We start from the raw sequence: 68,367 nt of genomic DNA on the forward strand, positions 1-68,367 counted from the left end.
GATCACAGTGGCGATGATCACACCGTCTGTTGTCAGGGAAAACTTGAACCTCAAGTGAAGTAAGACAGAACCTCTCACCCTGAGAGAGATGAACCATCCACAAATAGCTCTGGGGAATCAGAGAGCCCAAGCTCAGAGTCTTGACAGATCTATTTCAGAAGAATTCTTGTGTGGGGTTTTTAAAACCACAAAGCAGAGATGTTAGAGGTAAATGTGACACTCTGATGGCTCAGCTGCATAAAAGAAGGCGTACAGTAATCTTCTGACAGGGGATGTCATGCTTGAAGCTCCTTAGGGCCTCAGGAGACCCCAGCCATGGTCTAAGGACCTGAGGGACTAGATGGATTCAGTGGGATGCCTCAGAGGCTCAGGCAATTCCTATTTGCTTTGCAGTTTCAGAAGAGAAAACATTGGGGGCTGCCCCGCATATTTCATTTTTAAGGAGTTTCTAGTTCTGGGCTGCTTCTGCTTAGTCACTCAGTCATGTCCAACTCTTGGAGACCCCATGGACCATAGCCCACCAGGCTCCTCCGTCCATGGGATTCTCCAGGCAAGAATACTGGAGTAGGTTGCCATGCCCTCCTCCAGGGGATCTTCCCAACCCAGGGGTCAAATCCAGGTCTCCTGCATTGCAGCCAGATTCTTTACCACTGAGTCACCATGGAAGCCCTTCTAATGCTGTGGATAATGATAACCTACTTATTACCTACTGACCAGGGCTTCGAGGTACCAGCTGTATCTACTAACATTCAAGTTTTATTAAAAGTAGGATTAAAACATGAATGAAAGATAAATCATTTTGTAAGATCCTAGATTTCTGTGTGTTTCCCATAAGAAATTCTAGATAGGCCCCATAATGTTGAATTATTAAAACCAGAATTTTATGCTACTGGTACAAAGATGGAGCTATTTGACCCATAAAATAATCGCTTTAGGCAGACACTTGTTTATTACTTTAATAAGGGGAAAAGCTTTTGGCATGAAAAAAACTCAAAAAAAATTAATAAAATTCAATTGCCAATTACCTATAATTAGAAAATGTCCAAACTGCTTTTTTTTTTTTCAGCTGTCTTCATGGCACTCCAATAGAAAGCTTTAAGTAAATCTCTTCTTTTCAATGTGTCATTTTCATTAAAATCCCTGTACTATGTAACTAAAATAGGGGCTTCCCCAGTGACTCAGCAGGAAGAATCCTCCTGCAACGGAAGAGATGCAGGAGACCTGGGTTCGATCCCTGGGTCGGGAAGACCCCCTGGAGGAGGAAATGGCAACCCATTCCAGTATTCTTGTCTGGGAAATCCCATGGATAGGGGGGCCTGGTGGGCTGCAGTCAGTGGGGTCACAAAAAGTCATATACGACTGAGCAACTGAACAGCAGCAGCAGCAAGAGGTAGAAGAAACCCAAATGTCCATCAAAAATGAATAGATAAAGAAAACACAGTGTGTACATACAATTATATATTATTCAACTCTATAAGCAAGTAAAGCCCATAAGATACTATACAATGTAGATGAAACCGGAAGACATGACACTAAGTGAAACAAGCCAGTCACAGAAAGACAAATATTGTATGATTCCACTCCTAGGAGGTATCTAGACCAACCGAACTCAACAAGAGAAAGTGGTACCAGACGTCTGGGCAAGGGAGAAAAGTGGAGTTGTCCTTTCACGGGGATAGACTTTCAGATTTGCAACTTCTGAAGCTCTTTTTCACAACAATATGAGTATGCTCAATGCTACTGAACTGTACAAGTAAAAACGGTAAAGATGATAAATTGTATGTTGTACTTTTTTACTACAAAAAAAAAAAAACTGTTAAACGACAAGATCCCACTGTACAGCAAAGAGAACTGTATCCAATATCCTATGCTAAGGACTTCTCTGCTGGTCCAGTGGTTAAGACTTTGCCTTTCAAAGCATGGGGGGAGGGTTCGATCCCTGATCAGGGAACTAAGATCCCACATGCCCAAGGCCGAAAACCAAAACAGTAACAATATTGTAACAAATTCAGTAAAGACTTTTAAAAAATCTTATGATTGAACCATAATGGAAAAGAACATTGAAAAAAAAGCATGTGTATGTATGTATATAGATAGATATTCAGACATATACATTTGAATCCCTTTGCTGTATAACAGTAATTAACACAATATTGTAAATCAACTATAATTCAATTAATAAATAAATGGAATCATACAGTTTTTGTTTAATTGTTTAATTTGTCATTGCTTTTACAAAGCAGAGATGGTTGCACTGGAAAGAAAGCCCAGAGCGAGTAACAGTTTGTTTGTGGGGAGAGGTGGGGGAGCCGAATGTGGGGAACTAAGATTTTGAGGCCAAGGGTTTTAAAAAGCTGGCCAGGAAAAAAATTTCTGGAGACAGAAGGAAAAAAAAAAGTATGATGTTGAAATCAATTTCTAGAAAGAAGCCAGGCCTCGCACTGCGGACTATGGAGGCTCCAAGGCCACGGGACAGAGGAGATGCTGGAAACCACAGAAGGACATTTCTTGCCCTAAGCTCACAGTTTCCCATCTGAATTAATCACTGAGATTATACTCAGAAGCTGAGTCTCATCTTCCCGGTTTGGACGGGACACAACCTGAGTGAGGATGACAGAGTGTTGTCAGATCCCAAACCAAAGCAAGTGGTGGAAGAAGCTTCCCAATTATCAGCAAGTGAAGGCCAAATGCATGTCATACCCCATTCATTCATTCAGCCTATCCTCTGAACGGCCGTGGCTCCAGATGCTGCGTATGGAGGTTGGTCAGGGCACCTCCACTCCTAGGAACTTGCATCTTGGAGGCACCCGTCTGCTAGGCTCCGCTCTGTCACACAGACACAGTCCATGCTGTGTGTCTTCCATCCTTGCTTCTCTGTGCCTTTCAAGAGTTGAGACCTTGGACCAATCCTAGAAGACCATCCACCCTTGGTGATAACAAGCAGGTGTTTGTACAGTTGGAAGGCCAATATCCAAGTCCAAACACGGCTTGGCCCACAGGCAGCAGAGAGAGGCCAGAGCTTCCCACAGGGTGAAGGGCTCGTCAGCTGGCCGAGGATGGGTGCTCCCCAAGAAAGGGAACATAGAGGACACAGCTATGGCTCCAAGAGCTGCACTGAGACCTGCGAGCCAGGGAAGGGGTGGAAGGAAACAGCTCAGGTCACTGCAGCAGCGACTTCCACCCTGTGGTTCCCAGGAGGCCAGCCGGCGGCTGCGGTGACAGGTGGCTGTGGAAGGAAGGGCTGCCTTGAGAAGGGGCAAGCAGTTTGTAGCATCCTTGGGGCCCCTAAAGTTAGACTGGAAAAGTCTTTTCCACGTCTTGTCTATGGTCACCAAAGGGACTGTGTGGGACATGGGAAGAAAATATTAGAAAGTCTGCTGCTGCTGCTGCTGCTGCTATGTCGCTTCAGTCGTGTCCGACTCTGTGCGACCCCATGGACTGCAGCCTACCAGGCTCCCCCGTCCCTGGGATTCTCCAGGCAAGAACACTGGAATGGGTTGCCATTTCCTTCTCCATTAGAAAGTCTACATCTCTTTAACATACTCATCATTTTGAATTTTCACATTTTTATTTTATGATATATATCATCTATATCCGGAGAAGGCAATGGCACCCCACTCCAGTACTCTTGCCTGGAAAATCCCATGGACGGAGGAGCCTGGTAGGCTGCAGTCCATGGGGTCACTAAGAGTCGGATACAACTGAGCAACTTCACCTTCACTTTTCACTTTCATGCATTGGAGAAGGAAATGGTAGCCCACTCCAGTGTTCTTGCCTGGAGAATCCCGGGGACGGGGGAGCCTGGTAGGCTGCAGTCCATGGGGTCACTAAGAGACGGACACAACTGAAGTGACTTAGCATAGCATAGCATCATCTATATCATCAATGGTATCTGTGCACAAGAAATAACAAATAATAAATTGCCAAGTGTATATTGGGAGTTTGTGTTCAAAATATTTTAGTGATTAGGGCAAATAGTCCAGAAAGCCTGTCGATCCACCCTTTAATAAACTCCTGTATTTAAGAGTAGGACCAAGAACACCATGCTTTAGGGGACACCCATTGCCTTTTGAACCAAACCAGCAGGATGGCAGGAGAGGAGAAATCAAAATACAGAGGGAGCTAGGCAAGCAGGGGCGGACTTACCAGGTGGAACAGATTACAAAGGAGCAGAAAGTAAAAAAGTTAGGCGCTCAGTCATGTCCGATTCTTTGCAACTCCCTGAACTGTAGCCCGACAGGCTCCTCTGTCCATGGGATTCTCCAGGCAAGAATACTGGAACGGGTAGTCATTCCTTTTTCCAGGGCATCTTCCCCACCCAGGGATCGAACCCAGGTCTCCTACATGGCAGGCATACTTTACTGTCTGAGCCACCAGGGAAGCCCTTTGCTCACAAACGGACAGAAGAGGCAGACAAGTCCCAGAAAGACAGGAAAATGAAGGCAAACACCTCCAAAAATGTCGAGTGGTGATTGGAGAATTACTTGCCAAACGGCGACTTTGATCAGGCTCATCTGTGCCTTTTCCTTTGGCCTCGGTACCCTGAGGTACTTCTTTCAGAAGAAAAAGTGGGCTACACGTAGAAAGGGTCTGTCCTTCAGGGGAGAGAGTTCATGTCCTTACTTGGTTTATTCATACCCTGAATCTGTCTTAAAGGGGACATGGGGTGTGCCCGCATCCTCCACTGGATAAAATGCTCTCCAAGGACCTTACATTCAGACACACATGCACATATACACACATACACATACACGCATGTGTGCATGCACACACATACACACATGTCTGCCCACACACGTATACACATGCACACACAAACTGAAGCCCGTGTTTCCAAACACATAGATTTATATGCTTCAAGTCTTAATTGCTGTAATGTTCAATGTAATGTCTCTAGCAAGTAAAAATAAATAAGTACCAACAAAAACAGACTGTATAGCAAAGGGAGCTCTGCTCAATGTTACATGGCAGCCTGGACGGGAAGGGGGCTTGGGGGAGAATGGATACATGTATATGTATGGCTGAGTCCCTTCCCTTTTCTCCCGAAACAACATTGTTAATCGGCTATGCCCCAATACAAAATAAAGTTTTAAAAAGGAGGAACAACCAAAGGGGAAAAGAAAGCAGACAAAGTATAAGCTTGCGAGCAGTGGCCCTGGGCAGTGGGCTGGGAGCCAGGATGCAGGAGGCAGGGTCCCCTGCTTCTCCCCTCCAGCACCTTCCCCAGTCTCTGCCCGTCCCCTGCACCTACCCCTGTATGGCGCCCAGTGAGACGGGGGCCAAGCCTGCAACTGAAACCTTTCAGTCCCATAGGAAGTAAAGCAGGGATGTGAAGCTGAGACATGGCTCAGGAACCAGCGGCCCACGGCTCAGACTTCGCTCTGAACACCTCCCCCCAGGATGCACGTGTCCAAACCTCGAGTCATTGTGCACTCTGAGCCAGGCTGTGTGGAAGCCACCGGTGAGCAGAGCAGACAAGCCCTGGCCCTCACTTAGCTTCTGGTCTGAGGCCTCATTACTCAGTCTGGCTCCCATCCACTGAGAGCAGCCAGGGAAACAGAATCCCAGCCCCCACCCCAGACCCCCTGAGCCAGACACCAACCCCAGGCAATTTGAATGCACATGCAAGTTTGGGAAGTGCTGGTTTCGTTGTTTGTTTCCGTGAAAAACAGTCAGACCAGGGGCTCGAAGATGCGTACATCTTCCCTTGACTTTCATGTGGGCCGGCGTTGGAGAAAATAATTCCTCAACTGTTAGAGCTCAAAGGGATCTTGTTGTTCAGTTGCTCACTCGTGTCAGATTCTTTGAGGCCCCACGGACTGTAGCCCACCAGGCTCCTCTGTTCATGGGATTTCCCAGACAAGAATACTGGAGTGGCTTGCCATTTCCTCCTCCAGGGGATCTGCCCAACCTGGGGATCGAACCCTGGTCTCCTGCATTGGCAAGCAGATTCTTTAGCACTGAGCCATGTGGGAAGCCCCAAAGGGATCTTACAGTTCATCTCATTCTACTGTTTCATTTAGGGATGAAGAAATGGGAAGCCAGAGAGGGAAGAAGCTCAGGAAAGAAGCCATGTGAAGGGAAGAAGCTCAGGGAAGAAGCCAGAACTGGAACCAAGAATTTTAGTAACAAGTTCTCTATGCCTGCCGCAGGGCTGAAGAAAGGCAGCTGCTGCTGCTGCTGCTGCTGCTGCTAAGTCGCTTCAGTCGTGTCCGACTCTTTGTGATCCCATAGACGACAGCCCACCAGGCTCCCCCGTCCCTGGGATTCTCCAGGCAAGAACACTGGAGTGGGCTGCCATTTCCTTCTCCAATGCATGAAAGTGAAAAGTGAAAGTGAAGTCGCTCAGTCATGTCCGACTCTTAGCGACCCCATGGACTGCAGCCTACCAGGCTCCTCCGCCCCTGGGATTTTCCAAGCAAGAGTACTGGAGTTGGGTGCCATTGCCTTCTTCGGAAGAAAGGCAGGGGGCAGTGTAAAAGAAAGGGAGACAGAAACAAGACATGTAAGACAGGGGGCCACAGCACTGAAGACCTGGGGGTACCTCAAAAATGTTGGGGGGCAGGTTATTTCTACAGTCCTTTCCAAGCCTGCTCTTTGATACCCTCCCAAGTTGGTGCAGATAAAGAAATGCTGACTCCCTTTGGCTTCCCCGGCATGAATGTGCTTTTGTTCTGAGCGTGATATTCTGGTCAATGAGACCTCCTGGCACAGGAAGTGGCTATGAGGTGTCGTTATGTCTCATTCCTCCAGACGAGCCTGTAAGTGAACCCTGGAGTCCAGGGTATGTGCATAAGGTTTACCCCCAAGACCCTCAAATCCCTTTGGCGAGAGCATCAGAAGGGAATCAGTACACCTTCTGGGGAAATGCATGTGGATTACTTCATCCCGCCAGGCTCCTCTGTCCATGAGCTTCTCCAGGCAAGGATATTGAAGTGGTTAGCCATTCCCTTCTCCAGGGGATCTTCCCCCTAACCAGGGATCAACCCTAGGTCTCCTTCATTGCAGGCAGATTCTGTACCGTCTGAGCCACCCAAAGCTCCTCTCTACATCCAAGTTCCTAAGTGCAGTCGTCAAGGATGCCAATAGCCTCTTACTCCTCCTCACCACTCATCTGAAGCACTGGACCGCTTTAAAACTCAACCTTAAATCAACTTGAGAGACTCTCCCACAAGAACCGGCACGTTCTGTCAAAAACCAGATAGATTAAAAATGAACACAGGCAGTCACCAGACCCGTAGTGTCCAAGCCAAGCTGAAGGAGCAGGAGGCTGGCAGGCCTGAGCCGAGGGGGCTGTAATGGGCCTGCTACCGCCTTTTCTTCCCACCCCAGTAATAAATACTCAATTTGAGAGAGCTGATGGAAAAAGACAGGAGTGAAAAGTGGGCTTGACACATTTATGAGAAGGATTTGTCCTGGGTTTCTTGAGTATAAAGCCTGGAGTTTTTTCAATCTTACTAGAGGTAGCAGGGAATGAACACTTGTTTCATGTTTCCCGACCACGGTTCGGATGATTAGATGGATCATGTACCATTGGGACCAAAAAAAAAAAAAAAAAATCATGGAAAAAGATGGCTTGTCAAGTTAACAAGAATTGTATATTGTTTGCAATTTATAAATAGAGGCAGAGAGGCAGACACAAACCGCCAGAAGATAGAGATACTGTTCCTCGCTGAACTCACAATGTGTGCATTCTCAGCTGTGTCCGACTCTTTGCGACCCCATGGACTGTAGCCCACCACGCCCCTCAATCCATGGGATTTCCCAGGCAAGAATACCAGAGTGGGTTGCCATTTCCTCCTCTAGGGGATCTTCCCGACACAGGGATCGGATGTAAGTCTCTCGTGTCTCCTGCGTTGGCAGGCAGATTCTGCATGCAGTTTCTGACACTGGAACAGAGAACATTTTATGATGGATTTTTTGATCCCTTTTGCTAAAAGATGAGGGTGGGGATCTCAAATTGTTCAGTGCTTCCAAATCATGATGACAACTAGCAACAGTATCTGTCGGCTCCACGAGCTGGTTTTCCTCCAAGGCGGATGGAGCCGAGGATTTGTTACTTGATCTAACAGCAATGGCTTTCCAATAGCCAGACACGCACAGCATCATTGATCAGTGTGCCCTCTCTTGTTTGCATTGGAACACTGCTCAATTTACACCAATTAAAGAATGCTTGGTTTGGATATTGAAGAATCATTAAGGAATGCAAATCCCCAAGGGCTTCTAAAAATGACATCTGACTAGAATGGTGATTAAAGCATGAAGACGGCATTAGTATTTGAACAGTTTGACTGATACACAAAATCATTAGAATGTCTCTCCAGGAAGAGTGACTCTGGGTCAATGTATGTCCTTGCCTGGTCACCTAAACAAATCTGACAAGTCTAATTTTAAGTAATTGCTCAGAGTTTAGTGGCCGCCTCTGTCCCCACAAGGGCAGCCGTCTGGACCACATATTGTAATTGAGATGTGTCTTTAAACGCAATGTGTCAACCCAGCATGCAAATGTGCTCTCAGAAAAGGTTAAAGGTTAGTGATGCTCCGACGAATCGCTTTCCAGTCAAATTTCCACGTGAAAATTCTACTGTCGCCAGCAGTCACCTCCCTCAGCGGATTCTACCTCATCCCGTGCAGGAAAGGCTGGGTTTTCTGGCTATGTCTGACTCTCAAGTTCAGCTAGAGACCATCTGAAAGTGTGTTCTCTGGACCAGCAGCATTAGCATCACTTGGAAACTTGTTAGAAATGCTGAGTCCTGCCTCCTGCCTCCGCTAACCTGCTGAATCAGAGATGCTAGAGCTGAGGTCTTGCATTAATGCTTTACTAAGTCCTGCCCTGATCTAAAGCCCATTCGAGTTTGAGAACCACAGATCCAGACCCACTGAACCTCTGTCTGGGATGAAATGGATGCCCCGTGGGATAGTGATTTGCCTGAGGCCATGCAGCCCAAACGATAGTGGGAGCTATGATGAAGTATGTTATCATCAAATCATTCATTGTTCAGTCGTTCTCGTGTCCAACTCTTTGTGACCCCGTGGACTGCAGCATGCCACAATTCCCTGACCTTCACTATCTCCTGGAGTTTGCTCAAACTCAAGTCCACTGAGTCGGTGATGCCATCCCACCATCTCATCCTCTGTCGCACCCTTCTCCTCCTGCCCTTGATCTTTCCAAACATCAGAGTCTTCTCCAAAGTGTAGCTCTTTATATCAGGTAACCAAAGTATTGGAGCTTCAGCATGGACTATAGCCCACCAGGTTCCTCTGTCCATGAGATTTCCCAGGCAAGAATACTGGAGTGGGTTGCCATTTGTTCTCCAGAGGATCTTCCTAACCCAGGGATTGAACCTGAATCTCTCTCATCTCCTACATTGGCAGGTGGGTTCTTTACCACTAGCCCCACCTGGGAAGTCCAAGAGTCACCTGGGAAGCCCTGAAATCATTAATCCTTGACTTTATTATTCAATAAAAACATTTGGGCTTCCCTGGTAGCTCAGTCAGGAAAGCATCTGCCTGCAATGCAGGAGACCAAAACTCAATCCCTCAATTGGGAAGATTCCCTTGGAGAAGGAAATGGCAACCCACTCCAATAGTCTTGCCTGGGGAAATCCCATGGACAGAGGAGCCTGGCAGGCTACAGTCCATGGGGTCACAAAAAGTTGGACACAACTTAGCAACTAAACCACCACCACCAAAATTTTGAATATACTTTGCTGCTCTGTTTTTTGATGTTTGTTTGTTTGTTTTGGCAGGTATGCCCCTCCCCTCATCCCGGAGAGCTTATGCAGGATAGTCCTGGCTGGCGGGTGGCTGGTTTGCCTCTTCCTTCTCCTGGGCCCTAGAGACAGAACCCCCAGGGCTGGCTGTTGGCTGCAGCCTCTGGACTAAGTGCTGCGGACGGCTCATCTGAGCTGGAGATTTCATTGCCGTGGTGAAAGCCTTGCAAGATGGCTTCTTCAGTCCGTGGGGATCATGGGTGCCCAGGTGGAGACTGACTCTCCATTGCCAGCGGTCCCCGAAGGACCGGGAGGAGCAGAGCCCCTTGCCGACTCCCACTGGCTGTGTCGTCAGAACCACAGATGGTGTGAAGCAGAGGGCACTTGGGGAATGTTTGTTTCTACTTGATAACCCAGCATCTCTCAGGACCCTTTGGGGCTTTCGGACGATCCCTGTGCACCGTTAAAGATGAGCAGCGTGCAGCAAAGGAGGTGCGCATAGGAGCATAGCAGCATGGGAGGAGGTAAAAATGCAGCTTCTCCTCTACTTAGGATATAATTGAATATAATCAGACCTCCAGGAGGACTAACTAAACAATAGGTTTCTGATTTAATTCTTCTTTTTTATTAATATGAATCACTGTATCTCTTGCCATCTTATCCCAGTCTGACAACCCTCGAGCTACAAGGAGCCTGGTAACTACAAGCAAGGACATCAAATCAAAACAGAAAAATAAGGGCCGCCTCAGCTGCAGGCTCCAGGAGCTTGAGTTCCCAGCGCAGGCAGCTTAGCCAGATGGTGACCCTGTGAGAAAAAAGGTTTTTTCTCAACTCATCCAGCTCCCAGCAGACAGACAGAGCCGTTTTATACCACAGGCTCCCCTGTTCTTTGCTTCCTGGACACCCTCACCCCAGGTGAGCCTGTGCGCCCAGGGCCCCCCGCCCCCTGCCTCCCCCTCACCTCCCCGTCCCCTCCCTCCATCCCTCCATCCCTCCCGCCCGCCTGCCTTCCCTCTACCCGCAGTGATGCTCAGCCTTTCAGCCTTTCAAGCCGGCGCCCTGTGCGGGGCAGGGTTAAAATGCGTCTCTGAATGGGGAGGAGAGACAGGGTGGATTAATGGCAGCGGCAGAAGAGTGATACAGGCCGAGCAGAACAAAACGAGGGCGACCCGGACGAAACAAAGCCCCACAATAGATCATTTCTGAAAAGTCATCGGGCAGCTTTGAAACCCGGGCCTCTGCGGGTCCCGGGCAGTTTCGCAGCCACGGGCTTTCAAGACACATGAATGGAAACGGAACAGTAACTCTTTCTCCCAACTCTTTTCAGGGGTCTTGTCAGCAGAGAAGGATTTACCATTCAATTCCCATACTTTTATGTGGGAAATTAAGAATTGGCTCCTGAAAAAGCAGTTGCCTTTTTAAACTCTCATAAATTGTGACAATCTCATAGATTCACCCAAATTTCTTCTTTCTTTTCTCCTTTCCATTTAGAGTTCATTGTTTTAAAATATACTCATAAACACACATATACGTACACATTTCCATCTTGCCTTTTCTCAGGAGTATTTTCTACAAAAAAAACCCTCCAACCAAAGAAGACTCTCATCTGTCTGCTCTGTTTGGTTTTGATCCTTAACTATGTCCATTTTATCACAGTTCAACACAGACTTAACTTCTTCTTGGAATGAAAAGATCAATCCTTTCCAGATAGGAATCCTGTATATCTGGGGTGTTTTCAAGATTAATTTTTATGTGGACCATTTTTAAAGTCTTTATTGAACTTTTTATAATATTGCTTCTGTTTTATGTTGTGGTTTTTTGGCCATGAGACATGTGAGAGCTTAGCTCCCTGACCAAGGATGAAACCTGCACCCTTGCATCGGAAGGTGAAGTCTTAACCACTGGACTGCTGGGGAAGTCCTGGCTTTTGGAAAGGTGACAAGGGTTGGGTGAAGCTTATGCAAAGTCAGAGACAAAATAAAATGGGATGTTTTCTTGATTCCTGACTCGTGGCTCTGTGCTGAGTGGTGACTAGCCCTGAATAAAGGCTACTTCTGAATTGTCTGATGAAAACACTCGGATCTTCCTGGAGGAGAGCTCAATCATCCGTCCCCATCTGGGGGGTCTGACGGTGTATCTCAGGGGACAGTGAGGAGCAGGCTCTTCTTTCTCAGAAGCCCTCGGCGTTTGCCATGTCCATCTCATTAACCTTCCCTGTCCTGGGACCCAGGCCCAGAGAAGCCCAGCTTAGGCTCTGAGCCAGCCCATCTGATCCGACTCCCCAGGCCTCTCCCAGGGATGCACTCGGGGATAGGAAACCCAGGTGTGCTTGACCCCCGCTTCCCTGGCCCCTTGTCCTGCCCCCTGGAGAGCCCAGGTCCAAGGCTGATTCCCATGGAGCAGCTATGCTGACTGCCAGCCACTCTCGGGGGCAGTCAAGCATATTCCGAGTCCTCAGAAATGCCTTGAGGTGAGAGATGGGAAAGATGGGGGTGGGGAGAAAGGAGGCCAACCCGCCACACCAGCCCATCGCGAGGCCAGGCTGGGACACATAACTATTTCCTGATGTGCAGAAGTTGAAACCTGGACTTCCTCTCTTTTTAGATGTTTCAGATATGCAAACACAAACCTCACAAAAGGAGTCTGATGGTATACTTAACACAGACTATCACCCCTCTAAGAAACAGAAATCAAAATAAAATAAAACAAAATAAAATGAATTTAAGAAGAGAGAAATCAATTTCCTATTTTTGAGGACAGTGTTTAAAAAAAGCATAGAAATTTGCAATATACGTATATCAAATCCACACGCTGTAAACCTAAACCTACACAACATCATGTCCATTTATCTCAGTAAATCAGGGGAGAGAAGAAAATCTTCGAAAGAAAATCCCCATAGTCACTGTACAGACACCAGCATGTTCAGGAGCTGTGTCGTCTCCTTCCTGAAATAACTTACTTGTTCAGAGTTATTTCTAAAGGAGTCAGGATGTCGATCTTTAAGAGGTCAAATAGCACTTAAAAATTAATTTTGGAAGGAAAGGATGGTCCTTACACACAGATTTCACTTGCTTGAGAAAAATGGGTTGCTGTGGTCCAGGAAGCTTTTAAAAATTAACATTTCCATTTCCTCCTTTGCTGTTTCTAAACCAGAGGCAAAAATTCCAAAGACCAGGCTCCTAAGAAGCTTTTGAAAACCTCATCACAGCTCCTCCAACCCCTTCCTCCAGCCTCGCCGACAACCCCAAACGATGAATGTGATCAGGAGAACAGCATCACAGAACCATGACCAGCTTTTCCCAGCCTGCTTGCAACTGGACAGCCTATTGTCCAAGAAACACTCCTGCAGCACTTCTCTGCTGGTCCAGTGGTTAAAACTTTACCTTCCAGTGCAGGGGGTCTGGGTTCGAACCCTGGTCAGTAAGCTACGATCCCACATGTCTTGCAGCAGAAAATCAAAACATAAAACAGAAACAGAAATGAATTCAATAAGGACTTTAAAAAAAAAAGAAGAAGAAGAAAGAAACTCTCTTGCAACATAATTCTTCAAACAACTGGCTTGGGCATATTTTTTTAAGGAATTCAAATATTACATCACTAGAGAAATTCTTCCATGATTTTTTGAATAACTTTTCTCAACCACCACTTGCCAGGACCACAACAGCCCGTGGTAATGGTGGGGATTCTTGTCTTTTCAAAGTTCTTTATCCATAAAGTAGCAGAAGTGATCTCATAAAATAATCAGGTGATTTATCTGTTCCCCCACCTGACTCCCACACATACACAGACACTTCTTGTGAACTCAGCAGCTTCCAGGACACAGAGAGTGAAACCCAGCCCCAGCCCCAAGGGTATGGCCCATCTTCTAGTGCATTCTGCCCTCCTCCACCCCCATTATCAGTCCCTTAAGCTCAGATTCTTCCTTGTCCCAGAGCCTTTGCACACACTCTGCTCTGCCTGCATGCCTGGCTTCCTGACTGCTTGAGCACTCAGCACAGAGCAGTCCTAGTTAAAGTAGCTTTTTCTCTCCTATTTCTCTCTCCCCAGCCCCAAGGCTACATCCTTCATAGTTCAGTCTGTGAGTGGATAGTCTTAATTTAACATCCATCTATTTGCTGTGGTCAATCTCCACTACAAGAAGGCAAAATCCAGGAAGATCCAGGCACAGATCTCTTAGCATCACCAGTAACTTGCACACTGCTGGTAGACAGTAGGTGCTCAGTAAATATCTGTGGGGCTTCCCTGGTGGCTCGGCAGTAAAAGAAGCTACTTGCCAATGCAGAAGACTTGAGTTCAATCCCTGGGTCAGGAAGATCCCCTCGAGAAGGACATGGTAACCCATTCCAGAATCTTGCCTGAGAAATCCCATGGACAGAGGATCCTGGAGAGCCACAGTCCATGGAGTCACAAAAGAGTCAGACATGACTGAACGACTAAACAACGACAGCAATGAATATTTGTGGAAGGAAGGAAAGAAGAAAAACCTGAAGGAAGACAAGGTATTGACTTGAAATCAAGGCTCTACTTCCCCACCCAGTAATGTTGTATATTATTTGGGGTAAAAATCTCAGCTCTTAGATTAAACAGATCCCAAAATACAGTGGCTCACAGGATCAAATCATTTTCTCTTTCCCATAACTCTCTAGAGTGGACAGTCCAGGCAGACAGGATGCTCCGTTTCACATGGCGATGAAGAGATCCAGATTCTCTGCCTATTGTCATTCCACTGTCCTGCCAGGCACTGAGCACCTGCTTGGTTCAATGCGGTCCCAGCCCATCCAGGTTCCAGTCCATGGGGAGAAAGATGGGAAGGGGAGGAAAGCGATGCCCAGTGAAGGCAGGGAACAGAGGCTGCTCACAATACTTCAGCCCCCATTTTATGGCAAAAATGTAGTGGTTTGTCCTGAGGGGAAGGTGGGAAGTAAAGTCTCTAGATGAGTGACTTCGCATCCAGGGAGAAAGGAAGGCAAATTTGGAGAAAACTAGCCATCTGCTGCAGGTTCCTAGACTCCTCTCTGAGCAGAAAACATCCTGAAGCTTGTCCATGGGGAACAGAGCACGTGTGCAAACTGTCTCTGATCAGAGGACAGTGACCCACCCCGAAGGATCCCCGGCCATGTAACAGAGCTCTGGGGAGCTGCAGGGTCAGCAGGACCTCAGGCTGTGGGGCATCACTGCAGGGGACACCAACTTGCTCCTCCCTCCCCTTCCTTATCAGCTCTGAAGCTCAGAAAATATCCAGGTGCGTTTCTGTTTTTACACCTAAATTTTCCCATTCAGCTCTTCACTCACCACATAAGAATATGCAAACAGCAGGTAACCCCAGAACCCAGTGCTCTAATTTAAAGGGAGGGAAATACTTTCAAATTGTGGTGCTGGAGAAGACTCTTGAGAGTCCCTTGAACTGCAAGGAGATCAGACCAGGCCATCCTAAAGAAAATCAACCCTGAATATTCATTGGAAGGACTGAAGCTCCAATACTTCGGCCACCTGATGCAAAGAGCTGAGTCATTGGAAAAGACCCTGATGCTGGGAAAGATTGAGGGTAGGAGGAAAAGAGGGCAACAGAGGATGAGATGGTTGGATGGTATCACCAACTCCATGGATATTAGTTTGAGCAAACTCCAGGATATAGTGAAGGACAGGGAAGCCTGTCATACTACAGCCCGTGGGGTTGCAAAGAGCTGAACACGAATTAGTGACTGAACAACGACAAAGAGACTGCTTCCATGTCCCCAAGACAATTCCAGTTTAGCAGCTTCCTTCCCTGTGATCTTGAGCAAATTAATATCCTTAAGACTCATTTTGCTCACCTTTAAAATGGGAGTGAAAACATCTTGTCACATGGCTATGATTAGAATTCAACTACCTCATGTAGGTAAAGATCTTGGGGGCTCCCCTGGTGGCTCAGACAGTAAAGAATCTGCCTGCAATGCCGGAGACCCAGGTTTGATCCCTGGGTCGGGAAGATTCCCTGGAGGAGGAAATGGCAACCCACTCCAGTATTCTTGCCTGGGAAATCCTATGGACAGAAGAGCCTGGTGGGCTGTAGTCCATGGGGTTGCAAAGAGTCAGAAGTTACAGAAAAACCTGAACAAAATTTCGGCCACCTCAATAAATTCCCTCAGCAGATTCGTCCCAGATGTCAGTTGATTCCAGATTTCTTTTTTACAGAGTGAAATCTTCTGCTTATGTGGACGGAATGACTGCCTTACTATCCCAAGGTAGAAGCCAAAAGTGTTGCCTAAAATGATGCTGCACCCTGGAACTTCTGGTAATTCCAGGTACTGCATTCTGGGTGGTGTTTATTCTGTGCCACCAACACCTGAGTGACTGAAAGTGAAATCAATCCAGGTTCTGTGTCTGGGGTTTCAACACTTTGCAGACTGGCAGGTGTGCCTGAGAAAAATCCAGGGAATGCTCGGCCTTTCATTCCTCCGAGAACTATGCCATTTTCCAAGAAAAGCTAAATAGCTCATTCCTGTCTCACCCCCTCTTCTTCCAGCCTGGTTTCCTGAGGATATTTTTTAGCCAGACTGGAGTGTGTTTTTTAATAAGCTGTTGGAAACCAGAAGAGCTTTAAATCGAAACTTGTACTGAATGATTCTTGAGTGCATCACCCAACGAAGAACATTATCCTTGTTTCATTTATCACAGACAAAAATCACATCCACAGGAGCAACGGCCACTCCATGGCTTTTGCAGACAAATTCCCCAGAGTATAAACCAAAATCCACAGGAAATCTCTCATCACTCTTTCTGTGAGAAGCTAACTAATAAGTACCATCAGGTAACGAAACTGTTATTTTTTTTTTTTCTTTCTGCATCCCTTTTATCATCAGGAGGAATGGGGAACTTCATATTTCAAGGGCTTTTTGCACAGGAAATCCTGGTGTGGCTTTAACACACGCTGAGGTCCCTGGGGGGGAAGTACAGAGTAACCCTGAAAACCTTGGGCAGAGCAGCAGAGTTGGCCCGGATGGCATCCATCGGGGCTTCCTAAGTACGTAAACCACCCACCTAGATGGGCGTGCTCCCAGCCATCTGAGCCCTTGGACCTTGTTTCCAGAAGAGACGACGCCATGAACTGCAGAGCTCAGAGCCCAGATTCACTCCCCGAAATACAAACAAAAGCTTAAATCCAGACAAGGAAAATACTTGGTTTGGCTGAAGTGGACAGTTCAGGCCAGTGTGAACTGGGCAGACTGAAGAGCCTGAGAATCTATAAACCTTCTTTAGAAAAGGCAGACCCTGGTCAGCAGAGGTGGCCTGGCTAGAGATAAAAGTGTTCCCCCACCCACAAGCTAAAGACAATGCCCCCTTAATACATCCCAAACGTTCATGGTGCTTCTGTATGTCAGCGAGACACAGTTTTTGACTTCACTTCTGTGTTATGTTCTCTATGGTTTTTTGGGGGGAGCATCTCTGGTGGCTCAGTGGTAAAGAATCTGCCTGCCAATGCAGGAGAAGCAAGTTCGATCCCTGGGTTGGGAAGATTCTCCTGCAGAAGGAAACAGCAACCCACTCCAATATTCTTGCCTGGGAAAATCCCATGGACAGAGGAGCTTGATGGGCTACGGTCTATGAGGTCACAAAGAGTTGGACACAACTTGGTTAGTGACTGAACAACAACAACGATGGTTTTTTCATAGAGATCCATTTTTTTATAACTACTTCACTTTCACTTTCCACTTTCATGCATTGGAGAAGGAAATGGCAACCCCCTCCAGTGTTCTTGCCTGGAGAATGCCAGGGATGCAGGAGCCTGGTGGGCTGCTGTCTATGGAGTCGCACAGAGTCGGACACGACTGATCGACTCAGCAGCAGCAGCAGGACAATAAAAAATTAAAATGACAAACTTTAAAAAAAGATAAAGCCTCACCCAGCAGGGCAGGAGGCAGGGCTGGGGGTGGAGGAAGGTCTCCACGGCCACACTGAGGTGCAGGACGCATTCATGCAGGCTGTTGAGGCCTTGCTGAACTGGCCAGTGGACGGGCAGGTCCTCATCGCCCCCTGGAATCCAGATGGCACCGAGGGCTGGCCAAGCAGGGTCAGAGGACACATGGGGAGGTAGGTGTGTTTCTTTCATCACATACAGTGATACACGTATAGTGATGAAGGACCATCACGTGCCTTAGGAATGAGTCATTGAGTCACAGGGAACAATACAGCCTGAAACCCGTGGACCTTTAATCCAAAAATGTGCAGGTGACAAGGTGGTACCCTGGGCATGGAAGAGATGGTGGGTCCCACAGCACTGCCTTCTGACCCCAGGGTGCCCTGGGGACAAGAGCAGCCTTCAAGCAGGTGACTGGAGAGACCCTAATAAGCAGTCTGTTTATGGAAGGGTCCTTGGGGTTAGAAAACCAAACCCGGGATGAGCAGTTATCACCCTGGGCTGGAAGCAGCCTTGGGAGGATGGATTCCTAACCAACAGAAAAGCGACCATGTCACCCTCAGGCCGTAAGAGGGGACGGAGCCATCATCACACTGACCCTACCATTCTGCTCCCCAGTTTAGGGGCAAACCCCGGGGGGGCAAAAAGGCTCCTGAAGCATTTCCGGTGTCCCTTCCCACATGACAGGAGTGTAAAAGGACTGGGGGTCTGCAGGGGTGCACGGAATATGTCCAGCCCCCACATAGTTGACTTTTCCCACCAGACTTTAAGCTCCCAGAGGACCAGGATACAGTCTATCCCCTGCTGGGTCCCAAGTGCCCACAAGTGCCCACACACAGTGGGCACTCAGAGAGTATTTACCGAATGACTGCAGAGAAGCAAAGAAGAAAACCACTCGCCCAGGACTTAACAGCAAGTAGGTAACAAGCAGCATTTTGTAAAAGGTAAAAATAGTCCTTAACAGGGTGTTTCCCTACGGTAAACCAGTTCTTACTTTGACCATTCTGCCCAGAGCAAAATACAGCCGACATATATAAGAAGAGAAATGGAAAAGCATAGACGAGTTGTTGAAAAGATTATATTTATGCTTTGCTTGGAGTGAAGAAAAGTTTGGGGGAAAGGGACCAAAGAATTTTAAATGGCCTTTTAAGAAAAATACAAGAAGTACGTCTTTCTCCTAACTTTCGGACCTGTGGTCTAGGAAGAAGGGGCCGGTTGCCAGGATTATTAAAGAAACTCTGTGTTGAGCAGTGGAAAGATGTCAGCTTGTGGGTTTCTCTGCCACGGGAGGTTTTGGAGCCCAACGTTGTCTGGATTTGATGACAGGTAATGACATTAACTAATTACAAAACTAATCGCATTTGGAGCAGTGGAAGCTGAGATCATGATAAGCATAATCAAATCCCTGACTTCGGGGCTTCAGGAATGGGAGGATAAGCTTTCTCCCTTTGCAAAGCTTGACCAGATGCTTTTCAGAGGCCTTTGTCTGAGTCTTCTGGAAGCTGCAGACACCAGTAAGGGTGGAAACCAGCATTCTGAACCACAGCACCCAGAGGTCTGCTTGGCATTGAGCAAGCACGGGGGTCCCAACTGGCTAAAGATGAGCCTTGCCAACCCCCTGCCATCCGGAGCTCCGACAAGGTTTAATGCCTGGCCCTCCACTTCCTCTCTCTTCCCCCAAAAGCCTGAAGACCCATGCCTCCTGACCCCCATCACTGGTTGGGTCATCTTGGACAAATTCCAACTCATTGGACCCTCTGTTTCTTCCTCTACAAAGCAGAGATCGAAATATTTGTCCCACTTGCCTCAGCAAATTGACATGAGGATCCAGTGAAGTAGCATTTACTTTGCGTGTTATGGGCTTCCCTGGTGGCTCAGACGGTGAAGAACCCACCTGCGACACAGGAGACCCAGGTTCAGTCCCTGGGTTGGGAAGATCCGCTGGAGAAGGACATGGCAACCGACTCCAGTATTCTTGCCTGGGAAATCCCATGGACAGAGGAGCCTGGCAGGCTGCAGTCCACAGGGTGGCAAAGAGTCGGACACAATTGAGCAGCTAACAGTTTTCAGGACTGTTACTGGATGGAACTAGTGACCATGGCATTTCCATGGCCCAGCTCCAGGCTCTGCTGATTCCTTAAAGGGCTTGAGATGCTCTGAAGGAGGTCGGCCTCTTCTCTGTCCTCCTCCCAGGGAACCTGGGGAGGAAGAAGGAAGAAAGAAGGTGATGGAGGTGACTGACCGCTAGAAAGGTGTCTGGCTTCTTTATTTTAAGGATTCCCACTTTCCTGATAATTGGGGTCTTCATATCGAAGGTGTTTGGCCTGTAATTTGGCTCCTCCTGTCGTACTTTTTATATTTTATAGCAGTCTGTAGCAAGTGTAACAAGTGTTTCAACACGTGTTGAAAGTGTTCGTTGTTTGGTCGTGTCTGACTCTTTGTGACCCCATGGACTATAGCCCACCAGGCTCCTCTGTCCATGGGATTTCCCAGGCAAGAATACTGGAGTCGGTTGCCATGTCCTTCTCCAGCGGATCTTCCCAACCCAGGGACTGAACCTGGGTCTCCTGTGTCGCAGGTGGGTTCTTTACCGTCTGAGCCACCAGGGAAGCCCATAACACGCAAAGTAAATGCTACTTCACTGGATCCTCACGTCAATTTGCTGAGGCAAGTGGGACAAATATTTCGATCTCTGCCTTGTAGAGGAAGAAACAGAGGGTCCAATGAGTTGGAATTTGTCCATGATGGCCCAACCAGTGAGGGGGTTCAGGAGGCATGGGTCTTCTGGCTTTTAGGGGAAGAGAGAGGAAGTGGAGGACCAGGCACTTACCTTGTTGGAAAAAATTGTTAGTTGCTCAGTTGTGTCCGACTCTTTGTAACCTCGTAGACTGCAGCCTGCCAGGCTCTTCTGTCCATGGGATTCTCCAGGCAAGAATACCAGAGTGGGTTACCATTCCCTTCTCCACAGGATCGTCCCAACCCAGGGATCAAACCCGGGTCCCCTGCATTGCAGGCAGATTCTTTACTGTCTGAACCACCAGGGAACCCAACATTCCTGAAGCCCCCATGTAAAACTTGAAATGAAATCCTATATGTCTATCCAATGATCTATCCATTCTCTTATTAATTCATCCCCCTCCCCACTAGTTAAAGCCATCCTCTGAGTTCAACTTCACTCTTCAGAAACCAAGCAATCACTTAAGAAAGGGGAAAACATTAAGAGATCCAGATTTCAATTAACTTGGCCATTGATTTTTGTGTAATTCTGGGGGAGGCATTATTCTTTGGGTAAGATGGGGGGAGGCAAAGAACTCAAAGATTAATGAAGGTTCTAATACGGGCAGTGCCAAGGGCTGGGATATCCGACATCGTGGTCCCCAGGCCCTGTTGAAAAGCAGAAATGTTAGGAAATAGTCTGGAAGAGAGGCCTGCTGCTGACCTGCCCGTGACAGTGGTGGGTCTGCCGTTCACTGGGTAAGGAGAGCTTTCTTGTTACATTTTAATGTAATTCCTGTATTTGGTGTTTCACACAATTCCATCATTTTTTAGTTGGTCAAAAAGTATGTACTCATGTAACAATTTAATGTATTAATTTTTGACTGTTCTTCATATCATGTACCTCTCTAGTCAAAGTGATGTTATAAACATTCAGTGACAATGAATCAGTGTTAATCCTAAATCCTTGAGGGCTTCCCTGGTGGTCCAGTGTTTAGGAATCGGCCTGCCAATGCAGGGGGCATGGGTTTGATCCCTGGTCCGTGAACAACTAAGCGCTTGAGCCACAACTACTGAGCCTGTGCTCTAGAGCCGGGAGCCAGAAGTACCGAGCTAGCCCTGTAGAGGCCTCAAGCCACAGCTACTGAGCCTGGAAGCTGCAACTGCTGAGCATGTGTGCTTAGCTACTGAAGCCAGTGCACCCTGGAACCCGTGCTCCGCAACAAGAGAAGCCACTGCAGTGAGGAGCCCTCACACCCCAAGGAAGAGTAGCCCCTGCTCGCTGCAACCAGAGAAAAGCCAGAGCCACAGCAATGAAGAGCCAGTGCAGCCAAAACTAAAATAAATAAATAAATCTTTTAAAAATAAAAATAAATCCTTGATCCTCCACAACGTGCTTGAAAAGACAAACTTTCTGAGTTAAAAGCTCTAACATCTGTTAGGAAGAATTTTTCATGTGGGTTTGGAATCTTTAATTCCCACCCCCTCACTTTATGAACTGCATTGGCTTTTGACCTCCAGACATCTGACTGCAAATATCTTTTCTTGTATTCCCATAGTTCTAGACAATCATTTTTGGAAGACAATAAATGTATTCACTATAGATAAAGATAAATAACATATGTAGCCAAACTTGATTGTTTTAGCTGTAACTGTTTCATAACTGTCACATGCATATCCATCCTAACAGGGGACACGAGGTTAGCACGCACACACACACACGTGCACGCACACACGTACACACACTACAGAAATGCCACAGAGGAAACCACTGATACAGATATAATTTTTAATGCGTTGTGTCACTGACTGTCTTCTGGAGGAAAGAGTCTCTGTGAAAATAGATTTAAAACAACAGGCAGTTTAATCAGATAAGTACACCACATCTATCTCTGTCCCCTGGAAATATGATTTCAGCATCATGCCTGGTGGGGAGCTCATTGAAAGACGTGTCTTCTGAGCAGTAGAGTGAAAGCAACTGTCATGAGAAGCTTTTCCAGGGTAAAGGGATCTGCTGGTGTGATGACTGTGGGGAGGAAGATGACGATCGCCTTCATCAATAGGTAAACTGTTGGAACTGAGCAAAGGAAATAAGGTGTAATTGCAAATGATACAGGCTTCCCAGGTGGCGAAAGTGGTAAAGTCGTGCCAGTGCAGGAGACATAAGAGACACGAGTGCAATCCCTGGGTCAGGAAGATCCCCTGGAGATGGAAATGGCAACTCGCTCTAGTATTCTTGCCTAGAGAATACTATGGACAGAGGAGCCCGGCGGGCTACAGTCTGTGGGGTCACAAAGAGTCAGACATGACTGAAGTGACTGAGCACACACGCACCCAGTGTCCCCTCAGGGAAGCGGTTGACCAATCAGAGGTGAGAACTGGCAGGTAAACTTTCTTCCTCCCCTTCCCTCTCCAGATCAGTCTCCCCTGAGACCTCATAGTTCATGCTCTGGAAGAACGCACCTGCATTACTGCCCTGCGGCTGCTGTGACAAGTTACCCCAAACTTGGCAGCTCATACAGCAGGCATGTATCCAATCAGCGTCACTGGCCCACACGGAGCTCTCAGCAGGGGCCGTACTCTCTCTGGAGACTGGAGGGGAGGGGCCCTTCCTTGCTTCTTTGAGCACCTGGTGAGGCCCACATCCCTTGCCTGGTGATCACTCCATCACTGCCATCTCTGCCTCGTGTTCACACTGCCTTCTTCTCTTCCGTGTATTAAATCTGCCTCTGTCTCTGCCTCTTATTAAAAGGACAGTTACAACTGGATTTAGGACCTATCCAGATAATCCAGAGCTTTCCAGGTCACACTAGAGGTAAAGAACCCTCCTGCCAATGCAGGAGACGCAGGTTCAATCCCTGGATCAGGAAGATCCCCTGGAGGAGTAAATGGCAACAGACTCCAGTATTCTTGCCTGGAGAATCCCATGGACAGAGGAGCCTGGCAGGCTGTAGTCCATGGGGTCGCTGAAGAGTCGGACATGACTGAGCAAGTACACAGATTATCCAAGGTAACTCTCCATCTCAAGATCCTTCATCACAGCCTATTCCTGGATCGAACCTCCACAGAACAGATAGCATATGAGCTTCTCCTCAAGCTCTCCTTTCTAAGGAACTCAAAATAATGCACATAAATCATCAAGAACTTTGCACACGGCAACGGGAGTTATAACAGTAGTAACAATAATAGTTCCCACCGTTTTCAATGAGATTTTACTTTTTTCAGGAGCATTGCTAAATCGCTTAAAAATAGGCTTAGACACTGTGGAAATGGAGGTCATCTATTTCGGTGGAATTTTACACTGTGTTGAAAGATTTATTCCCCCCTCTACAAAACATTTCCTGCATGGTGACAATTTCTCAGTAGAATACCTGCTAAAAGATTAGAATTAGAAAAAGAAGGGTTTTCCCACAGCAAATGGAAGGGAATTCACTTCATGGCAGGGAAGTTAAATAAATTGGTTAATGCTCACCAATTTCTTAGAGAGGAAAAGTGTTATCTGTATCAATGTTAAATCCTGCAATGAATATGCTTTTTGTGCTGAAACAAATTACGTTTCTGAGAACAGCACCATCCTGGGTCCTAGGAATATTGGAGGAACAGCACAGCTTCAAGAGGGCAAGGGGAGAAGGGGGTGACAGAGGATGAGATGGTTGGATGGCATCACTGACTCCATGGACATGAGTTTGAGTGAGCTCCAGGAGACTGTGAAGGACTGGGAAGCCTGGTGTGCTGAAGTTCACGGGGTTGCAAAGAGTTGGACACAACTGAGCAGCTGAACAACAACAGCATGGTTTAAATGCTGAATTGCAGGATCAGATGCCCCTCCTCCAAATTCAGACAGCAGGAGTGTGAGTTACTGATGTGGGAGAAAGAGGAGAATAAGAAGGATTTTCTACTGTACTTCCCAGAGGTCTGTGCAGTTGACAGCTGTACCATGAAAGATTCTGGAGGGTTCACTTTGTTTTATTTTTAAGAGGCAACTTTATTTGCACCATTGTTTCAGGGAATCATGTGACTTTTAGGTGCAAGCCTACGTGAAGAGCATAAGTAGCCAACAGAATTGACTATAACTATCAGGGAAAATACTGGCAAATCTCCTACTGGGACACAACACATTCCGTATTACAGTTCAGGCTGCTTCCTCCTCGCACATTTGATAATCATCATGTCAAAAGTTACAAGACACATTACTGAAGGACTACAATGTGACTGAAGACGGTATGGGACAGTAAAGCCAAGTAAGTCCATATCTGGCCTATTTAATATACATCATCTAAATGAATGATTCACGTTTGAAAATGTCTCTGATAGGGATTCCCTGGGACTTCATGTACAAAATCGTAACTTTCAAATTTTCCAAACCTAGATTGTCCCCATCCTGTAGCTGTTGGTGAAATCTGCTAGCAATATTTCATCTCTTTTCCTCTTTTCTTTCTTGATATGTAAACACACTTATGCACATGTATACACACACACACAGTCACACATACTCACATGTGCACAGGTATATACATGCACACCTACATGCAAACATACGTATACATGCATCCACATGTGCGAGTATACACACATGTACACATACATGCGTGCTTACATGCACGTGTAACGTATGTTATGTGCCCATATACACACACAACCCAAAACAATGTCTCCAGCAACACGCTGTTGAGTGACAGGACTACTCTCCCTTCCCCACCCCATTTCTCTCTTTATATCACAGATAAGGACCAAGCCCTTGGGCAGCTCAGGAGAAACTGTGAGGGAATCTACTTCTGGAGGACTCCAGCCCAGGAGTCCGAGAACAAAACCATCCTACGAGTCTTCCACCTCTTCTTTAAATAATCATCACTCTCCCTGAAAAATTCAGCGCCTTTTCCAGTTAAAAGCAGATGAATAAATATTGCTGAATAGTGAAGAAAAGACAGAAGAGAGAGAGGGAGAGAAAGAGCAAGAGACAAACTAACTGAAGAACTGAACACGCCTGAAACCGTGGCCAGAAGTATGACGCGCAGAGGCACATGGAGCCCTGGAAAGTAGTGTTTAAAACCAGCAAACAGCTTATGGTGCTTCCACCTGCTTCAGTTCAGTTCAGTTGAGTCAGTTGTGTCCGACTCTGCAACCCGGACTGCAGCACGTCAGGCCTCCCTGTCCATCACCAACTCCCGGAGCTCACTCAAATTCATGTCCATCGAGACAGTGATACCATCCAGCCATCTCATCCTCTGTCATCCCCTTCACCTCCTGCCCCCAGTCCCTTCCAGCATCAGAGTCTTTTCCAATGAGTCAACACTTTGCATGAGGTGGCCAAAGTACTGGAGTCTCAGCTTTAGCATCATTCCTTCCAAAAATTCCCCGGGCTGATCTCCTTCAGAATGGACTGGTTGGATCTCCTTGCAGTCCAAGGGACTCTCAAGAGTCTTCTCCAACACCATATTTCAAAAGCATCAATTCTTCGGCACTCAGCTTTCTTCACAGTCCAACTCTCACATCCATATATGACCACTGGAAAAATCATGGCCTTGACTAGATGGACCTTTGTTGGCAAAGTAATGTCTCTGCTTTTGAATATGCTATCTAGGTTGGTCATAACTTTCCTTCCAAGGAGTAAGCTTGCTGCTGCTGCTGCTGCCAAGTCACTTCAGTCGTGTCCGACTCTGTGCAACCCCATAGACGGCAGCCCACTAGGCTCCTCTGTCCCTGGGATTCTCCAGGCAAGAACACTGGAGTGGGCTGCCATTTCCTTCTCCAATGCATGAAAGTGAAAAGTGAAAGTGAAGTCGCTCAGTCGTGCCTGACTCTTAGTGACCCCATGGACTGGGGCCCACCAGGCTCCTCTGTACATGGGATTTTCCAGGCAAGAGTATTGGAATGGGGTGCCATGGAGTAAGCTTACTAGATCTTAACTAAACTGATTCTCATTTCTTCACATGGCAAATAGAGATAACACTTATTCACTGCTTTTATACATAGTATCTATGCCACATAGTATAAGATACTTTTATACATAGTATCTTATGACTGAGAAAACATTTGACCCTCTGCTGTACTTGAGTTCTCCACTTGACTCACCCAACCACCCACTGGTGGCAGAGGGGCCCATCTTTTGGCCCTGCAGCAGAAGTCCACAGGATGACCCTAGGTGTTTTTTTTTTAATTGAAGGTGATCATAGGTCTTGATGGACTTCCTTGGTGGCTCAGACTGTAAAGAATCCACCTGCAGGGTTTCCTGGTGGCTTAGTGGTAAAGAATCCGCTTGCAATGCAGGAGACATGGGTTCAATACCTGAGTCAGAAAGATCTTCTGGAGCAGCATCCACCTGTAGTGTGCGAGATCTGAGTTCAATCCCTGGGTTGGGAAGATCCCCTAGAGGAGGGCATGGCAACCCACTCCAGTATTCTTGCCTGGAGAATCCCCATGGACAGAGAGGCCTGGAGGGCTACAGTTCATGGGGTCACAAAGAGTCAGACATGACTGAGCAACTAAGCACAGCACATAGGTCTTGATGGAGGAGAAAATGGCAACCGACTCCAGTATTCTTGCCTGGAGAATCCCACTGACAGAGGAGTCTGGCAGGCTACCGTCCATGGGGCTGCAAAGAGTCAGACATGACTGAGCCAGTAAGCACACATGCACACATAGGTCTTGAATTAGCTAATAAAGGTGCACTCTAAGTCATTAACACCTCCTCCTCCAGGCAGCAGACAAAGGAAGAGCCCAGCCATGATTCACCACCTGCCACCAAGACAATCGCAGCAGAACCTTTTCTCAAACCATGACTTCTTGCACTGCATCCTTCTCACTTCCTGCTACCAATGCACCTGTACTGATTACCGGGGACAAAAACACATCACCAAAGGTCCTCAGCATCTCACCAAAGGAAGACCACTATTCACATTCCTATAAACACATTTCTCAACCTGGAGTAGACTTTCAGCAGGTGCTCAGTGGATCAGGTGGAGTAGGTATATCAAGAGTCAGCAAACTTTTTCTGCAAAGAACCGGATAGCAAATCTTTGAGGTTTTGTAGACAATGTGGTCTTTATCAACACTGTTCCACGTTGTGTCCAAAAGCAGCTGTAGACAACACATCCACAAATGGCTGTGGCCATGGCGATCCCATGAATCTTAACTTACAAAAGGAGGCAACAGAGACTTCCCTGGTAGTCCAGTGGTTAAGAATCTGCCTGCCAGTGCAGGTGATCCCTGGTCCAGGAAATAAGATCCCACATGCCATGGAGCAACTAAGCCCATGTGCCCTGACTCCAGAGCTCACCGTCTAGAGTCTTTGAGCTGCAACGACTGAGGCTATGCACCACAGTTATTGAAGCCCGCACACCATAGAGCCCGTGCTCTGTGGCAAGGGAAGCCACCAGATGAGAAGCCCATGCACCACAAATAGAGAGTAGCCCGCAACTAGAGAAAAGCCTGTGTAGCAACAAAGACCCAGTGCAGCCAAAAATAAATTAATAAATAAAAAAAATTTTTTTAAAGAGACAACAGGTCAGAGGTAGCCTGTGGGCCTTTGCCAAAACCCCAGGACTTACATCAACTTTGGGGAAAGTGTTGATGTCAAAAACATCATTTTAAGTCTTCCTTCTAGAGGCCGGTCCTGCCAGCTCTGAACAGTACATCCAGGCACTTCTGTCCCTCTTCCCATAATCCTCTTGTGAACACCCACTGGCTTCAGAGACATGGGGCTTTCACCCTTCACACACAGTTATTCTGGAAGACAAAACAGGGGCAGAAATTAAAACCAGAGACCCGGTCTTTGTACCCTGCCCAGCATATCAAGTGCCCCTCTTCAAATTGTCCTGGGTGAGCTGTGTACCTAACGAAGAAAATAGAACTATTCTTTCAGTTAATCGTCTTTTAGCAAGGGGGTGGTGGGGTGTGGGGGGGGGGCACAAATTTACTAAAGGCTCTTCTAAAATGCCAGCTGAAAAGGGAAAATGCTCCTTGGCACTAGGTAATCTTTTTCATGTGAAGTTACACGATCACTTCTCATTCTGTCTCTTAAGCACCGCGTGGCACCCATCCATGTATTAGGCTAATAACTGCACGAATCTAGTTAAAAAGAAGCAAGCAATTATTTTAATTAGAGGAGAACAAAAATAACACTCCTGGATTCTGGTTTAAGGGACAAGAAGGAAGTCGTCGGGGTTCAAAAAGATCCCACAAAATATTTTTGTGAAAGGAAAAATAATTAAGGCCAAATTTAGAATGGACTGGCAATACGTGGGCCAAATAAAATGAATGGCACCACTGTGCAGCTAAAACCCATTCATAGAGACGAGCCCCAGAAAGTCCATTTCTGTGATACCATTTGGAGGGTGTAGCCAATTTCACAAAGTGAAAGTTCGCGTCTAGCGGGGACTTCAGCAACCCTTGCGAACCTCTTACACGATCTCTTACAGAGTTTCTGTGTAAACTCTTTTATTAATAAGAGAAAGGGGGAAGCATCTCGGTCAGATGCCTTTTAAGCAGGATTTTTTTTTTCTTTAAAATTCTTAGAGTAAATGGTTTTAATTTGTTACTCTGGAAAAATCTGTATAGGAAATCCTTGCTACTAATCCATTCTACAGAAAGCGGATGCCATCAGAAGAGAGTTTCCACTATTTGAGTTGAATTTAGTCAAAGAGGAAGAGATTGCATCAGCGGATTTTCCATCGCCTGGGCCTTCTTGCCTCCCTTCTGGGCATGGCATTTGGGCCATCCTAGTCCATCTCAGGCTTCCAAAAAGATGAAATAAGGGAATTCCCTGGTGGGCCAGGAGTTAAGAATCTGCCTTGCAATTCAGGGAACATGGGTTCGATGCTTGGTCGGGGAACTAAGATCCCACATGCCTTGGAGCAACTAAGCCCGTGCACTGCAATAGAAAGTTCGTGTGCCTCAACAAAAGATTCTAGTAAGGTGGATGAACCTAGAGCCTATTATACAGAGTGAAGTCAGTCAGAGAAAAACAGATATGGTATACTAACGCACAGATATGGAATCTAGAAAGATAATTCAGCCTATTATACAGAGCAAGATATCAGAAAGAGAAAAACAAATAGTGTATATGAACACATATATACGTAATTTGGAAAGATAGTACTGATGAACCCATTTTCAGGGCAGCAAGGGAGATACAGACATAGAGAACAGACTGTGGACACGGTGGGGAAGAGAGGGTGGGACCAACTGGGAGAGCAGCCCTGACATACGCACACAGAGCCAGTGGGACACTGCTGTACAGCGTAGGGAGCTCAGGCTGGCACTCTGTGATGACCTAGAGGGGCGGGATGGGGGAGGTAATGGGAAGCTTTTAGAGGGAGGGGAGGTGTGTATACCTATGGCTGATTCATATCGATATATAGCAGAAGCCACCACAATAATGTAAAGCAATTATCCTCCAGTTAAAAATAAATACATTTTTAGAAAGATCCCATATGATGCAAGGAAGATCCTGAGTGCTGCAACCAGGACCCAAGACAGCCAAATAAATAAAGGACTAAAGTTGAAATGAAATACAAACCAGTCCCCTAGTCAGCATTGTCCCTTCTGTTTGAATTTATACATGTTTACTGAACACCTGCTCTCCACCAGGCTGAGCCCTGGACCCTGCCTGCAAAGAGCTCAGCATCTCATCACAGAGATGAGGCCCCGGCCAGGAGACCACATGGTCCCAGCTGGAGGGCTCAAGGGTTCTGGTCTGAGCTGATGGTTAAACAATGGGTTGTCCAGGAGGAAGCCATGGACAGCCCATGCCTGGTGGGAGGAGCAACACACACAAAGGTTGGTACAAAAAGGCCCCGCGTACACACTGAGAACCAAGGGCAGCTGGAGATGCTGCCGGGGAGGGGGCAGGCTGGCGAGGACGCAGAGCCCGGCCAGAGGGGTTCCGGGTGCGTGTTCACAAGCCTGCACGCCACCTCGCAAAGCCACCAAGGAGCTCTCTATGAGGGCTGAGGCGGCCAGCTTTCTATGCTGCTTTTTGGCTGTGCTGAATCTTCAGTGCTGCCCGGGCTTTTTTCTCTAGGTGTGATGAGCAGAGGCTGCCCTTCAGCTGCAGGGCTTGGGCTTCTCATTGCAGTGGCTTATCTTGTCGGGTGCACAGGCTCAATGGCTGTGGTGCATGGACTTAGTTGTTCCGAGGCATGTGGGATCTTCCTGGACCAGGGATTGAATCCATGTCTCCTGCTTCGGCAGGTGTATTCTTTACCACTGAGCCACCAGGGAAGACCCACCAGCTTTCCATTTTGGAGTGAGCACTTGGATGTCTGAGAAGAGGATGAAACGAAGACTGGGGGTACTAGAAATGCCATAGCCCAGAGGACCACAGCAAGTAGGTGTGGAGAGATGGGTGAGCTATGAGATGCACAGTACTGAAGGAGATTAAAAAGAACAGGTCTGTGGAGCAGCGATCAAAAGGTCAAAAGGAGGAGATGAAATTGGTTTTGAAGATTCTCACTGGGATCAGGTATTTATCTGAATGCTTGCCCTGTCCAGAAAGTTGTTATCTCACAGGTTCCTCTTCAAATCCGAGATGGACCTTGACAATGGGCCCAGGATTGAGACGCAGTGACAAAGATCAGCCTTGAGCATGTATGTTTACTGCTAAGTGCCATGGGAGAGCTCCTAGAAAACAGTCTAACTCCTATTGACCTTCCCATGGGCTTCCCAGATGGCTCATCAGTAAAGAATCCACCTGTAATGCAGAAGACACAGGATAGGTTGGGAAGATCCCCTGGAGGAGGGCATGACAACCCACTCCAGTACGCTTGCCTGGGAAATCCCATGGACAGAGGAGCCTTTTGAGCTACAGTCCATGGTGTCCCAAAAAGTTGGACAAGACTGAACACGCACACAGATGCAAAACTCACACGAAACCAGTTTTCTGCCTGAAGTCTAATTCAAAATATACAGAAACCTGGAATGAAATATGATTGTGATGAATACTTACTGTGATGGTTGGTATGATGGGTTAACTTGATGGGGCTAAGGGAGGCCCAGAGAGCTGGTGAAATGTATTTCGGGGTGTGTCTGTTGAGGGTGTTTCTGGAGAAGCCTGGCCTTCAAATGGGCGGATGGAGTTAAAAGGACCACCCTCAACGTTGCAGTGAGAAGCATCCCATCTGCTGAACGTCTGTACCAAATAGAAAGACAGAGGAAGGGTGAGTTTTCTCTCTGCTTCCCCTGGGACACCCGTCTTCTCCCGCCCTTGGACGTGGGAGCTCCCAGTGCTTGGGCCTTCAGAGTCCAACCAGGTGTGTGCTCATGCGGTCACTTCAGTCACGTCCACCTCTCTGCAACCCTATGCATAGCACAAGTGTATTCCATTATCTTGTAATAACTTTTAATGGAGTATAATCTATAAAAATACTGAATCACCGTGCTGTATACCTGAAACCAATATAATACTGTAAATCAACTCCACTTCAATTTAAAAAGAATCCAACCATGACTTATACCACTGCCCACCCCCCAGCCCTCAACCCCCCAATAGTCAGGCCTTCAGATTTGGACAGGGTTACACCATTAGCTTTCCTGGCTCGCAGTTTGCTGATAGCAGATCAAGCGACTTCTTGGCTTCTGTAACTGTGCTAGCCAATTCCTATAGTAGGTCTGCTCTTATATGTGTGTATGTATATATATATATATATATATATATATATATATATATATATATATATATATATGCATATATTCCATTGGTAGGTTTCTCTGGAGAAACCTGAGTAGCATACTCAGGACAGGTGTTAGTTGCTCAGTCATGTCTGAATCTTTGTGACCCCATGGACTGTATCCTGCCAGACTCCTCTGTCCATGGGATTCTCCAGGCAAGAGTACTGAAGTGGGTAGCCATTTCCTTCTCCAGGAGATCTTCCTGACCCAGGACTGATGCTAGGACAAACTACATACAATCACTATATTAGATTAGGAGGAAATGGAAACCCACTCCAGTGTTCTTGCCTGGGAAATCCCATGGACAGAGGAGCCTGGGGGGGCTACAGTCCATGGTGTTGTAAAGAGTCAGCCATAAATGAGCACACACACATGCATTCATGTTTTAAATTTTTAAAGAATGTAATGAGAACACTTCTCAATTTGTTTCATGAGCCAGCTAAATCATGATAACATACCTGGCAGGGATATTACACTAAAAAAAAAAACTACAGGTAAATTTCTTTTATACATATTGTAAAATTATCAAAACATGTGGTAATACATAAAATAAATATCATAACAAAATTCAGTTTAGTCCAGAAATGCAAGGCTGGTTTGACATTCAAAAACTTCTTGCACAGTTCATCACATTAACAAAATAAAGGGGAAAATCATATGATCAGCCTATAAACAAGTAAGCACTTAACTTATGGCAAAAATGTTTCAGAGTACTAGAGAAAGGAAGTAAGTGGATATGATGGAGGAATAAACAGACTTGATCCCAACATCACACCATGTATGAAAGTCAATACCATGTAGATTACAGATCTAAATGAGAAAGGTGAAATTATTGATATAAAGTTTCCAGAAGATAATACAAAAGAATATTTTCATGACCATCAGGAAAGCAAAGCGTTCTTAAATAGGACATAGGAAGCATTAACTATAAAGGAAAATATTGGTAAGTTAAAGTACAATAAAATTAAAATCTTCTAGTCATCCAAAGACACCATAAAGTGAGTGAAAAGTCAATATATACCTCAGGGTAGTATAAGATATTTTCAATATACATAAACAAAAAAGGATCATATTCACAATATAAGTATCTCAGTAAGATACTTAAAAATCTGAAAGAAAAGATGAACAATACATCAGGAAAATCAGCAAGACATTTGCAAAAACCCATTCTCAAGATACCCAAATAGCCAGGGTACTTGAAAAGATGTTCAACTTATTAGTAAATCTGATAAATCAAGTTAAAACCACAATGAAATCAACTAGGTACCACCAGAGAGCCCCAAATCAAAAAGACTAAGAACCAGATATGAACAAGGAAGTAGGGCGGCATAACTCTCCCACTTGCTGGTGGGAGTAGAAACTGACAAAGTTCTCTGGTCTACACACACAACAGAAATGCATGCACACACCCACCAAAGACATCCACAAGAAGGCCCACAGCAGCCCCCTCGGAATTAGCCTAGAACTGAAACAACCCAAACACGGATCAGGAGGAAAATGATGGGTAAACTATGCTTTGTAACTGTTAGAACGGAAGGAAATACAACGGGGAAAAAATACTATAATTATACCCAACAACATAGACACAGCTCACAAACTTGATGTTGAAAGGATAAAGCCAGACACAAAAGAACAGATACCATATGATTGCATTTATAGAGTGTTACTCAAGAAACAGGTGGCTCAGATGGTAAAGCGTCTGCCCACAATGCCGGAAACCCGGGTTCAATCCCTGGGTTGGGAAGATCTCCTTGAGAAGGATATGGCAACCCACTCCAGTATTCTTGCCTGGAAAATCCCATGGATGGTGGAATCTGGTAGGCTACAGTCCATGGGGTCTCAAAGAGTCAGACACGACTGAGCGACTTCACTCACTAGCTCAAGAAAAGAGAAAAAAACAACCTATGGGACTAGATGTTAGGATGGTGGCTATCTCTGAGGAGGAAGAAGGGACACCATCACCAGGGCCATTGGGGACAATGGCTGGTTCTTTTTCTTACCTGGGGGTGGTTACTGGGATGCATTCCCACCAGGATCATCCATGGAGTCACGTATTTCTGCTTTTTGCAGCTTCCATATGTGGAACCTCAATAAAGAGTCCCCAAAATTTTCAAGTGTTGATTTCTTCAGTGAAGCACATGGAGGGACTAATACAGAAAATAGTGTAGAAGATCTTTTTTAAAACCAACCTTGGGACCTTCTTGGTGGTGGTCCAATGGCTAAGACTTCAGGCTCCCAAGGCAAGGGACCTGCGTTTGATCCATGGTCAGGAAACCCATGGATCCCACACACCAAAACTAAGATTTCACATGATACAACCAAAAATCTCACATGCCCCAGTGAAGCTCGAAGATCCTGAGGGCCACAACTTAGACCTGACACAGCCAAATAAATAAATAATTTTTTTTTAAATAGTAGTCTGCAGTTACCTGGGTTCACTGACCTAGAACCAGACATCCTAGAAAGTGAAGTCAAGTGGGTCTTAGAAAGCATCACTACGAACAAAGCTAGTGGAGGTGATGGAATTCCAGTTGAGCTCTTTCAAATCCTGAAAGATGATGCTGTGAAAGTGTTGCACTCAATATGCCAGCAAATTTGGAAAACTCAGCAGTGGCCACAGGACTGGAAAAGGTCCGTTTTCATTCCAATCCCAAAGAAAGGCAATGCCAAAGAATGCTCAAACTACCGCACAATTGCACTCATCTCACACACTAGTAAAGTAATGCTCAAAATTCTCCAAGCCAGGCTTCAGCAATATGTGAACCGTGAACTTCCTGATGTTCAAGCTGGTTTTAGAAAAGGCAGAGGAACCAGAGATCAAATTGCCAACATCCGCTGGATCATGGAAAAAGCAAGAGTTCCAGAAAAACATCTATTTCTGCTTTGTTGACTATGCCAAAGCCTTTGACTGTGTGGATCACAATAAACTGTGGAAAATTCTTCAAGAGATGGGAATACCAGACCACCTGATCTGTTTCTTGAGAAATGTGTATGCAGGTCAGGAAGCAACAGTTAGAACTGGACATGGAACAACAGACTGGTTCCAAATAGGAAAAGGAGTTCGTCAAGACTGTATATTGTCACCCTGCTTATTTAACTTCTATGCAGAGTACATCATGAGAAACGCTGGGCTGGAAGAAGCACAAGCTGGAATCAAGATTGCCGGGAGAAATATCAATAACCTCAGATATGCAGATGACACCACCCTTATGGCAGAAAGTGAAGAGGAACTAAAAAGCCTCTTGATGAAAGTGAAAGAGGAGAGTGAAAAAGTTGGCTTAAAGCTCAACATTCAGAAAACGAAGATCATGGCATCTGGTCCCATCACTTCATGGGAAATAGATGGGGAAACAGTGGAAACAGTGGCAGACTTTATTTTTGGGGGCTCCAAAATCACTGCAGATGGTGACTGTAGCCATGAAATTAAAAGACGCTTATTCCTTGGAAGGAGAGTTATGACCAACCTAGATGGCATATTCAAAAGCAGAGACATTACTTTGCCAACAAAGATTCGTCTAGTCAAGGCTATGGTTTTTCCTGTGGTCATGTATGGGTGTGAGAGTTGGACTGTGAAGAAGGCTGGGTGCCAAAGAATTGATGCTTTTGAACTGTGGTGTTGGAGAAGACTCTTGAGAGTCCCTTGGACTGCAAGGAGATCCAACCAGTCCATTCTGAAGGAGATCAGCCCTGGGTGTTCTTTGGAAGGAATGATGCTGAAGCTGAAACTCCAGTACTTTGGCCACTTCATGCAAAGAGTTGACTCATTGGAAAAGACTCTGATGCTGGGAGGGATTGGGGGCAGGAGGAGAAGGGGACAACAGAGGATGAGATGGCCGGATGGCATCACTGACTCTGTGGACGGGAGTCTGGGTGAACTCCGGGAGTTGGTGATGGACAGGGAGGCCTGGCGTGCTGCGATTCATGGGGTCGCAAAGAGTAGGACACGACTGAGCGACTGAACTGAATCTAGGTTCAATGTGCCCTCCTGATGTTGGTTCCAGAGCGGAAAGTGGAAAGGACCACACATACACACCTATGACTATAGGTCAGCTGGATCGGGAAAAGTGAATGCCTTTCCCTGAGGAACCATGAATAAAACTCGGACCCTCTGCAGTTGAGCAAAGAGGTGAGGAATGTATGAAGGAAAAAAAAAATGAAAGAGCCGTTGTATGAAATTATGTCAACAATGAAGGACCTGGAGGAGACGCTTGTATTTCCAGCCTTATTATGTAAAGCGGGATTAAAAGGTAACAAATTGAGGCTGTCTAGGAGGAAATACTTTCTTACGAAATGGATAATTAACCTCTAGCCAATGGTTTAGTAAAATCCAACTCCTCCCTTAAAAAAAAAAAAAAAGATTAGCTATTTATAGCAGCTGAAACAGCATCCACAGTTACACTGACTGCTATTATATTACAAAGACACCTCTGCTTCCAGGCAAAAAAAAAAAAAAAAAAAACTGATAGCCAGCTGGGGTCAGGAAGGAAATTTTCCCTTTGGTGTGGGATTTCACAGCTCCGTTATCTAGTAGTGAACCATCCAGGCACTGCCTGGCGTTTGCACCTCCGTTTGGACACCTGGCTCTTCCATCCAGGGAGCTGCACTCAAACAAGCCATTGTTTTCCTCCTGGATGGCACACCTGTAGCCTTGTATTTAGGCCACACCTTGTGTTTCCAAAAGGTAAACACGAGGAATATAATCAAAATTGGTCCTAACACGACTGTTTTTACATCAACAGTCTATAAATATATGGGAGAACTCAATATACGTGTGAAATAAACAGAGCAGGTATGCCTACACGGAGGTAATTCAAAAGACAGCTCTGTAATTTAGCAGCCTGGATCTCAATTGTTGTATTTTTCGGCATGAAAAACACAGATATTATTCATCAAAGTGATTGTCCTGCGCACTTGTATACCTTATATAATTTATTTTTTCGGGGCTTTTTACTTCAAAGAAATCACTCGCTAATGACATTTCAGACTTTAGAAATTTTTCTGATAGCACACTGCTATTCCCTCAGGGGCAGAATTGTGAATAAGTGGATTTTTTAAAGATCATTAACAGATATTACAAACCAATTCAAACGGAGCATTTTCCTTGCAAATTACCTTTAACTTTTAAAGCCATTGGAAAAAAAGAAAAAGGAAAAAAGACAGTGAGTGATTTAATTTACTTAGCCTGTCTACAAATCACAGCTTTGCACTCCATCGGCGATTGCATTTTTCAACCAAAAAACATCTCTAACTATCTCTAATAGAGATATTTTTCTAAATGATCACACTCAATGAGTGATATTTCAAAAGATAGTGATGTTTAGTTTTTCGTTTTTTGTGTTTTTTTTTTTTTTTTTATCACTGAGCAAGTTGCCCTGGAATTGAGAATGTTTATTTTATTGATATGCTTGAAGCCAAACCAGTCAGCCCTGCACTGCCTGTATCTGTTGCTTAATTAAAACTCGCAGGTAATTAGCAGGTTTATCATTTCTGAGCAAATGGATGGAGAAGCTTTGGTGGTAGATTGTGGAGTTTTTGAGGTAAGGAGGGGCTCTTTTATTTAATGATCAAACTGTCGTTTCCTGGCTAAAGAGCTAATATTTGGGGTGAGAAGCACCTTTATTCCCCACGTACATCAGGCCTAGATTCCTATTTGCATCAGCACCCCGTTGTGTATGTTTTCTATTCAAAGAGCCCCTGTGGACTTCAAAGTGAGTTGCCTGCGAGGCCAGGCTACATGGGAGTCCTGAACGGGGTCGGATCAGGCCCAGAGCCGGGAGAAACCATGCCAAGACCAGCGCGCGCTGGAGCCCCCAAACCATGTCACAAAATTAAAGGGTGTCCCCTGCCTAGGCCACCCCACAGTGCATGTGGGAAATGTCCCCAGGCTTGCCAAGCGCTGCGCTGTCTTCTCAGGCTACTCCTTATAAATATTTGATGAGTGGCACTCCATTTGTAAGGAACTATGTTAATAAGAATATTCTTTGAAATCGGAGTCCAACGTAGGCTTTAAAAGGGGTCATTGTTTGAAGGACTACAGGTTTCCCCTTTTTCCTTTTTAAAGTGCAAAGTCAACTTACCAAGAGTCAAACAAAAGGATCTGGTGTCCTTTTGGATGGTCCATCAACCAAAAATGGGTAGGATTCTACACTGAAGGAAGTTCTATTTTTGGAAGGGTTTATTAAATTATTGAGGGTGTGTGTGCTTAGTCGCTCAGTCATGTCCCACTCTTTGCGACCCCATGGATTGTAATCTGCCAGGCTCTTCTGTCCGTGTGAATCTCCAGGAAAGAATACTGGAGTGGGTTGCCATTTCCTCCTCCAGGGGATCTTCCTGACCTGGGCAGGGGCAAGGAGGTGGGTGGGGATTGAACCCTGGTCTCCTGCATTACAGGTGGATTCTTTATCATCTGAGCCACTAGGGAAGCCCTAAATTATTGAGAGGACTTCCCTTGTAGCTCAGTCGGTAAAGAATCTGCCTGCAGTGCAGGAGACCCAGGTTCGATCCTTGGGTTGGGAAGATCCCCTGGAGAAGGAAATGGCAACCCACTCCAGTATCCTTGCCTGGAAAATCTCATGGACAGAGGAGCCTGCTGGGCTGCACTCCATGGGGTCACAAAGAGTCAGGCACAACTGATCGACTAACACTTACTTACTTACTTACTTACTTACTTACAGGAATAAAAATGCTAATATTTCTTGAATGTTTCTTGGGTGCCAGATATTTTCATTCTCTTCTTTTCATCCTCACCAAAATATTATGCAGTAGAAGGTAAAGAATCCAAGAATCCGCCTGCAATGCAGGAGACCCGGGTTTGATCCCTAGTTTGGAAAGATGCCCTGGAGAAGGAAATGGCAACCCACTCCAGTATTCTTGCCTGGGAAATCCCATGGACAGAGGAGCCTGGGGGGCTACAGTCTATGGGGTCTCAAGAGTCGGACACAACTGAGCACCTAAACGACCACCAGGAAAGTTCCCTGGAACAGAGATACACGTTCCTGGGCCCTCACACGGGGGTGTGGCCTCACCAAGCCTTTCGTCTATATGACAGGTGATGGTTTCTGAAACTGCTTCACACAATCCAGGTCATGGAGACAGTGTCTCATCAACCTTTCCTTCCACTTCAGGCCAGTTTCTCAACATCAGACTTTCTGTTCTCATCACTGTAAGCTTTGGTCTTTTAACGAAAATGAATCTAAATGGGAATGATTTTTCATGTAATTGGGGTCAAAACAAAAGTTTAAAAATAGAATAAAGTAAAACAGGATGATTTCCACTCATAGAGCATCAATCTGTTTATTTTGTGCTCAGTCGACAGATCTTTATACCCGCTGAGTTGAAGTGCTTCAGCGAGGTGCTAAGATGTTGGATTTCTGAGCACGCTTTACCTTGCCTTGACATTTAGGGTAAAATCAAACTTCTAAATCTGAAGCACAGGGAGGGTGAGATGAATTGGGAGATCAGGATTGATGTATATACACTATTGATAACTGTAACATAACTGATGAGAACCCACTGTAGAGCACAGGGAATGCTCTATGGTGACTTAAATGGGAAGGAAATCCAAAAAGAGGGTATGTCTGTATACATACAGTTGATTCACTTTGCTGTACAGAAGAAACTAACACAACATTGTAAAGCAACTCTACTCTCATAAAAATTAATTTTAAACAGATTTTTTTAAAACCCATGAAGCATGTAAGAGGGCAGATGTGATTTGATGCCGGACGGCCTCTCATACCTCATCCTGACCGGCTCACTGCTCTGCAGTCTCTGTGGAGAGGCTGAGGTGCCTCCTGCCTTTCTCCACCTGCTGGTCCTGTCTCTTCATTGTTGTTGCTCTTGTTCTTCAGTTTTGACTGAACACATCTGACTCTGCAACCCCATAAGCTGCAGCACGCCAGCCTTTCCTGTCCTTCACCGTCTCCCAGAGTTTTCTCAAACTCATATCCATTGAGTCAGTGATTCCATCCAACTTTCTCATCCTCTGTTGTCCCCTACTCCACCTGCCTTCAATCTTTCCCAGTATCAGGCTCTTTTCCAATGAGTTGGCTCTTTGCATCAGGTGACCAAAGTATTGGAGCTTCAGCATCGGCCCTTCCACTGAATGTTCACGTTTGACTTCTTTTAGGATTGACTGGTTGGATCTCCTTGTAGTCCAAGTGACTCTCAAGAGTCTTCTCCAGCACCACAATTGTTAATTTGGTTTAAAGGTGCTCTCCTCAGAAAGTGCTTGCTTTGCCTTCAGATCCAAAACAGTCCAGCCCTGATGTTCACCATTTCCACTTCCTTCAGAGCATCATTTCCTCTGTTAGCTTAGTCTCTCATGCAGCATCCATCTCCCCAGTTCAGCTGAGCCTCCAGAAAGTCAGAGATCATCACAGTCTGTCCTCCACTTCTTCTCCCAGTCCGTGCATAGTCCCTGGCACAGGGAATATTGTTGGCTGAAAGCAGCTTTACCTGGTGTAAAACAACATAAAACCCCAGGCAGATACTCTGTCACTGGCTGCTGAGGCAGCTCTTGAACTGAGGAAGAAAAGCTCTCATTTTCCTCGTGCACCAGCTCAAGTTCTTTCCCCTGCAATTGATCCCTGCCTCCTCTCCGCCAGACAGACACGCACACCTGATCTGGAAGGACTGCCTGTGTTTACTCCCAGTCTGGGAAGTCTTACCTGTTGGCAGGGTCCTGCCTGCCAAGAAGGCACAACTCCCCCGTCATCTGAGTGCTAGGCGGCCATGAGTTTGGTGTCCGAGGGGCCAGGTGTGGCTCTCAGGGGCTCCAGGGGCTCCTCTGTGCAAGTCACCACTGGCGACAGCAATATCGCAGAACTCAGTTCCCGTCACCTCCTAAACTGCTGACCCTGATGCAGGGTGGAATGTTTTGTTTTCTTGATTGGATCGCTTCCAAATTAAAGAAGGACTATTTAATAGTTGTAACAAGGGAAACAACACTTAGAAACAGATTAAAAACAAAGATAATTCTTTGTCCCCATCACACCTCACTACCACTCTCTGAAGATTACCAGAGGCAGACACACATAGCCTATATCCCTGTGTTATATAAATGATACAGTGTATATTACATACATTTATACTTAATGCGTGTGTGTTAAGTCACTTCAGTGTGTACCACTGAAGTACAACTTCAGTATAATATAATTATAACTTACGTATACATACATTAGTATAACATATGTGCTGCTAAGCTAAGTGCTAAATTGCTTCAGTCATGTCTGACTCTGTGCGACTCCATAGATGGAAGCCCACCAGGCTCCCCTATCCCTGGGATTCTCCAGGCAAGAACACTGGAGTGGGTTGCCATTTCCATCTCCAATGCATGAAAGTGAAAAGTGAAAGGGAAGTCAATCAGTCGTGTCCGACTCTTAGCGACCCCATGGACTACAACCTACCAGCCTCCTCCATCCATGGGATTTTCCAGGAAAGAGTACTGGAGCGGGGTTTCATTGCCTTCTACGATAACATATGTATATATAACTATATATTTGCTGTTGTTTTTGTTCAGCCGCTCAGTCATGTCTCACTCTTTTTGACCCCTTGGACTGTAACCCACCAGGTTCCTCTGTCCATGGGATTTCCCAGGCAAGAATACTGGAGTGGGTTGCCATTTCCTTCTCCAGAGGATCTTCCCAACCCAGGGGTCAAACCCACACCTCCTGCATCTCCTGCCTTGGCAGACAGGTTCTTTACCACTGAGCCACCTGGGAAGTTCATAACTATATAACGAATATATAGAATTTTACATCCGTGGGGCTGTGTATATGCTGGAGGGACTTTATCGCAGGATCCCATCTTCATTCAATGGCTGCTTATCTATGTATGTTACTTGCCTTTCTTAGGTGTGGCTACTCCAGGGACTTTCTGGGAAGACGGGTGGGACCACAAAGGACCACACCTGTGTGCAGCGGTGCCCATTTCCCGTTCTCTTCAGAAACATACCTGCGTTGGGAAAACACACTGGGATTCAGATGAGTTTTCAGAGAAGTGACATTGCTGGTGTTTTCTCCCGGATGACGGTTTGAGGACATCTGAAGAGGTGCCTGCCCCACCCCTACCTTGGTGAGGTCCAGACCAGCCCTGAGCACCGTCTCCTTGCTTCCTTGAACTCCCCCGCCCACGTTGCTCCCTTCTGTTTCTTTTTTCTTTTTTTTTTTCCTCTCCTCTGTTTCTAACTGGCTCCCGTTTCGAGTTGCCAGCCCCTGTATTGCCTCTGACCTTGTCTCTTTCCAGCAGCCTTCTCTCAGGAACGAATCTCAAGGTCAAGGCTTCATTGACTTCCTCCTAGGTGCCTCTGCCCTCCAGTCCTCAGAGAGAGCCACCCACACTTTCACTGGGTGCCCATCGACTCAGCCCAGCTGTCTCCAGGTGGTCATTCCCTCTGACTCTCCCCCTACAGACCACAAACTTGGTCAACACAGCTGTGAACTGCTGTGTAGGTTTCAAACATATTCAAGGCGTTTATTTCAACCAGTTCTTACAATAGCCCATAAAGTAGAGAAGGTTACATACACTGGCCCCTCAAATATATGGGTCTTAAGAACATTAACAGGAAATTTGCTAAAAAGATGTTAAATTGGTCACATAAAAAATAGTTTTGCTGTTAGTAAAAGAAAAATACAGTAGAGTAACATTGATATACTTTTTGCCTATGGAAGAGCAAATATTTCTAAGGATGAACAATACTCTGTTCAACAAGGGAGGACAGTGGCCAGACCCTTTAACCTCTCAAAGGTAGGAGGACATATTGGTGGTACTGCTCTGATTGATAATTTGCCATTCTTGCCTGGAGAACCCCGTGGACTGAGGAGCCTGGCAGGCTACAGTCCACGGGATCACAAAGAGTCGGACATGACTGAAGTGACTTAGCACGCACGAAAATTCAACCAAATTCTCCTAAAGCATCCTCGCCATCTGCCTCTTGAATAGCCATTGCCGCCCCCGGCTGTCTCTAGAAGATACTCCCCTGTCCTTGCAGGATGGAGCCCCCTCTCCCCACATCGGCACAGGCTCTCCCAGCACAGAGGCCGCCCCAGGCACTGTCACCGTCTGCAGGAAGTCTTTGCAGCCTCTGGGGCACCATTTTGTCACCCCTGGGACCACTGCCATGCTCCAAGTCCACTCAAGGCATCTGCTTTGAGTTGTTTTTTTCCCCACAAACAGTGAAGGATTTGTGTTGATTCTTCCCCAGAAGGTCACTGGTGACCAGTGACCCTCGGGGTGTCCACAGGGGGACCATGGACAAGTGAGTCAGCCCTCCTGGGGACTGAACTCATGACCTCATTAGCACAGGGCTGTCATCAACAGACCCACACAGCACGTACCTCATTGAAGGCACTGAGGCAGTATTTTGCTAAATGTTAATTCTTAGATTAACTACAGATGAGTAGAGTTCCTAGAAGGGAAAAAGAAATGAGAGAGATGTGTGCATTCTTTAAAGGAAATGTGGATCATCAGTAGATGGTCCCTTTGGTTCATTTTATGATTGAATTTCAGCATCGGAAGGTGACACTCATTGGGATCCATGGTGCCATATTTTGTGGGTTTTTTTTTTTTTTTTTTTTCATCAATATCCTGGCCAGAAGACTGTCAGGGAAAAAAAGCAAATGGTGTCACTTCCCCCTTTGGCCAAACTGCATAAGGATTCTGTAGTGATTCCTCCAAAGTTCAAGCTTCAAACACAGGCAGCATGAGGGAAAGGGTTCTCCCATCTGAGGGAGAGGTGGTCCTTCCCATACACGAAAGGCTGGGCCCTCCTGTCTCCCCACCCCACACACCCCAGAACCCTAATTCCTGTGGCCAGAAGCCCCTCCTGCAGTCCTGTGTCAGTCACTCTGCAGCTCAGTCAGCCCCCCTCCCACCCCCCTCACCTCCGTTTACCTTATCCCCAGCTGGTCCCTGAGGGACCAGTTTTACAAATAGCAACTATGGTTTGGAGCTGAGTTTCGACACCAGCTCTGTATCCTGTGTCAGATTACATCTCTATGAATATTCCACCGACTGCACAGCTCTGAAGAGAAGTTTCCGCTTTCAGGCCATTTCAACTTCAGTCGCTCCCACCCCTGACAGCGATCTTTGAAACTGATAGGGCCCTGATAGAAGCCAGAAGAAATTTTTAAAAAATATTAATAATCATGGGCGAGGTTCCCAGTCTTTGTAATCTTGTGGAAGAGCTCCCTGGAGGAAAGCACACTTGAACTGAACACATGCCCACGCGAGCTCGTCCATGGAAAAGGCTACTCGGAAATGCATAGATGTTTTGCAGAGAATTTCTATGATGGGGGAGAAGAGGATAAGTCAGTCGTCTGCACTTACCACATTTTCCCTGAGGAACTTGAAAGACCATCTTTAAACACTCAGGTCTGTTCCCACTGCAAAAGAAGCCCCACAGCACCCAGGCATTCAGTGGAGAAGACTAACCTCTTAGGAGCAGCGCAGCTCTGCCATGCACCACCTCCAGCATGTGCCAGCTCATTGGGGTGGGGGTGAGGGGGCAGGGAAAATTAGTATCTGCTTCGAGCTGGTCATTTCCTCACCTGTAAAATGATGATAGTCACAGTTACTGCAAAATAGTCACTGTCTCCACATGGAATAAAGGACATCAAATTCTTTACTGGATTCCCTGGAACACAGTACCTCCTTGCTGAAACTTAACTATTTCTAACTTACTTCACCCTGTATGACAGACTCAAGGTCCATGAGAAAAGCAAATATCATATGTTAACGCATATTCATGGGATCTAGAAAAATGGTACAGATGAACCTATTCACAGGGCAGGAATAGAGATGCAGATGCAGAGAATGGACATGCAGACATGAGGCGAAGGGGAGGGTGGGATGAAATGGAAGATTAGGATTGACGTATATACACTGTCACGTGTAAAAGAGATAGCTAGTAGGAAGCTGCTATGTAGCACAGGGAGTTCAGTCTGGTGGTCTGTGATGACCTAGAGGGGTGGGATTGGGGGTGGGAGGGAAAGGTTCAAGAGGGAGGGGATAGATATATATACACGATTCACTTTGTTGTATAGCAGACACTAACACAACTTTGAAAGCAATTACAATTAGAAATAATAATTATAAAACTTTAAATTTTAAAAATTAATAACTAATTTTTAAATTGTTTAAAGAAACTTAACTATTGTAGCTGCTATGTGCTTCCTGACCACCTCGGGACCTATAGATGCATCCCAGATACCCTTCCCTTTGTAAATCTAAAATAAGAATTAAGTTGTATATAGCAGTACATCCATGAAGAAGATACTGGTGATTAGACTGACCGTAGCCACTTGCAACAAGTATGCTCTGATTCCAACAGCTAAGAGGCAGCAGCCTGCAATGAAAACAGTTAGCCCTGATTTTTAAACAATGCCTTTAAAAATGTTTCCTTCTGAAATACATTATAAATGGCATCAGGAATTTTCCAAACTGCCATGATCAAAATACACGATCTTAAAATCATAATTCTCTACAACATACCAAAATCGTAGTCAGCCTAAAGATTCTCAGAAATTTTGAATTCTGAATGCCTTAAAAAAAATTCAATTCAAATAAAATCAGACTAAGTACTTTGTTATGAAAATACAATCTGAGATTCTGTATTTGAGGAACACTCTTACAAGCATTTAGTAAGTTATAATTTAAAACTTCTACTCAAGTTCAAGTTGACAGTTAGGGACTAAATAAATAGAAACTAAATTGATGAATAGTATCTTTCTTACAGCTGTGGGCTCCATTTGCTACTCTAATCTCCAGCAGGGAATATTAGCTCAATAAAACAAATATTTTTAATTTCTTCTATGCATTTCCTCAAACCATGCCAATGCACTTATCTATGGCTCACTTATCTATGGCTCACTTAAAAAATTTGTTAAGTACCCCCCTTCACTTACTTAAAAGAGGATGTTTGATGTCCTAACAACAATGGAGTAATGGGCATGAGGGCATATTGTTTTCAGGCGCTGAGCCCTTAATCACTTCCAGTTCTGATTCATCAGAAAAATAGTGCTCTTGAGGGATTTTTTTTTTTGGTCACAAAATATTGTCTTTAATTTTGAGATACTTACTTCTTGCCAGAAAATGATACTGTATTTTTGTCCTAATGATGAAGGATGAAAGATGGGGAGAATTCCATTTGGTGATTATTGGACCACAAAGAAGTAAACTGATTCAGAAAACAAATCCCCAGAAGAAAAATAAAACATATAATGTGAGGTGGGAGCATGGAATTCTTGGCATCTATTCAATTGGGGCCAGGATTGGTAATTTAATAACATCCTTGTTTTGTTAATATTTGGGGGTGGGGTAAAGCTCTAGGGCTTTAGCTTTGGGCCAGATTCCTTCTACTCCCCACCATTACCTCAACCAGCAACAGTGTTTAAAGACATAAATCCCAGGGGCCTCACAAAGGATTGTTAAATCACAGGCTGCGGGCAGGGGTTCAAGATGCCATCCTTCCCACGTAAGCCAAAGCGAGGAGGGAACCCTGATCTCCTCAGTTCAGTGGGCAATGGGAACGCGTCCAAAGAAAGCCCACTCTGACCACTGTCCCCAGAGGCCCTGAGCATCACACCCGAATCAGAGCAGATGGGTGATCTCATGAAGAGAAACCTGCCAATTGCCACAATTCTGCCAAAACATTCTGATTCATGGGGTAATTGTGCCACTTTCCTTCAGACTGATCCTTCTAGCTTCCCCTGCTGGTTACTGGGCAGAGTTTGGAAGGGAAAAAAAAAAAAAAACAGCTTCGACTTTGGAAATCCTGGCCACACCTGTGCACTCCAAAAAAAACATACCTGAGTGATGCGTGTGGTAAAGGAATTCAAGTTGGTGCTTCAGTAAATTCTGCCTTTTCCTGGGACCTGGAGGTCATGGAGTGTGTCATTTTTTTTTAGCTCTGGTTCTCTTTCAAGTTTAAATGAGGGGATAAAATAGCACAGGAAAAAAATGAAAATAAAAAACAAAAACATTCAAATTGAAGAGGGTGACAGGTTTAATCCAAACTCAGTCCCAAACACAGTTCTGAGTTGTCACTTTCTTCCATGACCTTTTAATTCCTAGATTTATGTAATGTGTAGGAATAAAACAAATATAATTATTAAAAGTCTTACCAATGTTATGATCTCCATGATGGTATAAGAGAAACATTAAACAGGTAACACAAGTGTGATAGACAGTGCTACTAGTGATGGTGGCAATGGTGACTGTGATGACGGAGGTGGAGGGGTGATGATGGTGGTGATGATGGAGGTGGAGGGGTGATGGTGGTGGTGGTGTTGGAGGTGGAGGGGTGATGATGGTGATGGTGGTGATGGAGGTGGAGGGGTGATGATGGTGGTGATGATGGAGGTGGAGGGGTGATGATGGTGGTGGTGATGGAGGTGGAGGGGTGATGATGGTGGTGGTGGTGATGGAGGTGGTGGAGGGGTGATGATGGTGGTGGTGATGGAGGTGGTGGAGGGGTGATGATGGTGGTGGTGATGGAGGTGGAGGGGTGATGATGGTGGTGGTGGTGATGGAGGTGGAGGGGTGATGATGGTGGTGGTGGTGATGGAGGTGGAGGGGTGATGATGGTGGTGGTGATGGAGGTGGAGGGGTGATGATGGTGGTGGTGATGGAGGTGGAGGGGTGATGGTGGTGGTGGTGGTGATGGAGGTGGTGGAGGGGTGATGATGGTGGTGGTGATGGAGGTGGAGGGGCGATGATGGTGGTGGTGGTGATGGAGGTGGAGGGGTGATGATGGTGGTGGTGATGGAGGTGGAGGGGTGATGATGGTGGTGGTGGTGATGGAGGTGGTGGAGGGGTGATGATGGTGGTGGTGATGGAGGTGGAGGGGTGATGATGGTGGTGGTGATGGAGGTGGAGGGGTGATGATGGTGGTGGTGATGGAGGTGGAGGGGTGATGATGGTGGTAGTGGTGGTGATGGAGGTGGAGGGGCGATGATGGTGATGGTGATGGAGGTGGAGGGGTGATGATGGTGGTGGTGATGGAGGTGGAGGGGCGATGATGGTGGTGGTGATGGAGGTGGAGGGGTGATGATGGTGGTGGTGATGGAGGTGGAGGGGCGATGATGGTGGTGGTGATGGAGGTGGAGGGGTGATGATGGTGGTGGTGGTGGTGATGGAGGTGGAGGGGCGATGATGGTGGTGGTGATGGAGGTGAAGGGGTGATGATGGTGGTGGTGGTGGTGATGGAGGTGGAGGGGCGATGATGGTGGTGGTGATGGAGGTGGAGGGGTGATGATGGTGGTGGTGATGGAGGTGGAGGGGCGATGATGGTGGTGGTGATGGAGGTGGAGGGGTGATGATGGTGGTGGTGGTGATGGAGGTGGTGGAGGGGTGATGATGGTGGTGGTGATGGAGGTGGAGGGGCGATGATGGTGGTGGTGGTGGTGATGGAGGTGGAGGGGTGATGATGGTGGTAGTGGTGGTGATGGAGGTGGAGGGGTGATGATGGTGGTGGTGATGGAGGTGGAGGGGCGATGATGGTGGTGGTGATGGAGGTGGAGGAGTGATGATGGTGGTGGTGGTGGTGATGGAGGTGGAGGGGCGATGATGGTGGTGGTGATGGAGGTGGAGGAGTGATGATGGTGGTGGTGGTGATGGAGGTGGAGGGGCGATGATGGTGGTGGTGATGGAGGTGAAGGGGTGATGATGGTGGTGGTGGTGGTGATGGAGGTGGAGGGGCGATGATGGTGGTGGTGATGGAGGTGGAGGAGTGATGATGGTGGTGGTGGTGATGGAGGTGGAGGGGCGATGATGGTGGTGGTGATGGAGGTGGAGGGGTGATGATGGTGGTGGTGGTGGTGATGGAGGTGGAGGGGCGATGATGGTGGTGGTGATGGAGGTGGAGGAGTGATGATGGTGGTGGTGGTGATGGAGGTGGAGGGGCGATGATGGTGGTGGTGATGGAGGTGAAGGGGTGATGATGGTGGTGGTGGTGGTGATGGAGGTGGAGGGGCGATGATGGTGGTGGTGATGGAGGTGGAGGGGCGATGATGGTGGTGGTGATGGAGGTGGAGGGGCGATGATGGTGGTGATGATGGAGGTGGAGGGGTGATGATGGTGGTGGTGGTGATGGAGGTGGTGGAGGGGTGATGATGGTGGTGGTGATGGAGGTGGAGGGGCGATGATGGTGGTGGTGATGGAGGTGGAGGGGCGATGATGGTGGTGGTGATGGAGGTGAAGGGGTGATGATGGTGGTGGTGGTGGTGATGGAGGTGGAGGGGTGATGATGGTGGTGGTGATGGAGGTGGAGGGGCGATGATGGTGGTGGTGATGGAGGTGAAGGGGTGATGATGGTGGTGGTGGTGGTGATGGAGGTGGAGGGGTGATGATGGTGGTGGTGATGGAGGTGGAGGGGTGATGATGGTGGTGGTGGTGATGGAGGTGGTGGAGGGGTGATGATGGTGGTGGTGATGGAGGTGGAGGGGCGATGATGGTGGTGGCAGTGATGGAGGTGGTGGAGGGGCGATGATGATGGTGGTGGTGATGGAGGTGGAGGGGTGATGATGGTGGTGGTGGTGGTGATGGAGGTGGTGGTGAGGGTGATGATGATGGTGGTGGTGAAGACAGTGTTGGTGATTAGTCATTTCCCAAAATAGTCAATTAAACACTTCAACTCACATATTAGAGGCTTGAAAGGTCTCTACCGATCTTCTCTGAGTCTTAGCTTCCTTTTGGGGGTCAATATTTGGTTAATCTGATCACAAAGATGTTCTTCGATTAAAACTTGAAAAGCACTTTCAAGAGAAAGAACAGAAGTGAAGTTGAAGCAACTGTTTAAGATTGGTGTTTCTCTCCGCCAATGAGTTTTTATTCTTCATTATTATTTTCATTCTAATCATGGTCACTGAAACCATTTCAGAGTATTATAGGCATCCAAGGAGGCCAAACAGCCAGTTCCTGGAGCCTCTCGTGAAGATATGAGACACTTTTTTAGTGAGGTTCATAAACGTCTTGTTGCTGTTTTTCAGTCACTTAGTCATGTCAGACTCTTGGCAACCATGGGCTGCCAGCACGCCAGGCTTCCCTGTCCTTCACTATCTCCCAGAGTTTGTTCAAACTCAGCGTCCATTGAGTCAGTGATGCCATCCAACTATCTCATCCTCTGTCACTCCTTTCTCCTCCTGCCCTCAATCTTTCCGAGCATCAGGATCTTTTCCAATGAGTCGGCTCTTTGCATCAGGTGACCAAAATATTGTAGTTTCAGTTCAACACCAGTCCTTCCAATGAATATTTAGGGTTGAAAATGTCTAGGACAGAGAAGTGTGCCCTGTAAGGGCCTATTACCATAAATAGAGAGAAATCCTTGTCCTGTATGGTTTTGTGTAACTGAGGATGAGATCCTCATAGGCAGTTTATTTGCATTTCTCTTCCCCCACCTTCTGGGCTCAGCATAGGATTGAATGGACCAGACCACTGTGTAGTCAGGTGTGATCACGTGACTTTTTGACCAACGAGATGTGAGGGGTGACAGGTGTCACTTCAGGACAGAAGCTATAGAAGTCAGGGCAAGCTTCCCCAGGTCCCATTACCTCCTGCTGCGGTGAGTGTGGGACCACGTACAGCAAAGACCCCGCCATCCAGCATCCATAAATGTCTACAATTGAAGGACACCCTTGCAACCGACGATGGACAAGAAATGGGATCAAGGAGCAAAATTGTTATTGTAAGTCACTGAGATTTTGATGGTTATTTTCTATTTTCATAGCATAACCTTCTCTACCAGAACAGATACAACTGGCAAAGAGCCAAAACAAGAGAGTTGAAAGTCAGTGGTGGTCACATGGGAAAGAAAGAATCTACATCTTTCTGAGAATGAACCAAATCCTCAAAAAGACTCTGTGATCGAATTGCTAACTCTGAGACATTTAATCGTTCCCTAGCGAAGGTCTCTTTGAGACAAAAAGCGCTCAGGAAAAAGGTTTGACATGACCTGCAAGCAATTGGAAGTCACCATAACCCACTCGGATGGCGAGGTAATGTGGCGTCTCTTTGGCTGAGTTTTATTTCCAACAATACAGCACCTTCTCACCACTGTCCAGCAGACAGATTCCTTCTCATCTCATCTGCAGAATTGTTCATTTAAAGACGGCACTGCTCAAGATATAAGCCTCCTTTAAGGAACTCTACTTTTAAGAAAACCAAGTCTCACAAAATTAGTACATTTCCACATTCAAAGTGAGGTGGCAAATGTGAAAAGCCATCTGTGCCCACCCTCCCCTCCACCCTTCAGACTTCCCCACCACCCAGAGCTTCAGCTCTGCATGAAAAATCTAACACATGCAAAGCATAGAGGCTCTTTGAAAATTTGGCCCAGTGTGTGTCTTCTATGTGAGTCGCCGTCTCACAGAGCCTTGCCAATAACAGCAAAGAGGAAAGAAAAGGAAAGGTTTTCTTTTCTCTGAACTTGGGATTGAAACATAAAACTCCTCTCTTCTAACGGGCTGAATGGCTCCAATTTTCTACACTCGGGAGGACCTCTTCGTCCCCATTGCCTTCATAATATCCACATGGCTTTTCAGTGGGCATTTCTTTCCTCCCAAGTGAATTGCATGGCAGCAGTGGTCCCAAGTGGGTCACTGTCGAGGGGCCCAGAGTCCTCAGCAGCCCCCAGGATCATTGTAAAGATGAAGCAAGATGGACGATCTGAATACTCTGAAACACTCTAGAAGCACTACATTTACGGCATTATTTCTCCCATCTCATCTCCCGGGTCTGCTGTGTCTGACATAAGCTCTAAGTTTTCTGCAGTCTCTAAGAGCAGAGGGAACTCACATTCACTGGAAACATCCCAGTGCACAGCTCACGCAAAAACTCTAAGAGTTGGGTGTTAGAATCTCTAAGAACGCAGAGAGGTGCAGAGAATCCAGTGTTTCCCCAGGGTGAAACCAGCAGTGGCAAGGGGAGAACCCCAATCAGAACCTGCCTTTCTCTCCCTTGATTCAATGCTTAGACAGAGCAACATTCCACCTGGGGGTCCTCCTGGGACGAGCCAAGTCTGTTTCAAAAGGATGGGTATGGATGTGCCATCTATTTAGCTGACAGGAGACTGTCTTAAACTGCCCCTGTGAAGTGGGCTCATCAGAACTCTCCACCTAGAGTCCCTTGGATGGACCCAAAGCCCACCAGACAAAGAACCCAAGAAGGCAAGTGAGGAAGAATAGACAGGGTCTGTGCCTGTGAGAAGAGGACAGGATTGAGCAACTTCATAAAAGAAAAAATGAGGGGGCAAGTCCGAAAGAAAATCATATGGAAATTAGTTGCCTGTCAACATAGACAGGTTTGAAATGTCCGATAGCTTGGGAGAACTGTAGTGGAAGAAGACAACAGACCATGTCCATAAAAGCAGAGTGAACAGGAAGAGATAAGGATGCAGGGATAAAGGGTAGTCAAGGATTTTGAGAGGGAACCTTGGTGGTGGGGCAGGAAAGAAATACAGCAATATCACTGGGAAAGAAAGGAACCTTGGAGCAAAGCAAAGAATAGCAACTGTGGGCATGAGAGGTTTGATTTTAAGTATTAAAGGAAAGTGAAAGCAAAATGAAAGTGTTAGTCGCTCAGTCGTGTCCAGCTCTTTATCACGCTATGGACTGTAACCCACCAGGCTCCTCTATCCATGGGATTTTCCAGGCAAGAGTACTGGAGTGTACAGTCGTTCCCTTCTCCAGGGGATCTTCGCAACCCAGGGATCAAACCCAGGTCTCTTGCATTGGCAGGGGGATTCTTTACCATTTGAGCCATCAGGGAAGCCCAGGAAATATTAAAAAGGGGTAAGGACCAAAGGGAAGAAAATCCACAGCAAAAGGGAAGGGGGAAAAGAAAAGTAAAACCGAGAGGTTGAAATGGCCAAAATTATTTCTGCAAAAAAAGTATATACACACTGTCTCCTTAGAAAACGAGTTGGAAAGGCAGCCAAGGCACCAGAAACACCAGCAGAGGCCAATTCATCTGACTCAGGTTAAGAAAACTGATAAAAACCATGAGCTACCTTAAACAGCATAACTGAAAGAAGAGAGAGGGAAGCCTTCTAATATTCAAAACATATGCAGCTTTCTAAACAATATCTTGGTTGCAAACTTCCAGGTTTCTAGCTAAGCCTTTTTCTCCAGTTACTTTCCTACTTTATGTACCCCAAGATGTACACATTCATCTCAAATAATTGACCAAAAAAAACACAAAATGTTTGCAAGCTCTATCTTCACTTCTTTGCAAATGGCATCACAAGAAATTCCTCACTTGGAAAAACACGTCCAGACTCCTTTAGAGCATTCTTTGATTTTGATCTCCTTGAACCATCCAATTTATTTTTTTAATTTAACTCTACTTAATTTGTTTACTGAGTTAACTGGTTCACCAACTTAACTGGAATTTATAGATGAATTATCACTCATTTTTGTCTAAACAGGCCAGCTGTTTAAGAATATAGACACATAATGTACTTTTCTCAATAGTAATTAATTTGCATTGCTCCCTCACAGCAGATCATTGGCAAAATGGTTTTTCTTAAATTCTGGATCTACAAGAGGAACCGTCAGTATGGCACAGCAAATACCCATAAAATCCCAAAGTTGAAGGAGTAATTTTATAAGGCAGGCCACTTGACTGACATAATTTAGTAGCCCATGTCTTTTCCTATGGAGACTCATACTTTTAAAAAGCACATTTCCTTATCTCTTTTAATCATTTTTCTCATCAGAAAATAAAAAACCTTCTAGTTGATAATATGAGGAAAAATGGAAATTTGAGACCTTGTAGAGTATTCTTAAAATGACTAGCCAATAAAGGAAATGTTTCTATATTTAAAATGATAATGCTTTCCATCTCAGAAGGTAAATATATAGTTTAGGAAACTGTCCCATCCATTTTTGTAAAGTCATGGTCCTGATTTCTAAATCACACCTGGAGAAGAATCGTAGAGATTTCCAGTCTCAGGGCTTTCACTGGAGAGCAGAGAGGGAGCTGAACAGCTGATTTTTCTCTCCATCCCGAAGCCTGTTTCACATTTACTCAGCAAAACTGCTCTGGAATTCACATAAATAAATAAATAAATACAGAAGTTCAAGAGACAGAAGAAAACATTCACCAGGCACAGACCCCAGACTAGAGATCAAGCAGGGAGTCTCAATTCTCACCTGTGCAAACGCATAACTTCTCCTAGGTGGAATTCTATCCCCGGTTCTGAATCGTGCTATCGAGCCCCCAAATTACCATGATGGACAAATGAGGTTTCCAAATCAGAATAAGGTATGTACATAAGTATGGAGGAACCACCCAAGCCTTAGGGAAAGGACTTAGGAAAGTCTGGATAAGGTGACTGGCAGGAATGGCAGAGATCTTTTTTCATTTGTTTATTCTCCATTACCTTCCATTTCCTGGGATGTCTTATGATCTCCTGCAGAGGGCAACTAGGAAGTCCCTGTGGAGGTAACGACACTTTCAACCTGTAAGGGTATTTCTTCTAAGGAGCTCTGAACATAATTTATTTCAGTTCTTCTTGGAAGTCAAATAGCATTAAGGCCTATGAATAAACAGATACATTGTTGATGGAAGGGGTGATAGTTTACGCCTAAACCACCCACGGCATGACCTTCAATTTTATTTTGGTTGCTTTATCCATATACACAGAGAGTTTCCCCTGAAAACATTCCGAGGTAGAAAGCTCAAATGTCATTTAAAGCCCAGAGTGGCTGTTCTTGCCAGGGGATGAGTAGCAGGGTGGGGAAGGAGAATCAGAGGCAACCAGACAGGGAGCTTCAGGGTGCAAAACTGGGTCACTCAGATTGCCTCTAATGTAGACGAATGCCACTGAGTGCTGGCCGTCTTTTACTCCACTTTCTTCCAAAGATGAGAGCATGGCATCATTACCCAAATTGGCTCAGACCTTCCCTTCCCTGGGGTTGCCTGAAACACAGACTGAACCAGAGTTTCTTTCCATCAAGGTGAACAATGGGAGAGGCAGGTTCATAACTCAATAGCTTCAGGAAACATTCAGTGCAGGACGTAGTTTATCCTTGGACAAGGCTTTGGAACATTATAGTTATGGTCTTTTAGAAAAAAAAAATACATTTTTGTTTCTTTCCTCATCGAAATTTGGTCTGTGATATTTCAATACTTAATCATGTCTCTTTTTTTTTATCATTTCAGTTGGCCATGAAAAGTTCTGTCAGCTGTTAGAAAGGTGAATTAATAATAAATAAATCCCTATGTTCTCAGATTTCCTAGTGTCATCAGGACACGTCATGATGTATATGATTTGTCAGAATTGGTATGAAGTTTGTGACCACAGACATCTCCATAGAGGACCCTCCCCCAGAAAAATTGTCTCCGTGGGGGCTTGAACTCAGAAAAAGTTATCACCTCTGTTGTACTGAATGAGTTTCTAATAAACCTGCAATATAGCAAAGTATGTGGGGAATGAAAGAAAGGGAGAGTGGGTGCCAGCCTCTGAGATTGGAATCTGGCTTGTGACATGTGCATAGAGTTAGTGCACCCTGGCATGGTCCATCTCAAGGGTTCATTAATAAATAGATCTGAGAGAATCTGCCCAGTAAACACCTCTCAAATTAAGAATTTTTGCACAATAGATCATGTCAGCTTCAGAGGTTGGGTCTCTATGACACCACCATAACTAACTATAAAGTGAAAATTTTAGAAAGCCTTGCGGATGTCAAAGCTACATCATGTGAAATATATAGAAATCGAGAGTTACTGTATTTCCTGAGGCCAGTAGTGCCCATTACCACAATATTCTACTTAGAAAAGGTCCGTCTCGCCTGGCTGACCACGTCACTGCAGCCTGGCGGGGTGCTCCTCTCCCAGGGTAACCGCTGGACAGGCCCTAGCCACCTTGGCTTTCTTCATTTGCCCAACTCCAAGGAAGGAATTCTCTCTGACCTTGGGGTTGAAATATCAAGCCGAACCTCTTGGAATTTATCATTAGCCTGGCATCTGCGCTTAGCAATAGAGCCTCTGAATTCAAAACAGGACTGTTTCCTGGCTCAGAACTTCAGTTCCAAATTCCTTGGGCTCAAAAACTGATGGGAAAACAGATCTTCAGCATTCTTCTGATATAAAAATCATTCAAACTGACAACAGATAAGAAATTGACAAGGAGATGCGAAAGCCTTCATTTACATAGCTGTCTCTTTCTTCCTTCTACACAGTGAAGAACAGAGCATCCTTAACCTTGGTTTTCTCACTTCTCTCAGTTTAAAGCACAGCCCATAACATTAATTAAAGTGTGTGTGTGTGAGCTGGAGGGTAAAAGTTATATTTCATATGCTGTGCCACATGGTATTCTAGAACTGTACAATTTTTAGGTGTGCTTTTTTTTCCCCCCCCTCAACTTGCTATGTATGCAGCCCCGCTTGCTCTTCAGCCTAGCCTCATACAGAAACTCCACAAGAGCAACCTACAGATAGATGCAGTGGGTAGAACAGATGCTGAGGCATTGGTGGCTTAAGCATGGATAGATGGAGGTAAGTTTCTGGCTGGAGAATGCAGGTGCTGGGCGGGGCATCTGAGGTTACCTACTACAATCCTTTTGCTTCACAGATAAGTCCTGCAGAAGGTGGGTTCGATGACTAGTAAGGGGTAACCCCAAGTATTTCTGATGATTTCAAGTCTTTCCACCTCACCAGGACCATTAGCCTCTTTGAGATACAGACATAAGTTAGATCTCTTACTGGGGGGGGGGGGGGGGGGGGCGGGAAAGTCATCTACTTATCTACACTTCCTAATGTTTGCATATCAACTCAGGAGGGTCACAGAGCCCCTGGAGTTTACCTCTGGATGTTACTGGGCCCCTGGTTCCTGAGTTAAGAACTAACACACCCAAGGAAGCAAGTTTCGTAAGTAGAAAACACTACTTTCAAAACTTATCTCTTCTAGAACAGAAACTAGAGTTAATGATACAATCTATAAAATTCAGGGGGAAAGAAATTCCAATTGAATTAAGCCCTAATCAATATTTCCATACGTCTAGCGTGTGTTAAATAAATAAAAAAAAAATGCCTAAGAGAAATTTAAACCTACATGTATTTTACTAGCTATCTCACATATGGACCTGGAATATCGTTTCTCCTAATATGGAGATGGCTCAGCAGTATTTAAATGATTCCTTATTCCAAGTTATATAAATATGCACCAGATGTATCTTTTGTAAATGTTATGTTTTTCAACTTCTCAGCATTTGCAAGTAGTTGAAAGCTATGTCAGGCATGCTTTAATGGGGCATAAAAGTGTATTGTATTCAAAGAGATGGCACAGCTCTATAATAGGTGAAAATACAAATGTTGTCAATGGATACATTCTCATTTTATTGATTTACACTGCATAATAGCATGCCCTGTAATCTCCTTTCCATGCAAGTTCTTCACCAATTGAAATATAACTAGATATTTAAAAATCATGCGTACATTAATGGATTCTGTAGATGACAGAAAATTCAAAACACAGAATTTTATGTATGACTAGAAGGCAGCTCAGAGATCAACTAAATCCCATCCCCTGATTTAATAGATGAGAAGCTGAGACCAGAAGGGTGACATGCGGCAACCACATCACTAACCTACTTGCGGCTTCGTGCATGAATTTCTATACTCTTAAATATATGGAACCTTACTGAACTCTTTATACAATCTGCCTCTCGACTACCTAAACAAAAAATAGAAGGAACAGTAAAACATATATCACTTATTGATTTCCTGTGACTTACTGGGAAGAAGCAGACGTGATCTATATGCCGCAAACTGTCAAATTATCTTATGGGAAGTAAATATAGGACTTGAGTGCCAAGTGCTAGGATTAAAAATTGTCAAAGAATATCATAACACTATTCCTCCAATATAAAATTCTAATGGACTCAAGATTAGCTTTTTTTACTTTTAAAACAAAAGATACCATAGTGAATTCTTTTCAGAACATTTTATTGGAGGTTAAATAGTACATCAAAGATGTTAAAGAAATACATTCAAGGCATATGTAATTGACTGCCCATCTCGAAAAGAGTGCTTTTTTAAATAAATAAAAAAATAAAGGTTAACACAGATCTTTATTGTAAAACTCTTTTTTTATTATTTTTCTCTCTCTTTGCTGGGGAGAAAGCAAACCCTATCTCTTGTCATTTATGTGACTTTCTAACATCTCTAGGCAGAGTGAGCATTTGAGGGTGCACACAAGTATATGCTGACTTCACCTGGCTCATTTTCCCCAAATTAGTTTCCTCTGTCACATATTTTTTATAAACTGCTTTTAATTCTTCCTTGGAATGAGGCAGCATATTAATTAACTAATAACTAATTAATTATTTGGTGAAAGTCATTTTCCGAAAGCCAAGTAACCTTTTCACTTTGACCTTTACAAATAACATTTCGCCCTTTGGGGACCAGTGGCAGCAAGGAAGATTTCATTTAGAATGAAATCATCACGGAGGTTTTTTTCAGCGTTGGTGTCTTGGTCTCTCGTGGAGCACTGGTGTTTCTCAGGGCTCCACAGCCGACTGTCTTTCCTCTCGGGCCCCAAACGAAACCCCATCTTTTCCCTCTCGCTGGGAATCAGGCTTGCACATTCTGCTCCGTGGCCCAGATTCAAGGCACTCCCCGAGGGGCACACAGTCCAGCCTCGCTGATTGATCCCTGGGTTGCCTAGAAAAGCTCCATTGTCTCTGAATGATGCTGGGACCAGTGAGAAGGTTAAAGACAGTGGCTCTGCCTATGGCTGCGAGGCATCCGCACCCTCCCTACGAGGGTGTTTGAGAGCGGAGCACAGAGAGGAGCGGAACCAGCCCACCGGCTCCTCCATCAGCCTGGAAGCAGAGCCGCCTAGAGACGGTGCTTCTCATCCGCAGGTCAGCCCTCCCTGGGTGCCCGGATACAGAGCAACAGACACACCACTGTTGTCTATTCTGTGCAAGGTTTATAGACACACACTTATGCACCTGCTGGGGCCCTTTAACTTGGTATACTTCAATATAAATGGAGCATCCAGCCTAAATTCTAATACTCATTTCTGCTTAATCCACAGAGCCTTGTGGAGCCTTATTCTGCTCTCATGATCATGCAGGGCTGGGAGACGGCTGGCTGGTACTGGTGCACACAGAAGTCGTGAGCATCCTGATTGTGATGCGAGACTCTTGGGGGTGCTGCAGTCACAATTGTCACAGGGCTGCTTTGCAAGCACAGAGATGGACCTAAAAGGGGGGGATAGCTGGGGATCTTCACAAAAGGGAGAAAGCAGCAGGGTCCCAGAATTTGCAAAGCAGTAAAGCAAATAAAAGCTTACTGTCTGGTAAAAGCACACTGTCTCCAAGACAGGTGACTGAAGTTCAGACTTGGGTACCACCACTTGGGACATTCAGCAGGTGACTAAGCCCCTGGAAGCCTCAGTTGGCTCACCTGTCAAACTGGGATACACGATGCGCTTCATGGGGTGTTTAAAGGCTTAACAAGGACAATGCACACAAGATGCGTGTTTCAATACCTTGGTACATGGTAAGCCCATAGTAAAATGTGGCCGTTATTATTACTGCTGCTGTTGTTGTCATGGAAATTCTCTTTTGAGTCTTTATGCTTAGAAATGAGAAAAGATTTGACTTTCCTCTCATCTTCCCTAACTCAGAGATTGAGCACACACTGCTGAATCCTGGTGGACCATCCACCCTCCAGGCCATGCAGAGGAGTTCAAAATGGAAGAGAGGGAAGAAGGTGCCCAAGACCTGGGTTAGAATCCATCATCTCCCACCAGCAGTGGCTCTGCAAGCATGGGCACCTCGCCTCCATGACAAAGTCCAGGCCACAGGTGGCAAGAATATTTTCAGAGGGAGTCAGAGGGACATCTCAGAGGTGGTCACTCTCCATGGCCCAGTAAGGGGGGAGAACAATGGCATTCCTACTGCTGCCTCAGTTCCCTGAGGACAAGAGGGGAAAACCCCATCACCCTTGAAGTGATGGCAGCGAGGGGTCTGTCAGGTTGGGTGTGGGGGAGTCTGTACTCTAAAATCTCACCCCACTTCAGTGGGCTCCACAAAGACCACATCCACCCACCAGTGGACAGCCAACAAGGGCTCCTTCCCAGCATCACCTGCCCACTGCCACCCCAACACTCCTAGGTTTCTCCAGTGCCCTGGGAAGCCAACTCAATGCTTTCCCAACCCCTACTGTGTACCTATCACATCTTTAAAGCATAAGGCTTGGCAAAAGAAAATTTAAAAATAAACAACTCTATATTTGATGCTTAATGCGTATATCCCTTAGAAAATCTATATGAAACTTTTCGCCCCTCTCAGAAAAACCAGTTTAGCTGCTAACCAATGCTACTGAATTTACTGAGACTGCAAGCTAGAAGTAGTTGATGCACACAGCCCAAGCTGGTCCAGCATTTCCTGCTAAGACCCAGAGGGCAGAGAGCATGCGGGAAACTGTGCCCAGTTTCCTATGCACATGAGGAACTTGCTTTACTCATACTACAAGGGGTCCCCCACTCTCACCACACATACACACACACACACACACATGAGAGCTAGGTCTGGTGGGTTGATTCTGTTTAATAGACGGGGTAAGCTCTGTGCAGCCTGAGGAAGGTTAAAAAAAAAAAAAGGAGAATTCGTGTTGCTGCATTTATGTTTTGTTGTCCACTGATTTTGCTTCCAGGGCCGTCCACCACCCCGGGCCTAGTACCTCACAAATGAGACCTTTCCTTCCGGCGAACACAATGGTGGCTAATGTATCCAACTCACCAAAGTCAGAGTTTCACAATAGCACTATTTTCAAGATGCTTTTATATTTATTAGAAAAGGTATTTATTTTTTAATCGCGTCAAAACTCTTTGGACGTCTTGGGTTTTTTTTTCTTTTCCTTTCTTTAAGGACCCTGCATTTTGGGTTAAGGGCAGTAAATAGTAGCCAGTCCTGATTGGCCAACAGCTGTTTCTTTATGGGAACCTTACTTGCCAAGTAGCTGGACAGCGATACTCGCTTGGTATTCATGGGAAGTACTTGCCGAACAATAATGACAATAATTGCCTCTGATTCTTGTGTTTACAACACTGCCAAAGTATCATTAGGGCCTTATTTATAGATAATAATGCTTATTAATCACAAGTATTTGAATTTTGGAATGTATTAGATTAATATTCTTTTGTACCTCAGTTCTGTACTAATGCTGTGAAAGACATTTACTGAATGCAACTCATTGGGAATGCTTATTTTGAGCTGCAAAATAATGTGTGTAATTTGCAGGTGAAAGATAAAGAAATTACATGGCTACCTCTCAGCAGCCTGCACCGTGATCAATGGCCAATGTGGAGAAGTAGGCCCTGGCTCTAAAACGAGAAAAGAAAGAAGCAAAATAGCCATCCCTAGAGGTATTATTTCCCCCAAAAATCTTGTAAATTCTTATAACAGGAGAACTTCCTAATAATAAGTCTATTATCTTGTTTTGCCATAAATCTTTGGTGGATGGCATCATTTTATTGAAAGGGGTCTGGGGTAAAGACTAATTAGCGATTCTGCAACAAACCCACGTTGTGTAAGTTTTGGGAGGCTCAAGGGAGAAAAAGGGTAGGATGACTGGTAACTGGAAATAGCACAAGTATGCCTTGGGTTTAACTGTCCAGTTGCTACATATCCTTCACTTATTCATTAAATTTTTCTAGATGCTTGATTTTTGTGCAAGCAAACACTAACATTCTATTTCCTTATTTTTATGTGCATCTAGAAATAGGAACCATGAAAAATTTCAAAAGACCATCACACTTTTTCCAGGATTAACATTAATAAACAATTTCAGTTTGTGTAGTAAAACAACTTTATAAATAAATATGAAGTATTACTTGCCCATAGTTTTCACCTAGCCACTTCATCCTGATATTATAGCAAATACGAAATCAGCAATATTTTTTTTCCACCTAGCACACATTATTTGTTCTTGGAGTACCTTTATGTGTTAGAATAATAATACTTCAGTAGTTTAATTAGATGAATGCAAAAAAAAAAAAAGTAGTTCCATAATTTTCCAGAAACTTTTGAGAAAGAAAGCAAGGTTTATGAATATAAATTCTAGGTGCTATTTTTAAAATAATACTTGCCACTAGAAATCTTTTTAAACATTGCCTATCATTAAGATTTACTAATGTTCTTTAAGCTGAACCCAAATCATGCTCAACCTTATCCTACTTTACCAAAGACTACTTTAAAATAGTCTGTGGGCCTAATTACCACCGACAATGTATAATATTGTCCTGCCATATTTTCATCCCTCACATAAGGGTAAAGAAACGGCACCTTTGAATTAAAATTACACTGAGAAAATTGTCCTCCCTACAAGATCCTTGAAAATGTGTTCAGCACATGTTTCCAAGTCCAAGCATACAGGATTCTAATTCATTAAATGTATAATGCTAACATTTTAATCCACTGCTAAATGTAAATAACTTCAGCAATCCCAGTTGGGCTATTTAACATTTATTTAATGTATTTTATAATACGTGTGTGTGTCTCCTCTCATGGGGCTAAGTAGAAAGGTGAACAATTATCTAATAACTTCCATCAGTGTACTCCACCAAACCTGGTAAGTCAGGCCCCTCCTCTCTTTTTATTTATTTATCTAGTAACTATCTCACCTTGAGGTCCATTCAGGTGTGTGTTCTATCACTCCTAATCAGTACAATGAAGAATCAGGCAAGACCTTCTAGAATCTGTTGCTACCTTACAAATTTAATCACTATAGATAGCCAGTCTAGACTGTTCAAATTTCACTCCCTCTTCTTTCTTTTTTTTTTTTTTTAATAGCTAGGCAGAAGGGTGTGCCGCAATGCCTGAATTCTCCAAATAATTAAATTCCCTCCCTTATTTTGCCTTTGGTAGACATTGCCTAGTTCTCTCTTTAAAAGATGAGAGCAGCTGGATGAGGAAAGAGAATAAGGTTTTGAGAAAGCATAGAGGCACCTCACCTCAATGCGTGTCCCTGATGGAGCCTAAATAGTGAGGTTGAGTACCTGAACCCCACCCCCAGAGGTCCCTGAGGACCTCAAAAGCAGACTCACCCAACTGCTCACAGACTTTAAAAAAAGCAAAGTGGGAGAGAGGGAAAGGAAAGGCAGAGAGGGAGGGAGGAAGGAGAGGAGGGAGGAAGAAGATGGCTAGTCCATGAAGCTGGAGTTTAAATGTGAGACTATTACGAAAATAATTCACTTCGAAAACTGCTTTCACAGAATAAGTTGGTCTCCACCAATATCCGAGCAGTTCTCTAAGAGCCTGGTTGGCTATGAAACTTGATATCTGTCAACATTTTATAGTTGCCCTGAGTTAATAAGCTATTTTCCTTCTTTGCTGTAACTGACAAATTTTTAAAAATTGCATCTTAGATGCCTACCTTCTGGGGAGTTGTATTTGCTATGTTATAGTTCTTTCTGCTTTCCGGCCACAGAACACCAAAGTATTTATTCTTACAAATCTTTCTACGTGTGTAACTTGAGCTTACTAAAACAGTCCTTTACTCACTTCATTAATTAAATCGACAGAAAAGATGCTTTTACACTTTTGGAGTGAATGACTCTTTATCCAAATTTTTGAATACACATTGTTCAATTTTAGATCATTATATAGCATGTGTCTTTTCCTACCAAACCACACTGTCATGTAGAAATCTTTCTAAAATAAAAGCCTAACTTATGCTTACAGTTGATTTAAAACCCCATCTACAGTAAAATTCTTTTACTTTTTTCAAGAATATTCTTTTTAATTTTTTTTTTCATTTATGGCATTTCCATCATTTTAACTTCAAATTTTTAACAAATTAAAAAACAAACCTCAAAATAGCACTTGGGCTAAACTAATTTTTATTTTCACAAGCTCATCACTAATATTTAGATACCATGGATGAGGCATCAATCTTTGAAATACTCTGAAATAAACAAGCAATAAATTACATGTGGGAATAAATGCCATCATAAACACCATATATATATTTTCAGTAAAGAAATACACATTTACATAAACATAGAAAAGCTGATAAAATAATTTGTAATATCAGTAAAAATAACTCACACGAGAGAGCTCCTTCTATCATGGTCTTCAAGAAAATTTCAAAACTTTATCATTCTGATTCTTTTTATCAATGAGAACAAATAACTCTTCAACCATAACATTAATGTATAATGTTTCTTTACATTTGCTCAGTGTGAAGGAGTGCTTGGAGTCTTGCCAATGTATTCATTTTAATTAAAAAAAGTCTTTGAAAATACAAAAATTCAAAACAATATCTAAAAAGAAGCAAATAAGTAACATGCCATCCCATATTACACAAATCATCTCAAGGATAAATATGTGCCTCCAACTTGCTTTCTCATTTCGAATTATCACTAGACTAGTGAGTGTCTTTTAATGATAGAAAGGTCTACAAAATTAAACTACTTTAAAAATGTTTTCTTTACAGCAGAATGAAAAATAAAACTAATGTTCTTTTTCACTGTGTGCCGAATTTAATTTTTGTCATAAGACAATAGCATTTCATTTGCAGGGGAAAAAAAGACGAAAAGTACCTGAATTTAGATAGAATGTTTATATTTAAATTCTTAAGTATGATGTCTTTTTTATTTATGTAAAATGAGTTGTTTGTAGTATTTTAAAAGGGAGCATGCTGAAAATATTAATATAGTGTATGGATTTTTTCCTACTGACTCTTATGGTGTCATCTAGGGCTGGCACAATTCATATTTCAAAAGCAATTTTAAACTTGTTTTCAATAGGGATAAGATTTACTCTTTTATTTTAGGACTATCTGTGATAGAATGTATTGTTAATCATAGAAGTTTGGTATATTCCACATGGGCATGTTATATGCAAATGTATTCAGTTGGGGTATGTATATATTTTGTTATGTTATGTACATAAACATCTACCCTTGTGCATATGTATATTTACATCATGTATAAATATGTGTATATTACCAAAGGGTCTTATACTGAAGGGGAGGAGGAGCTTTCGGGGGACTGCCATACAATATTTTAGTTGACTGTTCACTGAGGCTGTTTTCTATGAGAGTAATTAGGTTTCCTTTTTTCACAGCCCCCAAGGTGGGTGTTTATAGACACGGTTTAGTTATTACTGTTTTCCAAAAGGCTAGTTTTTTAATCTTACGTCTACATATGCTTTAAATAAATTAGTGGTTGCCCACCCCCTACCTTGTCCTTCTCTTAGGAAGGCCTATGGGCAAACATCTTGATAAATAATTCAAAGAAAAGCTAAACTTTGATTCCAAAAAACAAAGTTCATCTAGTTAAACACTGACATTTTACTATTAACATTCTTTACTAAAATTTAGCTGTCTATACAATATCTTATAAAAAGGAGTGACAAATAGTATGAGGATACTGGTAGGTTAGGGTCTTTGGAGGTAAGTGTGTGCAAATTTTACTTAGGGACTTTCTCCAGAACAGGAGGTCTTAAAAGAATTGCCACTGAGCATTAAACCACCTAACGTCCACGTAAATCCAAGAAACAAGAAATATATACCACCAGTATTTCCAAATTATTGAAAATCCTTAGATGCAAACGTTAGGACAAAAAGAAGACACTAAAAGTATTTATAAAGTTTATTTTTAGGATCCTCTGAAAGTAATGTTATCAAAAATACAGTCGGGCAATTGGGTTCATATTCTCAATGATGGAGAGAAATATTTAGCCTTTTTCTGAATTCTTCCTGCCTTGTGTTCTCCCTTGAGAGTTGAACAATCTGGATGGGGCTGGTTAACGTCCTAAGCAGGAGGAATTTCATTTGGCCCAAGTTTTCTTCTATTAGTCTGCTTTTCTCTTTTCTAATAGGAGATAACGGACAGCCCTGTTTTGTATGAAATTATGGAAATCAGAGACTGAAGGAAGGGGGAATCACTATTTCAGAACTGAAAAGGTGTGCGTGTCTTCACTCCTCACCCCCCCCAAAAAAAAATTCCCATCTCTAGAAAGGAGCCAGCAAACTGGCCGGCTTAATTCTCATCTCTAGAAAGGAGCCAGCAAACTGGCCGGCTTAAAAAGTGATTTTTCGAAAAAAAAAAAAAAAAAAAAAGTGATTTTTCAACTGGTTCCTACTTCTACTCTATGCTTCCAAACATAAAAACAACCTCCACGCAAGCCCTCTTCAAGGCCAAGACCCGAGAGGAAGCAGATACTCGAGTCCCTGAAATCCAGTCTCAAGGGCAAGCGGGAGCCTGGGAAGGATCTCGGCCACATTTCTCAGCGAACACTGTCCCTTTTGGGCTCCCCCGGCTCACGTGAGTCCGGGGATCCGTGAACATCCCAGGACCCCAAGAGGGATCTCTCGGGTCTCAGAAAGGATGAAGCGAGGATTAAGACACCTGTATGGGGGCGGGAGAGCTCTAGGTGGCAGATTTACATCTCCAGGCTGCACCGGCGCATTCCTCACCACCTCCTGCCCTGCCCTGCCCTGCGCGCGCACCGCACGCCCACGCAAGCCTCCCGCGCACACGCACACCCCGCAAGCGCGCACACGCGCGTACACACCCCCAACGGACACATCGCGCGCACACACCGATCACGCATGCGGCACGCACACCTACTGACCCGGACACACACTCAGCACGAGCGCACACACCCCCAACGCGCGCGCACACACACACACACACACACACTGCACACACACCCCGACAAACACACCGATCACGCACGCCGCACCCACACATACAGACCCTGACACACATACCCGGACACACACCCCGCACGCGCACACACGGGCGCATACACATACCGATCACGCATACCGCACTCACACACACACACACACCCAGACACACATACTGATCCCTCACACGCACGCACGCCGCTCGGAGCCGCTCTCCTCCGCAGGGAGGGCCCCTGGTTCGGGGCACTGCCGCGTGAGGGGACAGCGATGCTCTCCGGCCTCCGGAGCCAGCGGGCCAGGAACAAGGCTGTGGGCCGCGGGTTCCAGTGGGGGTTGCCAGGCGCCGACAGTAGAGGGGCCGGGAGCCGGGCGGAAGGGCCAGGGAAGTGTGGCCGGGCGCGCCCCCCGCCGTCCTCCTGCAGTCTCCGGCTCCGCCGCCGCCGGGCCGGGAGCGGCAGTGGGCAGCGCGTGAACCCCACGCCGCGGGGCCTCCCGGGCTCGTCCGGCGCCGGCCTGCAGGGGGCGCCGCTCGCGGGGCCTTGGCCTCGGGCGCGGAGGAGGGGCCGGGTGGCAGGCGCCGAAGCAGGCTCGGCCCGCGTCCCCGGAAGGCGCGCGGAGCTGGGAGGCTGATGCTCGCCTACGGGCTGGTGACGGCGCTCTCACACTTGTCACCGCCTAGCCCGCTCTCGGGTCCCGCGGCAGGAGAGGGCATGGGCGCTGCCCGAGAGCCCGCCTCCTGGACGGTGGGCTCCACCTGCCTGCTCGGAGCTCGGGGTAGGAAAGGGAGCTCGTCTCTCCAGCTTGGCCGCGCGGGGACTTCGGAAAGTTTTCTACCACACCTGGGACGGAGGCTGAAGAAGCGCGAGCCTGCTGCCAGGCTGGGACAACCCGAAAGCACCAGAAGCGTCGCCAGCCAGCAGCACCCCCGACGTCCCCGGCAGTCAGCCCCTTCCCTGGCCCGGCGGGCCCTGGACCCGGAGCCGGAGAAACCTGGCAGTCCCAACGACCGCCTGGTGGGCTCCGCGCCGCTACCCGCGGGAAACGCGCGCCCTGCGGCGTCGCTGGAGACGGACGGCTGGGTCACAATCCCAGAGGAACGGAGCCGCGTCCTCGCAGGGCACGGGCAGGGGGGGAGGTCCAGGGCCCCTGCAGATGTTCCAGGGGGGCGCCCGGGCCGAGAGTGCCTTCGGAGCGGAACCTCGAACTCCAGGGGTGCCCACGTCCCTTTCTCACTCCAGATGTTCAGCTGAGCTCGGGGTGAGGACTGTCCCCCGTCCCGATCTGGACCCAGCAGCCAAGGCCAGAGGTGTGCAGATTTTTTTTAAGACCCACCCACATCTTATAAATGTGAGATTGTTATCAGGCAGCCCAGATTACTTAAAGCGTACCATTTCTCCGCGATCCAATTTTATTAGGATTTACTCTCATTTGTGCTGGGCTTCTCTGGGGAAATAATGCTTTGATTAATGTAATCCTGGCCCAGGATCCGCCACATGCCCCTCGCCCCTCTCCCAGGAGAAAGGGCCTGTTTGACAAACAATAACAGAGCAGCGACTCTTGCAATCTGGCCCACACCTTTGGGGGCGGCTAGGAAGAAGGTAACACGCGATCCCACGCCGTTTGCTAAATGCAAGGCTGAGAGGAGGGAGCGGGCCTCTGCGAAGTTTCCAGACGCAAAGCCCCGGGGCTCCGAAGCGCGGGGGCTCCTGGAGAGGTACCCTCGATG

The 68,367-nt window shown here is 45.6% G+C and overlaps 1 long non-coding RNA gene across 1 annotated transcript; it reads right to left on the reverse strand.

Moving 5' to 3' along the window:
- Positions 1-23,523: 23,523 nt before the first annotated feature.
- LOC139185721 (uncharacterized) lies at positions 23,524-56,685 on the reverse strand. The gene is made up of 6 exons (XR_011569200.1): positions 54,371-56,685; positions 53,908-54,029; positions 49,630-49,745; positions 44,425-44,540; positions 31,271-31,453; positions 23,524-28,050 (listed from the first exon to the last, which is right to left on the reverse strand). It is a non-coding gene; the product is annotated as an uncharacterized lncRNA (long non-coding RNA).
- Positions 56,686-68,367: the final 11,682 nt, after the last annotated feature.

The sequence above is a fragment of the Bos indicus genome, chromosome 11 (assembly GCF_029378745.1).
Source record: "Bos indicus isolate NIAB-ARS_2022 breed Sahiwal x Tharparkar chromosome 11, NIAB-ARS_B.indTharparkar_mat_pri_1.0, whole genome shotgun sequence".
Classification (NCBI taxonomy): Eukaryota; Metazoa; Chordata; class Mammalia; order Artiodactyla; family Bovidae; genus Bos; species Bos indicus.